Here is a 71,366-nt window from a genome sequence, read left to right on the forward strand (position 1 = left end):
GAATCTCTAAATAAGCTGCTCGGATTCTGCATCCAAACCAGTTCCACCAGGAGGCAACGAGAAAGCCCCGAGCAAGTCCCGGCCTCGAGTTTCGGCACAGCTGAGAAAAGCTTAAAGCTCCACCTTATTGCTCGGAATATCTGCCCTGGGAGAACTGGTCACAGAGCAACACACACACACACACACACACAAAATGCTGGAGGAACTCAACAGGTCAGGCAGCATTCCTGGAGGGGCAATAATGTTTGTGGCGACACCCTTCAAGATTTCATCAGGTCAGAGACACTCCTCAAACACACAGCCGTTTAGGAAAAAGAAAGCTGCTTTTATTAATGTACACAGTAAAAGGATAGAGAGAGAAAGAGAGAGGGAGACCAGGTCACACAAAGACAAATCCAAATCCTCGCCAGCCCCAATTCTGACGCTCGCTGGAGATTCATTTGGTGATCGTGTTTCTGTAAAAGGAGGAAAAGTCATGAAACGGGGACTCGGAGAACACCGGACGCAACGCACGCTCACCCAGAACAGCTGCCAAGCATTGCCCTCCACCCGCCTGTTGGCTAAGCCGCCAGTGCCCTGATCTAGGTCCTGGTCACAGGCACAGCAGCCCCCACCCCACCCAGACAGGGCCATGCATGCAGTTCCGCCCCCCCCCGGCTCACTATAATGGGAGAGAATCACCGGAATTGTCACCTCTGGAGAATTTATCCAACAGATAAACCATTGAAAGCTCGTGAGGGGGATCTTCTCACCCAGAGGGTGGTGCGGGTGTGGAACGAGCTGCCAGCGGCAACAGTTAGATGTCTGGGTCAGTATATGGACAGGAGGTGTATGGCCCGGGTGTGGATTGGCGGGACTAGGCAGACTAACAGTTTGGCGTGGAGCAGATGGACTGACTGAGCCATTTCTGTGTTGTCGAGCTGTCTGAGGGCCGTGGGGAACTGACACCTCTCATTTTATTACTGGCCCCTGGCCCCATAAGAGCAAAGGTCACAGAAGTAGAATTAGGCCATCTGACCCAATGACTCATTCAGAGTTGACTTATTTTCCCTCTTAACCCTTTCTTCTCCCCGTAACCTTGGCTGCTCTTCCTAATCAAGAGCCTCCGCTTTAGGTACACCCAACGACTTGGCTGGCCACAGCCAATGAATTCCACAGATTCACCACCCTCGGGCTAAAGAAATTCCTCCTCGTCTCCGTTCCAACCGGACACCCAGGATCTCCACTACCCCCCGACAAAACCAGGCCTGGACGGGATCATGGGCAGCCCTGGGGCCAGCTCGGGTGAAGAGCGCACCCCGCCCCGATTGAGGACCACCAGTCCCGCCCCGCCTACGCTCCCACGCCCCGGCCCGAGCTCACGTACACGTTCATGCTCTTGCCGCTCCCGCTGAGGACGATGTACGGCGTCTTCTGCGCTTTCTGCTTCTCCTGCAGGAGGGCCACCGTGCCGAGAGGCGTGTCACTGGAGCTCATCTTCCTCAGCAGCTGCATGGTGAGGGCGGGGGGGGGGTAACCAAAGAGGAGGTGAGGTGGGTCAGCGATCCTCTCCCATCCACCCCACACACCAGAGAGGGTCCCCGACAGTCTCCCCGCGGCGGGCGGACGCCTCGATTAACGGGACGCGAGAAGCTGGCAGGGACAGACACAAAGGGACTCTGCAGGTGCTGGAAATCCAGAGCAACACGCACAAAATGCTGGAGGAACTTGGCAGGTGGAAGGAGGGGTGGGAATAAACAGTCAACGTTTCAAGCCAAGGGACTTCTTCAGGACTGGAGAGGGAAAAAGCCAGAATAAGGTGGGGGGGTGGGGAAGAGAAGGAGTACAAGCTGGCAGGTGAGGGGGAAGGTGGGAGGGTGGGGGATCTGGGAGAAAGTAAGAAGCTGGGAGGCCTGATGGGTGGGGTAGGGTGGGGATTGGACCATGGGAAAAAGGGAAGGAGGAGGGGCACCAGATGGGCAGGTGAGAAGGGGAGAAGAAGGGATGGAAAAAGAAGGGTGGAGGAGGGAGAAATAACTAAAAGTTAGAGAAATTGATGTTCACACATCAGGTTGGAGTCTACCGAGCTGGAATGCGAGGCATTGCTCCTCCAGCCAGAGTTTGGCCTCGACACGGAAGCAGAGGAGGATGAATTGAGAAGGGTGGCGGCCGGGAGAGATGCCGGGCTTCGAGGCGGAGAGGGGGCTGAGGAAGCAGCGTGGGACAAACACATCACGACACTCACGTGTTCCTCCTCGAGCTTCTTCATCCGCTTTTCCGTCTTCATTTTCCCCGAGCCCTTCCCGTGGAAGCGGTGGGAGAGCTGCCGGAACGCCTGAAGTATTTATTTTTTCGGGGCAAGATGGCAGACAGTCAGTTTACGTCTCACAATAGATTTGCAGACGACACAAACACAGGTGGAGGGGCAGGTAGTGTTGAGGAAGCAGAAGCACTCAGATGGCAGCGTAGGGAAGTGTGTGGTCATGCTCTTTGGTAGAAGGAATAAAGGTGTGGATAGTTTTCTAAACGGGAACCAAATTCAGAAATCAGAGGTGCAGAGGGACTTGAGAGTCGTTGTGTAGGATTCCCTTAAAAGATCATTTTCAGGTTAAGTTAGTAGTAAGGAAGGCCAATTCTATGTTAGCATTCGTTGAGGGACTAAAATATAAACGCAAGGGTGTAATGTTGAGGCTTTGGTCAAATCACATTAACAGATTTGGACCCCCTACTCCAAGAAAAGATATGGCAAGGGTCCATAGGAGGTTCCAAGTTGAAAAGGTTCATGCGTGAGGAGTTTAATGGCTCTGGGGTGGGAGTTTTAAACAATTGGGGGATTGGGGAGAAACCTTCACAAGTCCCACTGAAGATCTGAAGGCCTAAATAGAGTGGATGTAGAGAGGATGTTTCCGATCGTGGGGGAGTCCAGGATGAGAGGAAACAACCTCAGGATGGACAGAGGTCTCTTCAGAACAGAGACGAGGAGGAATTTCTTCAGCCAGAGGGAGGTGAATCTGTGGAATTCATTGCCACAGACGCTGTGGATGCCAAGTCATTGAGTATATTTAAACAGGAGGTGGGTGCCAAAGGTTACGGGGAGAAGGAAGGGTTGAGAGGGATGATACATCAGCCATGATGGAATGGTGGAACAGGCACGATGGGCCAAATGGCCAAATGCCGACCCTTTGGCTTATGAGTTTATTTCAGCCCAAGTTGTGGGGGCGAAGTGAGCAGAACAGGAAGCATTGGTGAGCGGTTTTCCCCTCCGGTTCCTTCAAACCCCCTCCAGCAGAAAACAGAATACCAAACGCCTTCATAGAAGTCCATTCTGCCCTCTGCTCCATGCTAGCTACCCCCATCAGTAAAATCACCCCCTCCATCTCTGAAAATTATCCCCGCCCCCACCCCACCCTCGAAGCTGCCCATCGACCCCACTTTCACCCGTGCTCCAGTTAACGTTGAGTAGTTCACGCAGTCCATCGATTGCAAGGACCTCGCTGTGGGAGGGGACCAGAGCACCTGGGAGAAATTGCAGCGGTCGCAGGGAGAATGTGCAAAGCCCAGACAGCACGGGAGCGGAGAGACAGCAACACGACCCACAGCTCTCAGGACATTCGCCCTCTCCACCATGAGCACCGCAGTTAATGGCCAGACAGCACATCCGAAATTCACAGCAAGCCCCTCGCTAATATATTGGAAATACACTCAGTGGCCACTTTGAGGTCCCTCCTGGACCCAATAAAGTGGCCGCTGAGTGTATGTTCGTGGTCTTCTGCTGCTGTAGCCCGTCCACTTCAAGGTTCAACGTGTTGTGCGCTCAGAGATGCCCCTCTGCACACCGTTATTGTAACGAGTGGTTATTTGAGTTACTGTCACCTTCCTGTCAGCTTGAACCAGTCTGGCCGTTCTCCTCTGAGCTCTCTCATTGACAAGGTGTTTTCGCCCACAGAACTGCCACTGACTGGATGTTTCTGTTTCTCGCACCGTTCTCTGTGAACTCCAGAGACTGTTGCGCATGAAAATCCCTGGAGATCAGCAGATTCTGAAATACTCAAACCACCCCATCTGGCACCGACAATCATTGCATGGGTCAGAGTCACCTCGATTATATTTCTCCCCCATTCTGATGTTTGTTCTGAACAAGAACTGAACCTCTTGAAGGTGTCAGCGTGCTTTGATGCACCGAGTTGCTGCCACGTGATTGGCTGATTAGAAATTTGCATTAACGAGATGTACTGAGTGGAGATCGCTGGGTCTAATTGCTGGAACTCTTTCCCGACAGCAGAAAGGGAACAGCTTCCCCAGATGTGTTTCAGGGAGACAGCTCACACCCCCCCACCCACCCATCCCACCACAACCCTGACCCTCTCCAGACCACCAAATGCCCAGGTCACCATCATTTTCTTTCCAAGAGCTGTCACTGGCTAGAGAGGCAACACCAGAAAAAGAGAACGGATACCAGTAACGGTGACGTGAACCGAACGCAGAGCTTGTTCCGAGTCCCGATTCTGCGTGGACCACAGTCACAGGAAGAACATGGCCTTTCAAAATCCAAATGTAAGTCAGCCCAAATAAATCTTTGGGAGGGAAAAAGAGTTTTTGCAGATTTGCAAATCTTGAGCAACACACACGAGATGCTGGGAGAACTCTGTAGGTCAGGCAGCACCTACAGAGGTAAGTGACAGTGAAAGTTTTGGGCCGAGACCCTCCCATCGGGACTGGAAAGGAAGGGTCTTGGCCCGAAACGTCGAGAGTTTACTCTTTTCCATCGGTACAGCCTCATCTGCTGAGTTCTTCCAGCATTTTGTGTGTTATTTGTGCCTGAGGATGTGCTGGGAGCAGCTAAGAGTCAGTGTAGCATGCACACAACTCACTAAGCCTGATGAGTTCTTCTTTGGAACGAGGGCGAAAACCAGAGGAAACCCACGCGGTCCCAGGGAGGACGTGCAAACTCCTCGCGGGGACGTGCAAACTCGTCACAGAGAGTAGCGGGACCTGCTCCTGTCAAGTGCTCTGTTAAGATATACCGGCCACAGAATCTCTGGGCCGTGGCCGTGGACTACGTCACACTGTGGGGCGAGCAGCGGTGGGGTCTCCTGACACAAGGCCAGTGCCTGTGACACTCTCTGTGGAGCATCCAACACCCAGACCAACCCTCTACTTTTACAGGAATTCCTTACTGCAAATTACATTCCACAATCCTATAAAATGCGGCACCAAATACATCGACAATATCCGTGACCAACACAAGCCAGTCACAGAGAAGTACAGCACACACAGGCCCTTCAGCCCATCTAGTCCATGCTGAAACCTTTTAAACTGCCTACTCCCACACCCCTACCATCCATGTCCCTATCCAAACTTCTCTTAAATGTTGAAATCGAGCTCCCACGCACCACTTGTGTTGGCAGCCCGTTCCACACTCTCATGACCTTCTGAGTGAAGAAATTTCCCCTCATGATCCCCTTAAACTTTTCACTTTTCACCCTTAACCCATGACCTCTGCTAGTAGTCTCACCCACTCTCAGTGGAAAAAGCCTGCTTGCATCTACCCTATCTATACCCCTCATAATTTTGTATACCCCTATCAAATCTCCCCTCAATCTTCTACATTCTAAGGAATCAAGTCCTAACCTACTCAACCTTTCCTTATAACTCAGGTCCTCCAGACCCGGCAACATCCTTGTAAATTTTCTCTGTACTCCCTCAACCTTATTTACATCTTTCCTGTAGGTAGGTGACCAAAATTGCACACAATACTTCAAATTAGGCCTCGCCAACATCTTCTACAACCTCAACATAACATCCTATTGCCTGTACTCAATGCTTTGATTTATGAAGGCCAATATGCCAAAAGCTTTCTTGACGGTCCTATCTCCCTGTGACGCCACTTTCAATGAATTAAGGACCTGTATTCCCAGATCCCTTTGTTCTACCGCACTCCTCAGTGCCCGACCGTTCACACACCGACCCTCGTCGATCATACTGAACTGCAACACCACACACTTCTCTGCATTAAACTAAACTAAAACGTTCCCATCCCTGTCAAGAATGGCATTTATCCCCCGTAGCGCCCAACGGTCCCGGCACACCTCCCTGCACGTTTCCTCTTCAAGAATACTCCAGAATGGAACATTGGCATGCAGTGCCCGGGCAGAGTCCTGGGGCATTGCCTGTGGAACCACCTCCCTCCCCAGCCACTCCCAGGACCCTTTCCTACCTCTTTAGGAGTCAGTCTCCTCCCCGATTCGTCGACGTAGTCGATCTTCACGTCGGGCCGGTACCCCTCTTTCTCCTTGAACTCCTGCGTGAAGCCGCGATACTCCTCCCGCCTGCTGTATTTGTCGTCTATTAACCTGCACCAAAGCGCCAAGGTTAGTGTCCACAGCTGGGCTGGATAGACCCCCACCGTGTGGAGAATATCACCATGGGGGGGGGGGGAACATGGCTCGGACTGTGGCCGTTCAACCCCACCTTCAGCAGGGCCAGCCTCCAGCAGGCACCGACCGAGCATCCTCTGTGGGGGGTCTCACACCCGTGACTCTCTCAACGTCACCGGGCAAGATATCTGGGTGGTTTATGAAAATTATGGAAGGGGTAGAAAAGATAGAGGCAGGAAAGTAGTTTCCACTGGCAGGTGAGACTACAACTAGGGGCATATCCTCAAGATTCAGGGCAGTAGAGTTAGGACGGAGATGAGGAGGAACTGCTTTTCCCAGAGAGTGGTGAATCTGTGGAATTCTCTGCCCAATGAAGCAGTGGAGGCTGCCTCAGTAAATATATTGAAGACAAGGTTGGATAGATTTTTGCATAGTAGGGGAATTAAGGGTTATGGGGAAAAGGCAGGTGGGTGGAGATGAGTCCATGGTCAGATCAGCCATGATCTTATTGGGTGGCGGAACAGCAGGCTCGACGGGCCAGATGGCCAACCCCTCTCCCTGTTTCATATTACCTGTGTTCTTATAGTTGAGAAGGTGTTGGTGCGTTGGCCTTCTATAATCGTGGGCCTAAGTTCAAGAGCCACAAGGTAATGTTGCAGCTCTATAAAACTCTAATTAATCCACACTGAGAGGATTGTGCTCAGTTCTGGTCACCTCATTATAGAAAGGGCGTGGAAGCTTTAGAGAGGGTGCAGAGGAGATTCACCAGGATGCTGCCTGGATTGCAGAGCGAGTCTTATGGGGGAAGGTTGAGCGAGCTAAGGCTTTGTCTTTGGAGCGAAGGAGGATGAGAGGTGAAATATTGCTATATTTATACTCCATTCGTGGTCGGTGCAACTGTAACGAAGCCCAATTTCCCTCGGGATCAATAAAGTACGACTATGACTAACTGACAGAGGTGTGTAAGATAAGGGGCATAGACCGAGTGGATAGCCAGAGGCCTTTCTCCCCAGGGCAGAAATGGCTAATACAAGGGGGTATTAAGATGTCCAGAGGAAAATACTGGAGACTGGCGGAGGTAGTTTTTTTTAAAAACACAAGTATGTATTATGCCGTGCCAGGGGTGGTGGTAGAGGAATGTAAGGACCTCATGGACAGGCATATGGATGAAAGAAAACTGGATGGCTCTGCGGCAACGTTCCCTCTAATTTGCAATGATCAGTGTGCGCAAAACATTTTTTTTTTGCCCAGTGACAGCAACGTGAGCGCAATGAATAATTTCCTAGAGAAGAACAGGACAAATAAGCCAGTTTTGAGATCGGCTGACAGATCATCTCAAACCCCACGTCGTCAGCAGCGCCCGCATCAGAAACCGGAAGTGGAAATGTGATTGTGGAGGGTTGTGAAATAAGCTGAGCGCGCCAACAAGGTAGAGGGTGACAATCTTCTGTGTGCAGTTTAAATTGCTTTGTGCGCTAGTAGCAGAAAATGCGAGCGCAGGCACACCTGAGAGGGAACGTGACCCCATGGCAGGGAAGTTAGACTGATCGTGTAGGTTAAAGGGTCAGTACGACAGCATGGCCAAATGGCCTGTACCGTTCTGTGTGTTGTACTCAGGCTGCAATTTAACATCTCAGCCTCCTGGCTGACTTCACCTCATGTGTAACTACCCTCTCTTCACATTCAGAATACAAGAGATTCTGCAGATGCTGGAAATCCAGAGCAACACACACACACACACACAAAATGCTGGAAGAACTCAGCAGGTCAGGCAGCATCTATGGAGAGGAATAAACACTCGACGGTTCGGGGTGATCTCCTTCTTCAGGATCCAAGACCTGCCTGCTTCCCGCTGCATCAGGAGCACGGCACAGGTTGTTGGAGGTCCCTTGACCACGGCCCAGGTTAAATGCAACCTCGGCTCCACAGGAGAGATGGCAGATGCCGGAAGTCTGGAGCAACGCACACACACACAGAATTCCAGAGAAACTCCCAGAAAGTCAGGAAGCATCCACGGAGGGGAATGAACAGTCGACGTTCTGGGTCGAGAAGCTACGGTTACGACTGCTGGAGGAACTTGGCAGGTCAAGCAGCACTTGTGGAGGGGGGACCCTGCCCAAGACTTTGACTGTTTATTCCCCCTCCACAGATGCTGCCTGCCCTGCTGAGTTCCTCCAGCATTTTGTGTGTTGCCTTCTTCACATTCACTGGCTCCTTCACTGGTGAGAGCCTCTCTACCGGCAGAGAGCACTGAACAAAGTTCATCTGCGGCAGCCAGAGGAGTGGGGCTTGAGGTCCTCCTGACACCCCAAGACCCTTCCCCCATCAGCAGTGCGACGGAATACTTCACACTCGCCCAGGTGAATATGGCTCCAACGACTCAAAAGTGTTCGACACCATCCAGGTCAAATAGCCCGCTCGATCGGCACCCCATCTGTCCTTCTAAACGCTCCCTCCCTCTACCGCCAGCGCACAGTGGCTGCAGTGTGCACCGTCCACAAAATGCACCGCACGCGGGCTGCCCCTCCCAAACCCAGGGGCAGCCGGCACAGGGGAGCACCACCACCCACTCTTTCCCCCTCTCAATCACACACCGGCCGAACTCGGAAATGTATCGCCCTTCCTTCACTGTGACTGGGTCGAAACCCAGAAGCCCCATTTCTAACATTCCAAGGCGGGACCCATCGCTTGCAATGGCAGACAATATTCCGTCTGGGCAGACTCCAACATGACAGCATGAACATTGCTTTCTCTCGGCAATTTCTCATCCCTCCCCCTCCTCTCTTTTCCCATTCCCCATTCTGGCTCTCCTCTTACCCCTTCTCTTCTCCTCACCCCACTAATCATTTCCCTCTGGTACCCCTCTTTCCCTTTCTTCCATGGTCCACACTCAGAAACATAGAAAACCTACAGCACAATGCAAGCCCTTCGGCCCACAAAGTTGTGCCAAACATGCCCCTACCTTAGAAATTACTAGGGTTACCCATAGCCCTCTGTTTTTCTATACTTCTTTGTCAACTTTCTTTTTCTTCAGTCCTTTCCCTCTTCTACCTATCACCTCGCAGCTTCTTACTTCATCCATCCCCCCCACCTGCTCCACCTATCATCTGCCAGCTTCATCCATCCTCCCCAACCTGCTCCACCTATCATCTGCCAGCTTCCTCCATCCTCCCCAACAGCTCCACCTATCACCTGCCAGCTTCCTCCATCCCCAACCTGCTCCACCTCACAGCTTCTTACTTCATCCATCCCCCCCCACCTGTTCCACCTATCATCTGCCAGCTTCATCCATCCCCCCCAACCTGCTCCACCTATCATCTGCCAGCTTCCTCCATCCCCAACCTGCTCCACCTATCACCTGCCAGCTTCCTCCATCCCCCAACCTGCTCCACCTATCACCCTGCCAGCTTCCTCCATCCCCCACCTGCTCCGCCTATCATCTGCCAGCTTCATCCATCCCCCCCAACCTGCTCCACCTATCATCTGCCAGCTTCCTCCATCCCCAACCTGCTCCACCTATCACCTGCCAGCTTCCTCCATCCCCCAACCTGCTCCACCTATCACCCTGCCAGCTTCCTCCATCCCCCACCTGCTCCGCCTATCATCTGCCAGCTTCATCCATCCCCCCCAACCTGCTCCACCTATCATCTGCCAGCTTCCTCCATCCCCAACCTGCTCCACCTATCACCTGCCAGCTTCCTCCATCCCCCAACCTGCTCCACCTATCACCCTGCCAGCTTCCTCCATCCCCCACCTGCTCCGCCTATCATCTGCCAGCTTCATCCATCCCCCCCACCTGCTCCACCTATCACCTGCCAGCTTGTACTCCTCCCCTCCTGGCTTCCATCCCCTTCCTTTCCAGTCCTGCTGAAGGCTCTTGGCCTGAAACGTTGACAGGCCTACTCCTCTCCACAGACACTGCCTGACCTGCTGAGTTCCTCCGGCATTTTGTGCGTGTGTTGCTCCGGATTTCCGGCATCTGCAGGTTCTCTTATGATTACAGGCCCCACCACTTTCAATAGCTGGCAATAGTTTGTTGCTGGGATTCCCTTTGCCCCCTCTTGGAGCCAGTGACATACACTTGCAAGGAAAAGCTCGTGAACCCTTTGCAATTGCCTGGTTTGCTGCATTAATTACTCGTAAAATGTGGTCTGATCTTCATCTAACTCATAATAACACAATCTGCCTAAACTAATAACACACAAACAATTGCACTTCGTCTCATCAATACTGAGTACAACATTTAAACAATCACAGTCTAGGTTCAAAAAGTACGTGAACCTCTGCAGTAATAGATAGACAGATTCCATTTTTCTTTCATCCCTGTGCCCGTCTAAGAGTTCCTTACATGACTCTACCACCAACCCTGGCATGTGTTTAAAAAATAACTACCTCCGCCATTCTCCTATATTTACCCCCAGACACCTTAAAAGCCCCTCGTATTAGCCATTTTGTGCCCCATGCCTCGATCTAAACAATTTTCAGAGGACCTTAGAAGAATTGCAGAGATATATGAAGCTGGAAAAGGCTAGAAAAGCATTTCTAAAGACCAGAGTGTTCATCAGTCCGCAGTAGGAGAAATTACCTACAAATGGAGGAAACTCAGTACTGTTGCTACTCTCCCTAGGAGTGGGAATCCTGCAAAGGTCACACCAAGAGCACAATGTGCAGTGCTGAGGGAGGTGAAAGAGAACCCAAAGGTAACAGTAAAGGACCTGCAGAAATCTCTACAGCTTGCTAAAGTCTGTTCAATGTGTTCATTATAAGAAAAACACTGAACAAGAATGGAAGGACACCACGGAGGAAACCACTGCTCTCTGTAAAAAAAAAGTTTGCAAGTTTGCAAAAGACCACCTGGTCGTTCCACAACGCTTCTGGGATAACGTTCTGTGGACAGGTGAGACAAAAGTTGAACTTTCTGGCAGAAATACATATTGCTGTGTTCGGGGGGGGGGGGAAAGGGCACCGCACACCACCAAAACCTCATCGCAACTGTGAAGCATGGTGGAACGAGCATCATGGTTTGGGGCTGCTTTGCTCCCTCAGGGCCCGGACAACTTGCAATCATTGAGGGAGCAATGAATTCAAAATTGTATCAAGGCGTTTTCCAGGAGAATATCAGGGTAGCGGTCAGTCACGTGAAGGTTAATAGAAGTTGGATGATGGAACAAGACAATGATCCGAAACACAAGAGTAAATCAACAACAGAATGGTTTAAAAAGAAAATTAGTGTTTTGGACTGGCCAAGTCAGAGTCCAGATCTTAACCCAGTTGAGATGCTGTGGCTTGACCTGAAGAGGGCTGTTCATGCAAGGTATCCCAGAAATATTGATGAACTGAAACAGTTTTGTATGGAGGAATGGTCTAAAATTCCTCCTCACCACTGTGCAAGTCTGATCAGCAGCTGCAGGAAACGTTTGGTGAAGGCTATTGCTGCTAAAGGAGACTCTACCAGTTATTAAATACAAGGGTTCACATACTTTTCCCAGCCTGGACTGTGAATGATTAAACAATGTGTTCAATAAAGCCAAGAAAAGTACAATTGTTGTGTGTTATCAGTTTAGGAAGATTGTGATTGTCTATTACTGTGACTTAGATGAAGATCAGACCACATTTTATGAGTAATTAATGCAGAAAACCCGGTAACTGCAAAGGGTTCACAAACGTTTTCTTGCTCTTGGCACTCCCGTCCCCACGACCTGATCCCCACCACTCCTCCACCTGGGACTCAAGGGGTCTGTCCCACTGCCACAACCCGAGTTGTTAAGCTCCCGTCTGCATGCTGTAAAGACTTACATTTTATCTTCAATGGCGTAAACAGTTGAAGGAAGGGTCTTGGCTGAGGACCGGACGCGGGCCACCTTCTGCATCGTGGTGTCCAGCAGCCCTGAAGGACGAGAAACAAGGACAAGGACCCGTCACTGGGGGCAATACCATTCACAGTCACAGCCACCCTCTGCCCCTCCTTCAAACTTCCCCTCACAGCTGAGGATCCGGCTGCTGCCAAGAGAGGCACTGGGGAGTGTGACCGCACTCGCCTCCCCCTCCCTCGTGGCCCGCACCCCGTTCAGCAGGGCCACCGCCAACTGGATGCGGATGGGACAGGAGGCACTTTAGACCATGTAGCAGGCCAGGCAGCATCTATGGAAAGGGGTACAGTCGACGTTTTGGGCCAAGACGCTTTGTCAGGACTCGTCAGGCCCGAAACGTCGACTGTACCTCTTCCTACAGATGCTGCCTGGCCTGCTGTGTTCACCAGCACTTTTTGTGTGGGTCACAGTATGTGTAAGCAATTGCTCAGTGTGCCCCCTAGTGGTCAAAGTGTGTATAAGCAGTTGCTCAGTGTGTCCCCTAGTGGTCACAGTACGTCAGTGCATCCCCCACTGTGCTCTCTCCCTCCATGCCTTCTTCATAATTTACCTGTGCTGCCAGTCCCCTCTGTTCCTCAGTACTCTCCAGGCCCCTAACATTGAGCAGTCCTGTTATTCTCCCCACTTTCCCCATCTACTCGCCAGATATTCTACCCCCTCACCCACACACTGCGGCCGATTAACCCACTGACCCCACACAAGGCCGTGATGTGGCAGGGAACCAGCAAACCTAGTGGGAACCACGGGGTCACAGGGAGAACTGCTGGTGGTCAGGATTGAACCCAGATCTACCCACTGTGCACTGCGCTGCCCACTTTGAGTGGCATTAAAAATCTCTCCTTAACCTTTTCCAGGCCCCCAGCCGCTACAGCGCACAGCCCACTCACGGTCCCCACGTTCCCCGCTGCAGGTACCCACCTTTGTTTCTGCAGAGGTGCAAAGCCGCTGCCAGCCCGCAGTTCACAATGGGCTCCTCATCCAGGATGGTGGTGGATGTGGCTGAGAACTGGGAAAGGGAGCGAGGGAGGGAGGAAGTGATGGAGGAAGCAGGAATCAGAATCAGGTTTATTATCACTGGCATGTCGTGAAATTTGTTAACTTAAAGACAACAGTACAACGTAATACATGATAACTATATATACATTGTCTATAAAAAGCATTCACTCCTCCTTGGCAGTTTCCATGTTTTATAACATTGAAACACGGTGGATTTAATTTGGCTTTTTTTGACACTGATCAACAGAAAAAGACTCTTTCACGTCAAAGTGAAAACAGATCTCTACAAAGTGATCTAAATTAATTACAAATATAAAACACAAACTAATTGATTGCATAAGTATTCACCCCCTTTAATATGTCACAGCAAATCATCACTGATGCAGCCAATTGGTTTTAGGAGTCACATAATTAGTTAAATGGAGATTTGTTTTTGGAGACTTATGTGCAGTCAAGGTGTTTCAACTGATAGTAGTAAAAATACACCTGTATCTGGAAGATCCAACTGCTGGTGGGCCAGTATCCTGACAAAAACTGCACCACAAAGACGAAAGATCACTCCAAACAACTCCGTGAGAAGGTCATAGTGTAAATCTGCCCAGAGCAGGCCGTCCTCAAAAACTGAGTGACCGTGCAAGAAGGGGACCAGTGAGGGAGGCCACCAAGAGACCTATGATAACTCTGGAGGGGTTACAAGCTCCAGTGGCTGCCATGGGAGAGACTGCGCATACAGTGACTGTTGCCCGGGTGCTCCACCAGTTGCAGCGTAATGGGAGAGTGGCAAAGAGAAAGCCTCCGTTGAAAAAAAAACTCACACAAAATCTTGGCCAGAGTTTGCCTGAAGGCATGTGGGAGACTCTGAAGTCAGCTGAAAGAAGGTTCTATGATTTTCAGAATGGCAGGCAGTGACTAGTGGGGTACTGCAAGGCTCAGTGCTGGGACCCCAGTTGTTTACAATATATATTAATGACTTGGATGAGGGAATTAAATGCAGCATCTCCAAGTTTGCGGATGACACGAAGCTGGGTGGCAGTGTTAGCAGTGAGGAGGATGCTAAGAGGATGCAGAGTGACTTTGATAGATTGGGTGAGTGGGCAAATTCATGGCAGATGCAATTTAATGTGGATAAATGTGAAGTTATCCGCTTTGGTGGCAAAAATAGGAAAACAGATTATTATCTGAATGGTGACCGATTAGGAAAAGGGGAGGTGTAACGAGACCTGGGTGTCATTATACACCAGTCATTGAAAGTGGGCATGCAGGTACAGCAGGCGGTGAAAAAGGCGAATGGTATGCTGGCATTTATAGCGAGAGGGTTCGAGTACAGGAGCAGGGAGGTACTACTGCAGTTGTACAAGGCCTTGGTGAGACCACACCTGGAATATTGTGTGCAGTTTTGGTCCCCTAATCTGAGGAAAGGCATCTTTGCCATAGAGGGAGTACAAAGAAGGTTCACCAGATTGATTCCTGGGATGGCAGGACTTTCATATGAAGAAAGACTGGATGAACTGGGCTTGTACTCGTTGGAATTTAGAAGATTGAGGGGGGATCTGATTGAAACGTATAAGATCCTAAAGGGATTGGACAGGCTAGATGCAGGAAGATTGTTCCCGATGTTGGGGAAGTCCAGAACGAGGGGTCACAGTTTGAGGATAGAGGGGAAGCCTTTTAGGACCGAGATTAGGAAAAACTTCTTCACACAGAGAGTGGTGAATCTGTGGAATTCTCTGCCACAGGAAACTGTTGAGGCCAGTTCATTGGCTATATTTAAGAGGGAGTTAGATATGGCCCTTGTGGCTACGGGGGTCAGGGGGTATGGAGGGAAGGCTGGGGCGGGGTTCTGAGTTGGATGATCAGCCATGATCATAATAAATGGCGGTGCAGGCTCGAAGGGCCGAATGGCCTACTCCTGCACCTATTTTCTATGTTTCTATGATCTGATGAAACCAAAATTGAGCTTTTTGGCCATCAGACTAGAAGTTATTTTTGGCATAAGCTACATCATGCTGTGGGGACACTTCACTGCAGCAGGCCCTGGAAAGCTTGTGAAGGTAGAGGGTAAAATAAATGCAGAAAAATACAGGGAAATCCTGGAGGAAAACCTGATGCAGTCTGCAAGAGAACTGCAACTTGAGAGAAGATTTGTTTTCCAGCAAGACACTGACCAAGTGAATATCAAAGCTATACGGAAACATATTAAAAACAAAGTTAATATGTTGGACTGGCCAAGTCAGAGTCCAGACCTCAGTCCCGTTGAGAATTTGTGGCTGGACTTGAAAAGGCTGTTTTACTCACAATCCCCATGCAATCTGACAGAGCTTGAGCAGTTCTGTAAAGAAGAATGGAGCAAAATTGCAGTGTGCAGATGTGCAAAGCTGATAAGAGACCTATCCACACAGACTCAAGGTTGTAACTGCTGCCAAAGGTGCATCTAATAAATACTGACTTGAAGGAGGTAAATACTTACACAATCAATTATTGTGCGTTTTATATTTGTAATTAATTTAGATCACTTTGTAGAGATCTGTTTTCACTTTGACACAGAAGAAACCTTTTCTGTTGTTCAGTGTCAAAAAAAAAAGCCAAATTAAATCCACTGTGATTCATGGGCTCAATAGCCATTTAGAATATCAGATGGCAGAGGGGAAACAGCTGTTAATGAATTCTGAGAAGTGAGAGAGGGGTCAGGTAACAGAAAATTTAACCTCAGAAAGCAGCTTACGTGCAGGAACGGTGCCAAATACAATCCCTGACAGAGCAATGCAAATGTTTACCCACGAGGCATGAGAGTCATTCTGGGACAGGACTGTGAGGGATCCCCTTCACCGAGTGAGGGAACATCTCCCCTGAGACAGCAGGTTCCCCTGAACTTCTCCCAATCCGGGGAAATTCATTCCGTGCCCACAAGGAGCAGGACGGTCCGCCACAGCCGGCCCCGTCACGTGGGTGGACAGTGGGAGTTCTTTCCTATTATCACAGGACAATCAGCCCGCATACCGTGTCCTGACCCCGTTGACCGGAGTCCCCGATCAGGCCACGTACTCCCCTTCCTTTCCAGGCACGGAGCAGATTCCCTTTTGAAACCCCCAGGGCCCGTTTGCACTGCTCACATCGGTCTCAGAGCCCTGCTGCTGTTTCTGCGTGACTGTCCGCCCCCTGCTGATGGAGACCATTTCCAGCGGGTAGTCAGAACAGCCCCAAGCATCACCAGCAACACCCTACCCGCCATCGAGGACGTACAAGGTGCCGGAAAAGGGCCAGTTCCGTCATGAAGGGTCCCACCCACCCTGTTCAGGACAACCAGGCTTAGAAGCAGGTACTTTCCCCAAGCAGTGAGGTTGATCAACACCTGCACCCACTGACCCACCTCCCCCACCCCTACTTTATCATTTCCTGCCAGATACCTTGCGTACAGACACTCCTGCGCCCAGCAGCCACTTTACAGACATACAATCAATCTGAGTAAAAAGTTTACTATATATTGTCTGATGTTTATTATTAGTGATCTCTTTATCTTGGTGTGTTGTTTTTTGTGCTGCATCTGATCTGGAGTAGCAGTACGTTTTCCTGTACGATTGTGTACAGGAAATAACTAAGCCATCTTGTATCTTTCACCCTGCTGAAGCCCTTTGAAATTTGGGACCTGTACTAAATCTCTGGTCGCTTCCCCATTGCAGAAGGAACAGGCCAGTGCCCCAGGCCCACCCCTGTCACCACTGTTCCTCACTATATAGGCCACTCAGCCCGGTGAGTCTATGCTAGCTCTCAGCGCAACCCCATTCTCACACATTATTCCCGTAACTTACGCACGCTCTCATCCCCCCGCCCCCCCCAGATTATACCCCTCAACCACACACTGGGGGCGATTTAGCCACAGAACCCAGACATCGTACGGGATCTGGGAAGGAACTGGAGCATCCAGTGGGAAAGCATGAGGTCACAGAGAGAACGCGCAGATTCCATAGGAGTCGGGATTGAACGGGGGTCCCTGAAGCTGTGAGGCGGTGGCTCTGCCCGTGCACCACTGCGCTTTCGGGTAAGTCTGTAAGCTTCGGATTGGGCCAATCGGTCCCCGGTACCTTGCAGCTGATGGGGAGGAGGGTGGCAGTGGGGGCAGAAGGGGAAGGGGAGCCACCAGTACTGAGCTCTCCTCAGTCACCTACCTCAGGCTGCTTCTTCTCCTCGTCCAGGTTCACCGTGCTCCAGCCCACCGTCTCGTCTCGGTCCAGCTCCATCTCACCTTCCGATGACTCCTTGTTCTCCATCTCAAAATCCTGCAGGGACGCAACAGACAACATTGGTTCCAGTTCGAGAGGACAAGTCATCACCTTGCCTGCTCATCACACACTCCCGGGGTCAGACACAGAGTGAAGCTCCCTCCACACCGTCCCATCACACACTCCCGGGGTCAGACACAGAGTGAAGCTCCCTCCACACCGTCCCATCACACACTCCCGGGGTCAGACACAGAGTGAAGCTCCCTCCACACCGTCCCATCACACACTCCCGGGGTCAGACACAGAGTGAAACTCCCTCTACACCGTCCCATCACACACTCCCGGGGTCAGACACAGAGTGAAGCTCCCTCCGCACCGTCCCATCACACACTCCCGGGGTCAGACACAGAGTGAAACCCACACACTCCCGGGGTCAGACACAGAGTGAAGCTCCCTCTACACCGTCCCATCACACAATCCCGGGGTCAGACACAGACTGAAGCTCCCTCCACACCGTCCCATCACACACTCCCGGGGTCAGACACAGAGTGAAGCTCCCTCCACACCGTCCCATCACACACTCCCGGAGTCAGACACAGAGTGAAGCTCCCTCCACACCGTCCCATCACACACTCCGGGGGTCAGACACAGAGTGAAGCTCCCTCTACACAGTCCCATCACACACTCCCAGGGTCAGACACAGAGTGAAACTCCCTCCACACCGTCCCATCACACACTCCCAGGGTCCGACACAGAGTGAAACTCCCTCCACACCGTCCCATCACACACTCCCAGGGTCAGACACAGGGTGAAGCTCCCTCCACTCTGACATCACACACTCCCGGGGTCAGACACAGAGTGAAGCTCCCTCTACACAGTCCCAGGGTCAGACACAGGGTGAAGCTCCCTCTACACCATCCCATCACGCACTCCCGGGGTCAGGCACAGGATGATCTTTTTTCTGAGCTGATTTGCAGACCAATCCCAATTCCCCAGATACTTTCCTGAGCTTTTATTCCGTCACACTTGTCTATTAAACTCAGTAGCCAGCTACAGTCAGTGCAATTGATGCAGGGGGCAATTAACACTCTGACCTAAAACCGGACCCACTGGGGGGGTGGGGGGGTGAACCCTTGCAAACATACTAACTCCACACACGCACACAGCTCCTGGATTGACCCAGGGTCGACGGAGATGTGAGGCAGCTGCTCTACCTGCTGCGCCAGCAGGATACCAATAGCCCAAAAAATAGCAGTTTTGTCACAGCAACGGGTACAGGCCCTTCGATCCAACTCGTCCATGCTGGTCCCATTTGTCTGCACTTGGCCCACTTCCTGTTGTGGCAGTTAATGGATTAATCTTATGCCGCTCCCACATGGGAGGGGTTCACATATTGCACGGGTAGTGCTAGCAATAACGTTCAGTTGAATAGCCTGCATGTTGCTGCGCTGGTGTGCTCTGCACTCTCCCACAACACTTCCCTCCAAAGGTTTTCTATCCCTGTTGTGCCAACGCCAGCTGCTCTCCTGGAAATGTATCTGCCGTTTGCTCGTTCCCTGTGGCCATGTCCAAATCCCGGAGTTCCCTGCAGAAGACAGCGAGGCCCAGGGATCGCGATGTTTCACGATGGAAGGGGCCTAGACGAGTGTTTTTCTGATTGTCACGCGTACTGAGGTAGAGTGAAGAGCTTTTGTGTGACAGGTCGTGCCGAGGTAGTCAAGAGAACAGTGTTGCATTTACAGAGAAAGTTCAGTGCAGGTAAAAGTGCCAAGACGTGGAGATCAAAGGGTTATCTTTTAGCAGATTGTATTGAGGCTGAAGCTGAGGGCCTGCTCCAGGCTTCGTATCTATGGACACACTATCCTTCTGAATGCTATTGTTTGCTTTTACCGTTTGCACAATTGGTGTTTTTTTCTTTCTCTCTGTCTCTCTGTCTCCACATTTGGTGTTTTATTGGTCTTTTTTTAAAAAATAGGTTCCTTTGGGTTTCTTGGCTGTAAGGAGACGACTCTCAGGGTTGTATAATGTGTACATACTTTGATATTAAATGAACACAGAAATCTACAGCACATTACAGGCCCTTCGGCCCCCAATGTTGTGCCGACCATGGAACCTACTCCAGAAACTGCCTAGCGTATAGCCCTCTATTTTTCTAAACTCCAAGAGCCTTTTAAAAGACCCTATTGTCTCCACCTCCACCCACAGTGCATTCCACACACACACCATTGTCTATGTGAAAGGCTTACCCCAACATCCCCCTTGTACCTACTCCCAAGCACCTTAAAACTGTGCCCCTTCGGTGTTACCCACTTCAGCCCTGGGGAAAAAGCCTCTGACTATCCTCACGATCAATGCCTCTCATTATCTGATACACATCTATCAGAGCGAGTTCAAATATACTTTGAACTCAAACTTTGAGACTTTACAAGGAATTGACCCGGCCACATTTGGGGTGCTGTAGCGACTCTGGGTTCAGCATCTAAGGTAAGATGGCACTGGAAAAGGTACAGGGGAGGTTCACCAGAACGATCCCATGGATGGAACGGTTAACGTAGAGTGGACGCGGAGGAGATTCCCTCAGTAGGAGAGTCAAGGATCTGGAGCACAGCCTCAGAATAGAGGGATGCCCCTTCAGAACTGAAGTAAGGAGAAATTTCATCTCGCAGAGGCTGGTGAATCTGCGGAATCTGTTGCCCCACACGACTATCATTCTGGCAGGGAGTGACAGGTTCTTGATTGGTAAAGGGGTTAAGGGTTACAGGGAGAAAGGGAAATGGGGCTGAGGAAGAAATTCAGTCATAATCAGACAGCAGAGCAGACTAGATGAGTTGAATGGCCTAATACTGATCTTTATGAGAGGATTTTTGAAGAGTCTGGTAACAGTGGGTTTGAGCCTGGAGGTACATGTTTGCAAGCTTTTGTATGGGTTAGTCCTTGATTATTAATTTCAAGACAGAGGCTAGTTTGCCCAACAGGCTGGCAGTGAGCACCAGACAAACCTGGACACAACAGAGATGAGGAGGTGAAGGAACCCACTAGGCTTCCCACGAAAGGGGTGGACAGGCCCGGGGAGGGGACAGACAGCCTCCCCGACACTCACCAGCAACTCCTCCTGCTCCTCCCGGTTGCCGGCCAGCCCATAGGTGGGGATCTCCCCCAGCGTCCGGCAGAACTCGGACGTGGCGTTGAAGACGATCACGCCCTTCTTCTCCAAGTCATCCTCGTCTTCGTCCTCCCGCTCCCCGCTCACTTTCTTCACGATGTCAACCGCCTGTGGGAGGAGGCTGTCCTCCAATTAGAGAGAGGCCACCAGGGACAAACCCCAGTCACAGAGAGAGGGTTCTCCACGACTCCCAAGTTAAACCCCCCCCCACTGACACCCAACTTAAAAACCCCCCTTCCCCGCCGACACCCTACTTAAAAACCCGCCCTCCCCGCCAACACCCAATTTAAAAACCCGCCCCTCACCGACGACCAACCTAAAAACTCCCCTCCCCGCCAACACCCAATTTAAAAAGCCCCCCCGCCAACACCCAATTTTAAAACCCCTCCCTGACACCCAACTTAAAAACCCGCCCTCCCCGCCGACACCCAATTTTAAAACCCGCTCTCCCCGACACCCAACGTAAAAACCCGCCCTCCGCGACACCCAACTTAAAAACCCGCCCTCCGCGCCGACACCCAATTTAAAAACCCTCCCTCCCCGACACCCAACTTAAAAACCCGCCCTCCCCGACACCCAACTTAAAAACCCGCCCTCCCCGACACCCAACTTAAAAACCCGCCCTCCGCGCCGACACCCAATTTAAAAACCCCCCCTCCCCACCAACACCCGATTTAAAACCCCCCCTCCCCGCCGACACCCAATTTAAACCCCCCCCCACACCGACACCCAAGTTAAAAGCCCTCCCTGCTGACTCCCAGAGCTAACTGGCTAACTGGGGGGGGGGGGGAAGAGAAGGAAGGAAGGAAGGGGAGGGAGAGGGAGGGGGATAGAGAGAGAGACCAAGACAGAGACAGAGAAAAAGGAAATGGGACAAGTGGGAAGAGGAGCTCGGAGCCCCTGTGAAGGTGGTGGGAGAACTCGGTCACCACTGGTCAGCGGAGAGGGGTGCGCGTTTCTGTACGGGGGGGGTGAGCCGCAGCCCCCTCCCCCAGCACTCACCTTGTCGGCCGCCTGCCTGTGCAGCTGTCGCAGTCGCCGCTGCTTCTCCAGCTGTTTCTGCAGCTCGGCCTCTGCCTCGTCCTCCTCGAGGGCCACCGGCGAGTCAGGAGCCCGGGCTTCGTCTGGGGAGGGGGGGAGACGGTCACGATGGCAGTCGGACCTCACCCAACCTCACCCCCAACGGGTAACACACTCTAGCCCCACACCCTTCCTTCACACAGCAAGGAAACGAGCACAAACCACGTTTCATTCCCCCCTCGGCCACACTCGGAGGGACAATACCCCACCAGAACTGCATATTGCAGGGGTGGGCGAGGGCAAGGACGAAGGAAATGCAGATTTAAGGCGGCGCTGGATAAGTATCCAATAGATCAGGAAAAGAAGGCTTCAGGGAAGAAGAGTTGAAACCACCCCCCCCACCCCCTCCCCGGTAGATCAGCAATGGGACATGTCTGAGGGGCCTAATCCTATTTTCTTGTTGCGATATGGTGTCACAAAGCACGTCAGCAACCGGGGCCACGCACCCCACCCTCAAACCTGCTTCCGTCCCCACAATTAGCCCGTTCCCCCCTATCAGTCTCGTTCCTTGGCAGCGGGTATCTTGCGACCTCCTCTCTCTGGAGCGTCAGAGGCTGAGAGGAGATCCGACAGAAGTTTATAACGTCGTGAGAGGCGGAGATATGGCGGACAGTCATCATGAAATAAAGGAGTGAGATTTTAAAGGAGATTTATGGGGCAAGTTTTATACGAGAGTGGTCGGTGGTTGGAAGACTCCGGCAGGGCAAGTGGTGGTAGCAGCTACGATGGTGGATTTCGCAGACAGACCCGAGCAGGGAATCGAGAAACACTGACCCAGAAGTGCAGCTTTCACTAAGGGTCAGCACAGACACAGCAGGCCGAAGGGCCACATTCTATGAATTCAATTAAACTACAGTCAGTAAACCACTAGAGCCGAACGTGTCAGGCAGCATACGCGGGACGGGAAAACGGACAGTCGATGTTTTGGGTCGGGACGATTAAGGCTTGGTATGAAGTGGTGAAGTTTTGGCTGGACTTAAGCTGGTGGCGTGTGGTGGGGCGGGAGCACGGACAGGAGCATCCCCTTCTCGCGGTCGGGCCCCCCAGCCAGCACCCGCACCCCGTCCCCTAATGACACGCACCGTCGCTGATCTCCATGTTCTCCACGCGCATGTCGTCCGACGCGGACTGGGGCTCCGGCGCCGGCGGCTCGGCGTCTGCCGCAGTCTCCTCCTCGTCCGCGTTCGAATTCAACTTCCAGCCTCGGCCGCGGGATCTGTCGAGGTAACGTAGAACAGTAGAGCACAGGAACAGGCTGTTCGGCCCAAAATATCGTGCCCAACCAGCTGAAAGGCAAATGAAGAACACCCAAACACTAATCCCTCCTCCCTACACCGTGTCCATATCCCTCCATCTTCCTCACATCCGTGTGCCTATCCCAACGTCTCTTAAAAGCCTCCAGTGTATTTGCCTCCACCACCATACCAGGCATCCACCACTCTCTGAGTAAAAAATTACCCCTCTCATCTTCAATTCATGCCCCCTGGTATGAGACATTTCAACCCTGGGAAACAGATACTCTCTGTCAACTCTATCTATGCCTCTCATAATCTTACAAACCTCCATCAGATCTCCCCTCAGTCTCCGGCACTCCAGAGAAAACAACCCAAGTTTGTCCGCCCTTTCGTAACAGCACAGGCAGATCTGAAGGTGAGTGGGAGGGGGAGGTGCTGACGGGATTGGGGGTGGGCTGGAGCTGGGAGCAGTGGGTGCAGAGAGGGGTGGGGGGGTTTAATTGGGTCTGAGGGGACCAGGCAGAAGAGGCAGCTGAGAAAGACAGTGGTTAGACACAGGAGGGCGTGAGGATCAGATTGAATGGAGGAGGAAAGCTGATCCAATTAGTGGGAACTTGACGGGCTGAACTGCCTCATTACCCTAGTCGCACAGCACAGAAACAGGCCCTTCGGCCCGTCGTGTTTCTGCTGACCATCTACGATAACCCCACGCGAGAGATTCCGCAGACACTGGAGATCCAGAGAAACAGACACAAAATGCCGGAGCAACTCAGCAGGCCCACGGCAGGGTTAGGGAGAGGGTCAGGATCTACGGAGAGGAATAAACAGTTGACATTTCAGGCCAAGACCCTCCTGAAGAATCTCAGACCGCAGTTAACAAATTTCATGTCACATGCTGGTGATTATAAACCTGATTCTGAAACGTTGACTGTTTGTTCCTCTCCGTAGATGCTGCCTGACCTGTTGAGTTTCTCCAGCATTTTGTGTGTGTGTTACTCTAAGCCAGGGTCCCCAGCCCTTTTTTTTAAACACCATAGGCTCCTTCCCATTAACCGAGTGGTCCGTGGTCCCAAGACTGGGTGTCCCTGCTCTAACCCTGAAGTCCTTCGCAGTCTCAACAGCTCACCACACAGGCCACCCCTCACCCTCGTGTAAAGGTACAACTTCGCGTGGTCGATGACCCCGCCGACTCCCCGTGACATTGAGACGCGGGAGGAAACGCGCGCGGTCAGAGGGAGAGTGTGCAAAACACACACCAGAGGTCGGGCATCTGGCACTGCGAGGCAACGGAACCAGAGGAAACCCACACGGTCACAAGGTCTGTGCAGACTATACCCACACCCAGAGGTCAGGATCGAACCCAGGTCTCCTTCATTGAGGGACAGCGGAACCAAAGACATCTTCAAGGAGCGGTGCCTCAGAAAGGTGGCGTCCATCATTAAGGACCCCCATCACCCAGGACATGCCCTCTTCTCATTGCTACCATCAGGGAGGAGGTACAGAAGCCTGAAGGCACACACTCAACGATTCAGGAACAGCTTCTTCCCCTCTGCCATCCGATTCCTAAATGGACTTTGAACCCTTGAACACTACCTTGCTACTTTTTTATTTCTGTTTTTGCACTACTTATTTAACATAAATATATATTCTTATGCTAGTTCTTTATTTTTATGCTACATATATTTATTATCCTTCTCTATACGTCTCGATAGATGGACACACACACCCCAAAGGTCAGGATCGAACCCAGGTCACCTGCACCCTGCGGCCACAGCTCTACGCATTGTGTCGCCCCAGAGCCCAATCAAATCAGTCACCTTGAACCATAGTCAGTAGCAGCACTCTCGTGACCGTGAGCCAGAAGGTCGTCAGCTTTTATGCTGGTTTTCTTCTTGCGAATCTTCTTCACTCTCCTCTTTGTCTTTTTGAACGTGACCTTGAAGGGGAAGGAATGAAATGTGTTTCGTGTGGCCGTTAGGAGTGTACTGGAGGCCTCCCCCGCCCCCAGGGTTCCCCCCACCACCCCTGAGCGGCACCTACCATTTCCTCCTCTGTGTAGAACTCCGATGCCAGCTTCAGCTGTGGCATCTCCAGGGTCTGGGCCTGCTCCCGCAGCGTCTGCCGGATCTGCTGCAGCTCCTGCTCCCAGGACCCGTCCGCCGAGCCGCCCGTCTCCAGCTTGAACGACTTCTTCTTCTCCCCCTCGATCTCCTCGTCGTACTGGGAGAGGATCGACTTGCCCTTGAACTGAAACAGTGATAAAGTGAGCCTGGTGGCGTTGCATGGGGGGCAAACAAAACGAAGTGGATCAGCAGCTGGAGAGAGCGAGCAACTTCTAGTTCCTGGGTGTTAACATCGCTGAGGACCTATCCTGGGCCCAACATCTCGATGCTGCTATAACGAAGGTACCACAGTGGTTATAATTCATTAGGAGTTTGAGGATATTTGGTTTATCACCTAAAACACCTTGCAAACTTTGACAAATGTAACGTGGAGAGCATTCTGACAGGCTGTATCACTGTCTGGCATGGGAGGGGGGACTACTGCACAGGATCGAAGTAAGCTGCAGAGTGTTGTAAACTCAGTCAGCTCCATCTTGGGCACCAGCCTCCTTAGTGTCCAGGACATCTTCAAGGAGCGATGCCTCAGAAAGATGGCGCCCATCATTAAGGACCCCCACTACCCAGGACATGCGTTGTTCTCATTGCTACCATCAGGGAGGAGGTACAGGAGCCTGAAGGCACACACTCAGCGATTCAGGAACAGCTTCTTCCCCTCTGCCATCCGATTCCTGAATGGACATTGAACCCATGAACACTACCTCTTTTTTTTAATTTCTATTTTTGAACTACTTATTTAATTAACTATTTAATATATTTACTGTAATTCAGTGTTTTATATATCACTACATTGTACTGCTGCCATAAAGTTAACAAATTTCTCAACATATGCCGGTGATATTAAACCTGACTCTGATGCTGCCTGCAAAACTAATCGGCCCATCGGTTCTCGCTCAGGCACGTTGATAGAGGTCTCCTATAAAATTATCTCCCCGTTCTTTTTCCTATGTGCGTGCAAAAGTACACGTCGTACACACTTAGGAGTGTTGTGAGCGGTTCTGGCCAAAGAAAAGAAGTGCTGGCAGGGCAGCGGCTCCAGAGGAGGTTCACAAGAAAGAGCTCTAGAATGAAAGGGTTAACGTGCGAGCAGCATTTGATAGCTTTGGGACTGCATTCACTGGAGCTTAGAAGAACGGTTGGGGTGGGGCTGGAGGAAGATCCATAGAAACCCATCAAATACTGAAAGAGGATGATAGAATGGACGTAGCGAGGATGTTTCCTTTGGTGGGGGAATCTAGGACCAGAGGACAGAATAGAAAGCTACCCCTCCAGAACAGAGCTAAAGGAATTTCTTTAACCAGAGGATGCTGAATCTATGGAATTCATTGCCACAGATGGCTGTGGAGGCCAAGTTATTCGGAGTATTTTAAGCAGAGGTTGATAGATTCTTGATTAGTCCGGGCATCAAAGGTTACAGGGAGAAGGCAGGAGAATGGGGTTGAGAGGGAAGATAAATCAGCCATGATGGAATAGTGGAGCAGAATAGTCTAATTCTGTTCCTATGTTTTATGGTCTAAAAGCTTTGAACCCTTCTGCTATTTTTGAAAACTGCCGTCCAATCTCCCTCCCTTGCAGTTCACATCGAAAGGAACTACCTCTCCTCTGGTGTTCGGCAACCGTGTTAAATCCATTTCGTAAGGCTACTAGAAATGTTTTCTTCCGTCTATTCCCTCCCTCACCTATCCCCTCAATGGTCTCACCAATCCTCCTCGTAGCTTGTCCGGCTTCCCCTCCCTCCGCCTCCTTATTCTAGCTTCTGCCCCCTTCCTCTCCAGTCCTGATGAAGGGTCTCGCCCTGAAACGTCGACTGTTTATTCACCTCCGTAGATGCTGCCTGACCTGCCCAGTTCCTGCGGCATCTTGCGTGTGCTGCTCATGGGTTCTCTGCAGACCAGCAAAGAATGTGGGCACAGAGAGGGCAGATGGAGCTTAATCTAGACAAGTCTGAGGTGTTGCACTTTGGGGGGGTCAATTCAAGAAATGGTATAGTAAATTTTATTGAGATACAACTGCCCGTTCCAGCCTTGCAAGTTGTGCCACTCAGTAACCTCCCAATTTAACCCTCGCCTAATCAAACCATCGCAATTTACAATGACCAATTAACCTACCAACCAGTATGTCTTTAGACTGTGGGAGGAAAGCAGAGCACCCAGAGGAAACCCAGACGGTCATGAGGAGAACATATAAACTCCTTACCAGCCGCAGCAGGAAGCCCCTCGAGCAGCATTGGTGTACAGTGGGATTTTAGAATTTAGAAAGCAAGAAAACAGAGTGGTAAAGGCAGCGCATGGTTAGCCATTAAAAGTGCGCAAGTTATTTTGTAGCTGTATAAAACTCTGGTTACACACTGGGAGTCTTGTGTTCAGTTGTGGTCGCCTCATTATAGGAATGATGAGGAAGCTTTAGAGAGGGTGCAGAGGAGATTCACCAGGATACCAATACATTAGAGAGAATCCCCCCTCTCTAGCTCAGCAGACATGGGTCAGTGATGGGGAGAAGGAACCCTGACTGATTCCCCCTCCCTCTCTGACCCAGGGGTGACCGGTCAGTGACGGGGAGCAGGAACCCTGACTGATTCCCCCTCCCTCTCTGACCCAGGGGTGACCGGTCAGTGACGGGGAGCAGGAACCCTGACTGATTCCCCCTCCCTCTCTGACCCAGGGGTGACCGGTCAGTGACGGGGAGCAGGAACCCTGACTGATTCCCTCTCTCTCTGACCCAGGGGTGACCGGTCAGTGACGGCTGATTCCCCCCCTTCTCTCTCTGACCCAGGGGTGACCGGTCAGTGACGGGGAGCAGGAACCCTGACTGATTCCCTCTCTCTCTGACCCAGGGGTGACCGGTCAGTGACGGCTGATCCCCCACCTCTCTCTCTGACCCAGGTGCGACCGGTCAGTGACGGGGAGCAGGAACCCTGGCTGATCCCCCCCCTCTCTCTCTGACCCAGGGGTGACCGGTCAGTGACGGGGAGCAGGAACCCTGGCTGATCCCCCCCACCCCTCTCTGACCCAGGGGTGACCGGTCAGTGACGGGGAGCAGGAACCCTGGCTGATCCCGTCCCCCTCTCTCTGACCCAGGGGTGACCGGTCAGTGACGGGGAGCAGGAACCCTGGCTGATTCCCCCCCCCCCCCGACCCAGGGGTGACCGGTCAGTGACAGGGAGCAGGAACCCTGGCTGATCCCCCCCCCTCTCTGACCCAGGGGTGACCGGTCAGTGACGGGGAGCAGGAACCCTGGCTGATTCCCCCTCTAACCCCAGGGTCACTGGACAGTAGGGACCCTGGTTGGCACCCCCTCACCCACCCTGCCACTCTATTGCAAGTAGTCAAGAGTCAGGCAAGCGCTCATGGTCCTTACCACCACCATGTCGTCAACACTCTCGTCCTCGTAGGGCTTGTAGTTCGGCTTCTTCTTCATCTCCGCGTTCTTCTCTGCCCTCTCCTTGTCCACCATGTTGACATTAACCAGGACATCATCCTCCTCGTCCAGAACCCCTAGTGGAGAGAATGAAGTTAAACATGTACAGTAGAAAGTAAGGACAACAGAAGGGAGTGATCGGTGGAAGTAAAGAGGACTTGATTCTGCTTTGCTTTTCCCTGATCTGATGGCCCTCCCGCCCCTTCTCTTCCCCTGCCCTTCCCTCACAACCCACCCAGCATCTCCGATTCCTCACCTCCGTCCCTTTATTCCAGACTCCACTGTCCTCTCCTATCAGATTCCTTCTTCTTCAGCCCTTTAGCTCTTCCTCCCATCACCTCACATCGACTCTCCTCCCTCATCTTCCCACCCACCACCTGGTCTCGCCTATCAGTCCTGACGAAAGGTCTCAACCTCCGTCTTTTATCCCCTCCGTAGATGCTGCCTGACCTACTGAGCCGCTCCAGCGCTTTGTGCGTGTGTGTAGCTCTGGATTCCCAGCATCTGCTGAACGTCTTGCACTGACGGTTCAGGAGCCTGACAGTTGTAGGGTAACAACTGCTCCTGAACCGAGTGGTGTGGGCTCAAGGCTCCCGTACCTCCTCCCAAACCCTCAGCCTCTGGAAAGACAAGGCAGCAGGTGCACACGCAGGCCACCCTCCAAGAACCATCCTGAATCGGAAAGAATATCCCCGTTCCTTCACTGTCGCTGGGTCCAAACCCTGGAACTCCCTCCCCAACAGCACCGAGGGAGCCCACTCCCTAGGACTGCGATGGGGCAGCTTGTCCCCACCTTTGCAAAGGGCAATAAATATCAGCCCTATCAACAAGGAAAATACACTAAATTAGGTCCCTAAAACGTCAGAGAATATATACAGTATACAACCTGAAATTCGCACTCTTCACAGACACCCACAAAACAGAGACACCCCATGGAATGAATGATAGAACATCAAAGCCCCAAACCACCCACCACCCTTCGCTAAAGCATCGATCCACCCCCCCACCCCCACTGGCGCCAGCAAAAGCACTAATGCCCCCACCCAGCAAAGAACATCAAAAGCCCCCCAAAGAGACCTTGAATCAGAGTCCATCAAAACTACAGTTCATAACCCAGCAATCTGGTATCTCAGACAGGTTCTCTCTCTCTCTCTCGCTCCAACAAGGGGGAAGAGAGGACGCTCCTATAGCAGCAAGAGCAGAAACCAGAAGCTTGCTGTTCTGGGGGGGGAGGGGGGGAGAGAAAGAAATCGACTCCAGTCGCCCAATACACCACCCAGACTGGAATTGGGAAGAGAGAAGAGGCTGACGCTGTGCAGCTCTCCCTCACTTAAATCCAAATCAATCTCATAATGGTGTCGAGGTCCTCATCGAGGTCGACGACGGACGAACACACACACACACCACCCAACACAAATCCATTAATTGATCCAGGAAGCTTCTCCTTCTGCAGAGAGAGTGGATTGCCAAGCCTCTTTGAGAGAGAAAATGATTCCTGACAGTGCTGAATCCGTAACCTCAGTCTGACTCTCCCGTACCTCTGTCCTTCAAGGTCAGCACGACGGCCTCTCCCTCCTTGAAAGCTTTAATATCGTGCTGGACAGTCAGTCCCTTCAGATCCCGGGACGTGTAGGCAATCTTGAGTAGGGAGAAGAAGAAAGCAGTTGTTATTAATATACTTGAGGCACTGTTTCTTAAAACAAAACATACGTTGTAAGCGACCCAGCTCTCTTCCTAGCCAGTTGATCGAGGAGGGTGCACATCTGAATGGGATCTAAGCACAGAGAGTGAACAGTCCTGGTTGTCACATACAGGAAGAACTTGAGGGTGTAGGGGAGCTATATCAGGGCGTCGTCGGGAATGGAGCATTCAGCTAAGAGAGATGAGCATTTTTTGTCAAATGAGCTCGATGCAAGGTTGAGAGACACAAAGGGTAACAGCTGCTCCCGAACCTAGTGGTGTGGGACCCAAAAGCTCCTGTGCCTTCTCCCAAACTCTCAACCTCCAGAAGGACAAGGCAGCAGGTGCACGCGCTGCCTTTCTGGATTCGATGATCAAACTTTTCTTCAACTTGAGGTAATTTGCTGTTAAGCGTCAGGTAACGTGCCACCAGGCTCAAAGCCACCTTCTTCGTTACAACACTAGTCGCTGTAATAAGACTACCGAACCCTGTTCGGACTTTGCACCTCAGGGCGGCTCGGTAGCGTAGTGGTTAGCACGATGGTTTAAGGTTCAATTCCCGCCGCTGCCTGTAAGTAATTAGTATGTTCACTCCGTGACGGAGTGGGTTTCCAACAGTCCAACGACATACCGGTTGGTCGGTTAATTGGTCATTGGCCATGACTAGGCTTGGATTAAATTGGGTGATTGCTCGCAGGGGCCTATTCCACACAGTATCTCAATAAGATTAAATAAAATAGTTCGCACTGCTGTGATGGTTTGACCTGTATGATCAATATGGAAATCAAGTTTTACATATGACGATTTGCCCTTGCAAGCGGAACAAGTGTCTCACCTGCACCTACACCTCCTCCCTCACTACCATTCAGGCCCCCTCTCCCCACAAACAGTCCTTCCAGGTGAGGCGACACCTCACCTGCGAGTCTGTTGGGGTCCGGTTCTCCCGGTGCGGTCTCCTGGGTATAGTCATAGTCATACTTTATTGATCCCGAGGGAAACTGGGTATATCAGTGACACCTGACCTAGATTGGGAGACCGCTTCGGAGCACCTACACTCCGTCCACCACACACACAAAAAAAATGGGATCTCCTAGTGTCCATCGACCTTAATTCAACTTCCCATTCCGATATGTCAGTCCGCGGCCTCCTCTACTGTCGCGATGAGGCCACACTCAGGTTGGAGGAGCAACATCTTGTATTCGATCTAGTCGCCTCCAACCTGCTGGCATGAACAGTGACTTCTCGAACTTCTGGTAATTGCTTCCACCGCCACCCCCCCCACACACCTCTTTCACCATTCCCCATCCCTGTTTCTCTCTCTCCGTACCTACCCATCACCTCCCTCTGGTGCTCCTCCTCCTATGGTTTGCCATCCTCTCCAAGATTTCCCCCTTCTTCAGCCCGTTTATCTCTTTCACCAATCAACTTGCCAGCTCTTTACTTCACCCCTCCCCCTCCCCTGGTTTCACCCATCAACAGCCGCCTTGTACTTCTTCATCCCTCCCCGCCCCCCACCTTCTTACTCTGACATCTCAGTCCTGATCGGCCCAAAACATTGATTGTTCACACTTTTCCATAGATGCCCACTGACCTGCTGAGTTCCTCCAGCATTTTGTGCCTGTTGCTCCCTCTACACCATCCCGTCACACACACCCAGGATCAAACAGAGTGAATCTCCTTCCATACCGTCCCATCATACAGTCCCGGAGTCAGACACCAGATGGCGCGCTCTCTCTACACTATCCCATCACACACTTCCGGGGTCAGACACAGAGTGAAGCTCCCTCTACACCGTCCCATCACACACTCCCGGGGTCAGACACAGAGTGAAACTCCCTCCGCACCGTCCCATCACACACTTCCGGGGTCAGACACAGGGTGAAGCTCCCTCTACACCGTCCCATCACACACTCCCGGAATCAGACACAGAGTGAAGCTCCCTCCGCACCGTCCCATCACACACTCCCAGGGTCAGACACAGAGTGAAGCTCCCTCCACACCTTCCCATCACACACTCCCGGGGTCAGACACAGAGTGAAGCTCCCTCCACACCGTCCCATCACACACTCCCGGAGTCAGACACAGAGTGAAGCTCCCTCCACACCATCCCATCACACACTCCCAGGGTCAGACACAGAGTGAAGCTCCCTCCACACCGTCCCATCACACACTCCCGGGGTCAGACACAGAGTGAAGCTCCCTCTACACTGTCCCATCACACACTCCTGGGGTCAGACACAGAGTGAAGCTCCCTCTACACCGTCCCATCACACACTCCCGGGGTCAGACAGAGTGAAGCTCCCTCCACACCATCCCATCACACACTCCCGGAGTCAGACACAGAGTGAAGCTCCCTCTACACTGTCCCATCACACACTCCTGGGGTCAGACACAGAGTGAAGCTCCCTCTACACTGTCCTATCACACACTCCCGGGGTCAGACACAGAGTGAAGCTCCCTCCACACCGTCCCATCACACACTTCCGGGGTCAGACACAGAGTGAAGCTCCCTCTACACTGTCCTATCACACACTCCCGGGGTCAGACACAGAGTGAAGCTCCCTCCACACCGTCCCATCACACACTCCCGGGGTCAGACAGTGAAGCTCCCTCCACACCGTCCCATCACACACTCCCGGAGTCAGACACAGAGTGAAGCTCCCTCTACACCGTCCCATCACACACTCCCGGGGTCAGACACAGAGTGAAGCTCCCTCCACACCGTCCCATCACACACTCCCGGGGTCAGACACAGAGTGAAGCTCCCTCTACACTGTCCCATCACACACTCCTGGGGTCAGACACAGAGTGAAGCTCCCTCTACACCGTCCCATCACACACTCCCGGGGTCAGACACAGAGTGAAGCTCCCTCTATACTGTCCCATCACACACTCCTGGGGTCAGACACAGAGTGAAGCTCCCTCTACACTGTCCTATCACACACTACCGGGGTCATTCACAGAGTGAAACTCCCTCTACACTGTCCCATCACACACTCCCGGGGTCAGACACAGAGTGAAACTCCCTCCGCACTGTCCCATCACACACTCCTGGGGTCAGACACAGAGTGAAGCTCCCTCAGCACCGTCCCATCACACACTCCCAGGGTCAGACACAGAGTGAAGCTCCCTCCACACCGTCCCATCACACACTCCCGGGGTCAGACACAAAGTGAAGCTCCCTCCACACCGTCCCATCACACACTCCCGGAGTCAGACACAGAGTGAAGCTCCCTCCACACCGTCCCATCACACACTCCCGGGGTCAGACACAGCGTGAAGCTCCCTCTACACTGTCCCATCACACACTCCCGGGGTCAGACACAGAGAGGAGCTGTGCTGACTGAGCTGGGAGAAATCGAAGGAAAACTACTGGATAAAGTTCGTGGAATACTTTGGAGGTGGCTCTAAAAGTCTCTTGGACAACTGAGTGAGTGACAGCGTTGGCGTGGAAGCTCGGTGTGGAGTTTTTGCTGCCGGTTTGGACTGGGTTTGTTGGCGGCCGCTTACTGCGTAGCTCCCAGCTGCGGCCGCTGGCAACTCGCCAGCAAGCCGGTTCGCTCCAAAACCGGAGGCAAACGCCGTCGTTTTCCCCCCATTGACATCGGGGCAACGTTCCTCCTCCATTGTTTTCCTGATTTTTCGTCCGGTGTCGGTGCCGGTGCCGGAGCATCTGGAAGGACGTTTCGGCCTCTCCCGGCCTGGGTCTCTGCAAGTCCGACGGAGCCTTTCCTGGCGCCGAGCCAGCGAGGAACTGTCGACTGCAAACTTTTCCCGGCCAGTTACTCGTTTCGCTCCAGGACTTCTAATCGACAGCGCTGTAGGATTCTCGGACTGGAAAGAGCGCCAGCATGCCGGACCGGTCTCCAGGGAGTCGCGGGCCTTCGGGGAGTTACGCAAGGGCGGCTGCCTCCCCGGCCTCGGACAACGCCCTGTTTCGGTCGGTGAAGGTGGAACGTGGGGTGCAATGTATTTTGCGCCCTGGAATGACACTAGAAAAGTGTACGGAGGCAATGGAGGACCTTGTGGGGAAAGGTGGTATTCTGGCCACCGAGAAGGAGTTCGGAAAGGCGGGGTTCTATCTGGTGAATGAAGAGCTAGTGCACCGGGCCCTAAGCAGGGGAGTCACGGTGGACAACATCTTTTTACCTATGGAGCTGGTGACGGCCCCCACGCAACGTATCGTGCTTGGGCATGTTAAGCCTTTCATTCCAAATGAGGACTTGTTTCCCCCACTGGCCCGTTTAGGGCAAGTAAGGTCGGAGATTACTGCCATCCGACACAAATTTAAGAGACGCACCCTCCGCACCGTAATCTCTTTCCGGCGTCAGGTTTTCATGCAGCTGGAAAGGGAGGACGATGTTGAGGGCCGCTTTACTGTCCGGCACGAGGGAGTAGATTATCAGGTGTACTGGAGCTCCGAGTGCCCACGGTGCCATGCGTGCAGGGAGGTGGGGCACTTTCGGAGGGACTGTCCTGCCGCCCGGAACCCGAGGGAGCCCACTTCGGGCACCAGTGCCGCAGCTACCTCTGCCCCTGATCCTACTCCTGCGCGTGCGCCTGCACCTGCATCTGACCCTGCCCCCGCCCGTGATCCTGCCCCAGCCCCTCACCCTGCCCCTACCCCTATCCCTACTTCTACGGTTGGGTCGGTCCCTGCTCCTCTCCCTGTAGTTCAGGTGGGGGACGGGGTGGAGTCTGTGCGGAGTAAGAAGGCAAAGGGGAAATCCAAACATAGTAAGAAGCGGGCCTTTGAGGCCGCAGAGCTCACACCCATTTCGTCTGAAGTGGAGCGTGGGGCTCGGGGAGGTGCGCAAGCAGACGGGGCGATGGAAACAGAAGGCGCCGCCCCATCGGTGAAGCCTGCACCTGTGTGCTCCTCCAGCGTGAAGAGGAGAAGGGAACGTTCCCGCAAGAGGGCAGGGGATGTAGATGCGGGGGAGTCCCAGGAAGGGGTGGGAATCCGGGTAGGGGTTGGTTCTAAACCTGAGTCCTCAGATGTAGCCACCAGTCCTGGGGTAGATGGTGTGGTTGTGCAAAAAGCTTGTGATAGGCCTGTTTGCACAAATGAGGCAGCCCTGGAGGCCTCCACCCAGGACCTACAAGTCAGCGCCTCTCTGGAGGCCAGTGTACCGAATAGTGTAAGAGGAGACGAGGCAAAGCTCTCTCATTCTCAGCACCAGGCAGCTTATGAATCCCTTGGACCAAAGGTGCCGGGTTCCCCTCTATGCCTGCCCCCAAGGGAGGACGATATTCTGTGCACATCGACCCCAGCAATAAATGACTTGCAGGGAGTCCCTGGGGATTGTCTCTCCACTGTCGCAAATGTGGATGAGGCTGATGCGACGGTGGAGCAGGCAGGTAAGAGCGAGGTGCCCGCTGCGCGGTGTGGGTCGCAGGCGCAGCCATCTATTGGAACATGCGGGGAGGCCGATGGGGATTCTGTCTGCAGTGACGGGTTGGAGGGGGACTCTTTCGATAGTGAAACAATGGACATCCTCACCCCTCCTGAGAAATCCCCATTGATACCTGTAGAGGAAATTAAGCATTTCATTCTCACCTCTGAGGGTGCCAAGCACCGGCCTCAGCTAGCCTCGCTTCGCTGGCCCAGCATGCCGAGGCTGGTGAGGTCCCTGCGAGTCATCCTCAGACGAAAGGGAAAGGGAAAGAGGAATGCGGTGGTGGGGAACGACAGACGGCAACTAAAATCTTTCCTGGATGACCTAGTAAGGGACATCAGAGGGAGAAGCAGCCTCGCTCCTACGGGGGATGGTGGGTCACAGGGTGTTGCTGGTACCGCTCGAGCCCGGAAAGCAAAAGGTATCCTTGCTTTCTTTCCGGACAGTGTGGTGGAAGGCGCCTCCGCTCTCACCGAAATGGGCGCAGCTGCTGAGACCTAGTGTGCTCCCGCCATGAAGCTTACCATAGCTAGTCTCAGTGTAAACTGCAGCAGGGGTCCTCTTCGCAGGCATAACAATCTCTCAGTCCTCAGGGATGGGCGGTATACGGTGAGTTTCCTGCAGGAAACCCATACCATCCCTGGGGACGAGTCTGCTTGGCTCCTGGAGTGGCAGGGCGGGGTCTACATGAGCCACCTCAGCTCCATTTCTAGCGGGGTGGCGATCCTGTTGGCCCCGACCTTCCAGCCAGTAATTGAAAGGGTCCAAGACGTTGTGCCCGGCCGTCTGCTCCACCTGGTTGTGCGCCTGGATGGCGTACCATTGCATTTTATCAATGTGTACGCTCCCAGGCGCGGTGTGATGCAGACGCGCCTATTCTGTCAGCTGTCCACCCTGCTGAGCTCCATCGATCCTGGGGACTGCGTCATCCTCGGGGGAGATTTCAATTGTACCCTCGAGGCGGAGGACCGTTCGGGCCTCCAACGCGACCCAGCATCAGCAAAAAAGTTAAAGGAGCTAGTCGGCTCCTTTGACTTGGTGGACAGCTGGCGGAATTTTCACCCCAACTCTAGCGCCTTCTCGAGAAGGTCTAGAGAAGGAGGTTCCAGGATAGACCGCATTTACATCTCTCGGGCCTACGCCTCCCGCGTGTCGGCGTCCTCCATGCGGCCAGTGTCGTGCTCGGATCATCACCTTGTGTGGATGGAATTTATTCCACTACACCCTCGGGTGGGATCCGGGTATTGGCATTTTAACAACCGGCTGCTGGAGGACAGCCGTTTCCGGGATTCGTTCCGAGCGTTCTGGGTCTCCTGGAAGGAGAGGCGGAGAGAGTTCTGCTCCCTACGGCTATGGTGGGATGTGGGCAAAGCCCACATCCGGTTTTTATGTCGGGAGTACACTAGGGGGTCGACCAAAGGGCGGGGCTCTGAGATTGAGCGGCTTGAGAGAGCGTTGCTTGACCTGGAGTCCCGCCTCGGTCCGACCACTGGAGACCAGCAGCTGTGGCAGGAATACCAGGAGAAGAAGGACGCACTAAGGGACTTGCAGCTTCAGCAGTCCCGAGGTGCGTACGTGAGGTCACGGATCCAAATGCTGCAGGATTTGGACCGTGGCTCACCCTTCTTCTACTCGTTGGAGAGGTGGCGGGGAGTTCAAAAGCAGCTAGTGGAATTGCTGGCTGCCGATGGCTCCTCCATCACGGACCCTGATGGAATTAACAACGAGGTCCGTTCATTCTATCGGTCCTTATTCTCGCCTGATCCGTCAAATGCGGAGGCGTGCAATGAGGTCTGGAAGGATTTGCCTAAGGTCAGTCCAGAGGATGCAGTGCGTCTGGATGCCCCCCTGACTCGGGAGGAGCTGTCCACTGCCCTTCGGCAACTCCGGAGGGGCAAGTCCCCTGGTTTGGATGGACTGAGTGTTGAGTTTTATCAGGCTTTTTGGGATGTCCTGGGGGATGATTACAGCCTTGTCCTAGGGGAGAGCCTAGCCACCGGAGAAATGCCCCTCTCATGGCGAAGAGCTGTTGTGGTCCTACTGCCCAAGAAGGGAGACCTCCGCCTGCTAAAGAACTGGCAGCCGGTCTCCCTCTTGTGCGCGGACTACAAGATCTTCGCCCGGGCAATGGCCAACCGTCTGGGTTCGGTAATTGGACAGGTGGTCCATCCTGACCAATCTTACACGGTCCCGGGCCGCTCCATCCAGGACAATGTCCACCTAGTACGGGACCTGATCCACCTGCTCCAGGAGACTGGGACCCCAGCAGCGTTTCTTTCTCTTGACCAGGAGAAGGCGTTTGACCGGGTGGACCACAGTTTCCTGCTGGGCACCCTGCAGGCTTTTGGGCTCGGACCACACTTTGTGGCCCGAGTTCGGCTCCTGTACTCTGCCGCAGAGTGCCTAGTTAAGATCAACGGATCACTGACAGGACCTATCCACTTCCGAAGAGGAGTGCGTCAAGGGTGCCCCATGTCCGGTCAACTGTATGCGATCTGTGTCGAGCCATTCCTCGGCCTTCTTCGGCGAAGGCTGACAGGTCTGGTTCTGCGCGAACCGGACATGAGGGTCGTCCTCTCGGCCTACGCCGATGACGTACTCCTCCTGATGACAGACCCCTGTGACCTGCGGAGGATGCGCGAGTGCCAAGATGTTTTCTCGGCGGCATCCTCCGCCAGGATCAACTGGGCGAAATGTTCCGGACTCTTAGTAGGCCAGTGGCAGGTGGACTCCCTGCCGGAGGAGATGAGAGCTTTTGAATGGAGCACCAGACGTCTTCTCTATCTGGGAGTCTACCTGAGTCCTTCTGGGGAGACCTGGCTGGCGAACTGGCAGGACCTGGAGACAAAGGTCATGGCCCGGCTAGGGCGCTGGTCAGGCCTTCTCAGGGTGCTTTCCTATCGAGGCAGGGTGGTGGTCATAAACCAGCTGGTGGCCTCCATGTTGTGGTACCGGATGGTCACCTTGGCCCCCCCTGCCCCTTTTGTTGCGAGAATGCAGAGGAAGCTGGTGGACTTCTTCTGGGGAAACAGGAAACACTGGGTCTCTGCAGCGGTTCTGAGTCTCCCAGTAGGAGAGGGCGGACAGTCGCTGGTGTGTGTACGCACACGACTGGCGGCTCTCCGCCTCAGGACTCTGCAGAGATTCCTGTACGCCGAGCACCCTCCCAGGTGGCACGTGTTGGCGACTTTCTTCCTCCGGAGGGGCTGCTGCCTTCACGAAGATATGCAGCTACCACCGGCAGGCGTCAGCCGTGCTGCTTTGCAGAGGCTGCCCGGCTTCTATCAGGACCTACTGAGAGTCTGGAACATGGTTGCCTCAGGCCGGGAATCCCCTCCTCTGGCAGAGGGCGGGGTCCTGGCCGACCCTTGCCCTGCCTCAGCGGATGTCGGTGCGGCTCAGGTGTGTGCATCGACTCAAGCTGAGCTGCTCGTCGGGCCCAGGCCCCGCAGCCTTACCCGAGAGACGAATCCACACAACTTGAGCCGTCTTTCATCGACACCCACAATCCCATTCAGGGATGCAGGCAGGAGGTACCTTTATGGGCTGCTGCTCCACACCCTCCACTTCCTAGCCTTTGTCCACCGTCCCGACACGCCATGGCGGTCGGTCTTTCCACCTGGAGGTGAGGGGGGTCCCCAATGGAAGTCCCTTTACAAGGGAGTCCTCCCCATGCACCTTGGGGATCTCGGCTGGAGGGTGCTGCATAAAGCGGTGCCCTGCAATAAGTTCTTTAGTCTGTACACGGATCTCCCAGCCGCGTGTCACTTCTGCGGGCTGGAGGAGACCGTGTACCACATGTACACGGAGTGTGTGAGGCTGCAGCCCCTTTTCGCGTTTTTGCGTGGGCTGCTTCTCGCCTTCTGGTTGCATTTCAGTCCCACCCTATTTATATATGGTCATCCAGTAAGGAGGGGGGCACAGAGGGATGAGGATGTCCTTGTCAACTTGCTCCTGGGGCTGGCGAAAATTGCCATCCGTGGCTCCTGGAAAAGGGTGGCAGGAGGTTCTCCCCGGGCGGACTGCCTGGCTATGTTTAGGGGGTATGTTCGTGCCCGGGTGAACATTGAAAAGGAATACGCACAGTCCACGGCGACCGTAGAGCTGTTCCGGGACCGTTGGGCTCCGCGGGGTGTAAATGCCATCATTGATGAGGATGGCAATATATTGGTTTAAGATGTATTGTCTGTTTGTAGTGTAGTAAATATGTTAGTCACTGGGTTTGTAAATATTGTATAGCACCGACATTTGTAATAAAGAATTTTGTAAAAAAAAAGGGGTCAGACACAGAGTGAAGCTCCCTCTATACCGTCCCATCACACACTCCCGGGGTCAGACAGAGTGAAGCTCCCTCCACACCATCCCATCACACACTCCCGGAGTCAGACACAGAGTGAAGCTCCCTCTACACTGTCCCATCACACACTCCTGGGGTCAGACACAGAGTGAAGCTCCCTCTACACTGTCCCATCACACACACCCGTGCTCAAACTGAGTGAAGCTCCCTACACACCATCCAATCGCACACTCCCGGGGTCAGACACAGAGTGTAGCTCCCTCTACACCATCCCATTACAAACTCCCGGGGTCAGACACAGAATGAAGCTCCCTCCACACCATCCCATCATATACTCCCGGGGTCAGACACAGAGTGAAGCTCCCTCTACACCATCCCATCACACACTCCTGGGGTCATTCACAGAGTGAAGCTCCCTCCACACCGTCCCATCACACACTCTCGGGGTCAGACACAGAGTGTAGCTCCCTCTACACCGTCCCATCACACACTCACAGCGTCAGAGACAGAGTGAAACTCCCTCTATACCGTCCCATCACACACTCCCGGCGTTAGATACTGACTGAATCTCTCTTCTACAATGCCCCATCACCTTGTCCCAGAGCATGGGTGAGATACGAAAGGAAGCTCTCTCTCCTCTGCCCCATCTCACACTCCACAATAAGGACAGCATGAAAAAGAGAGTAACAATCCCTCGATAACTTCCACTATCCCGGGGTGACCATCTATGTTACTCACACTGTGCCTCCTGAGACTGATGGTAAGTTACAATGATGGGACCTGGATCTATCTCCCTCAACACTGGGTACGGTGATAGTGGGAATGAAATGGGTTGAGGTGGAGGTAGCCCCGAACATCCTGACCAGCTGCTCCCCAAACAACAAGACCCTCACCTGTTTTGTGGTTCGGAGTTCCTCCTCGACTAGATTGCTGACACCGAACTCTTCGTCCATTTCCTCAAGGAGCTTTGCCTGGAACCACATTTGGAGGAAAATGAGTTGGGCTCAGACGAGCGTCTGTCAATACACTTGTCAGTTGCGTGTGAAAGACTCTGCGAAGTAACTGAATTTCCCGGTTCTGTGGTCGTGAAATGGACAAGGCTCACTCGCGGGTCCCTATCCAATTAGCAGCAACAACGTACTGCGGGGATGGACATGGTCAGACACATCGGTACCAATGACATAGCAATGAAGAGTGAGGAGGTCCTGGAGAGTGAGTATAGAGAGCTTGGTAGGAAGTTGAAAAGCAGGACCTCAAGGGTGGTAATCTCAGGATTGCTACCTGTGCTAGGTGCCAGTGAGGGTAGGAATAGGATGCTCTGGAGGATGAACAAGTGGCTGAGGAACTGGTGTAGGGGGCAGGGTTTCAGATTTCAGGATCATTGGGACCTCTTCTGGGGCAGGTGGGACCTGTACAAGAGAGACGAGTTACACTTGAACTACAGGGGGACCAATATCCTTTCAGGGAGGTTTGTTAATGCTATTGGGGGGGCTTTAAACTAGATTTGCAGGGGGTTGGGAACCAAAGTGCCAGAGCCAACACTGTGGATGGGGTGAAAATAAATGATGTTAAAAGTTCAAGCAAATCTGCTAATAGAAAGGTTGTGAGTGGTGGTAAAAATCTTGAGGTGTATATATTTCAATGCTTGGAGTATTGCGGGGAAGGCGGATGAGTTGAGGGCATGGGATTGACACGTGGAATTATGACGTTGTAGCAATTAGTGAAACTTGGCTACAGGAGGGGCAGGACTGGCAGCTTAATATTCCAGGGTTCCGATGTTTCAGATGTGATCAAGGCAGAGGAATGAAAGGTGGGGGAGTGGCATTGCTTGTTAGGGAAAATATTACAGCAGTGCTCAGGCAGGACAGATTAGAGGGCTTGTCTACAGAGTCCTTATGGGTGGAGCTGAGAAACAGGAAAGGTATGGCCACATTAGTGGGATTGTATTACAGACCACCCAATCAGTCAAAGAGAACTGGAAGTGCAAATCTTCAGAGAGATAGCAGGCAACTGCAGGAAACATAAAGTTGTGGTGGTAGGGGATTTTAATTTTCCATATATTGATTGGATCTCCGATACTGTTAGGGGTCTAGATGGTTTAGAGTTTGTAAAATGTGTTCAGGAAAGTTTTCTAAATCAATATATAGAGCGACCAACTAGAGGGGATGCAATATTGGATCTCCTGTTAGGAAACAAGTTAGGACAAGTGACAGAAGTCTGTGTAGGGGAGCACTTTGGTTCCAGTGATCATAACACCATTAGTTTCAACTTGATCATGGACAAGGATAGATCTGGTCCTAGGGTTGAGGTTCTTAACTGGAAGAAGGCCAAATTTGAAGAAAAGAAAAAGGATCTAAAAAGCGTGGATTGGGACAGGTTGTTCTCTGGCAAAGATGTGATTGGTAGGTAGGAAGCCTTCAAAGGAGAAATTTTGAGAGTGCAGAATTTGTATGTTCCTGTCAGGATTAAAGGCAAGGTGAACAGGAATAAGGAACCTTGGTTTTCAAGGGATATTGCAACTCTGATAAAGAAGAAGAGGGAGTTGTATGACGTGTATAGGAAGCAGGGAGTAAATAAGGTGCTTGAGTATAAGAAGTGCAAGAAAATACTTAAGAAAGAAATCGGGAGGGCTAAAAGAAGACATGAGGTTGCCTTGGCAGTCAAAGTGAAGGATAATCCAAACAGCTTTTACAGGTATATTAAGAGCAAAAGGATTGTAAGGGATAAAATTGGTCCTCTTGAAGATCAGAGTGGTCGGCTATGTGCGGAACCAAAGGAAATGGGGGAGATCTTAAGTAGGCTTTTTGCGTCTGTATTTACTAAGGAAACTGGCATGAAGTCTATGGAATTAAGGAAAACAAGTAGTGAGATCATGGAAACTGTACAGATCGAAAAGGAGGAGGTCCTTGCTGTCTTGAGGAAAATTGAAGTGGATGAATCCCCGGGACCTGACAGGGTGTTCGCTCGGACCTTGAAGGAGACTAGTGTTGAAATTGCAGGGGCCCTGGCTGAAATATTTAAAATGTCGCTGTCTACAGGTAAGGTGCCGGAGGACTGGAGACTGGCTCATGTTGTTCCGTTGTTTAAAAAAGGATCGAAAAGTAATCCGGGAAATTATAGGCCAGTAAGTTTAATGTCAGTAGTAGGTAAGTTATTGGAGGGAGTACTAAGAGACAGAATCTACAAGTATTTGGATAGACAGGGACTTATTAGGGAGAGTCAACATGGCTTTGTGCGTGGTAGGTTATGTTTGACCAATCTATTGGAGTTTTTCGAGGAGGTTACCAGGGAAGTGGATGAAGGGAAGGCAGTGGATATTGTCTACATGGAGTTCAGTAAGGCCTTTGACAAGGTCCCGCATAGGAGGTTAGTTAGGAAAATTCAGTCGCTAGGTATACATGGAGAAGTGGTAAATTGGATTAGACATTGGCTCGATGGAAGAAGCCAGAGAGTGGTGGTAGAGAATTGCTTCTCTGAGTGGAGGCCTGTGACTAGTGGTGTGCCACAGGGATCAGTGCTGGGTCCATTGTTAATTGTCATCTATATCAATGATCTGGATGATAATGAGGTAAATTGGATCAGCAAGTTTGCTGATGATACAAAGATTGGAGGTGTAGTAGACAGTGAGGAAGGTTTTCAGAGCCTGCAGAGGGCCTTGGACCAGCTGGGAAAATGGGCTGAAAAATGGCAGATGGAGGTTAATACTGACAAGTGTGAGGTATTGCATGTTGGAAGGACAAACCAACGTAGAACATACAGGGTTAATGGTAAGGCACTGAGGAGTGCAGTGGAACAGAGGGATCTGGGAATACAGATACAAAATTCCCTAAAAGTGGCGTCACAGGTAGATAGGGTCGTAAAGCGAGCTTTTGGTACATTGGCCTTTATTAATCAAAGTATTGAGTATCAGAGCTGGAATGTTATGATGAGGTTGTATAAGGCATTGGTGAGGCCGAGTCTGGAGTATTGTGTTCAGTTTTGGTCACCAAATTACAGGAAGGATATAAATAAGGTTGAAAGAGTGCAGAGAAGGTTTACAAGGATGTTGTCGGGACTTGAGAAACTCAGTTACAGAGAAAGGTTGAATAGGTTAGGACTTTACTCCCTGGAGCGTAGAAGAATGAGGGGAGATTTGATAGAGGTATATAAAATTATGATGGGTATAGATAGAGTGATTGCAAGCAGGCTTTTTCCACTGAGGCAAAGGGAGAAAAAAAACCAGAGGACATGGGTTAAGGGTGAGGGGGGAAAAGTTTCAAGGGAACATTGGGGGGAGGCTTCTTCACACAGAGAGTGGTGGGAGTATGGAATGAGCTGCCAGACGAGGTGGTAAATGCAGGTTCTTTTTTAACATTTAAGAATAAATTGGACAGATACATGGATGGGAGGTGTATGGAGGGATATGGTCTGTGTTCAGGTCAGTGGGACTAGGCAGAAAATGTTTTGGCACAGCCAAGAAGGGCCAAAAGGCCTGTTTCTGTGCTGTAGTTTCTATGGTTTCTATGACCCAGGGAGCTTCACCAAAAGAGCGTCTAACCGGGGATCGAGTTAGATATTAGGGCGAGCGACCGAACAGGGTTTAAAAATATTTCTAAAAGGTGATGAGAGAAGGAAAAGCAGGTATTCCCGATTTCAGAAGCAGGCAGAGTGGAGGCAGAGGGGCAAAGATCTTGGAGGGAGGCAGGAGCTGGAGGTTACAGAGGATGAAAATTAGAATGAGCATTTTTAATGTCGAGGTGAGGTCAGATCGGAAGCGGGTGCACGTTTTGTGGATTTGACAGTAAGATGGATAAGGTTCTCGCTAACGGTAGGCTCAGGCAGCGATCACATTGAAGGCAGGAACAGGACGTCAGTCAGCCCCTGTGCTGACACTAACCCGCTTCTCAGCCATCTCCTTCTCCTTCTGCAGCTTCCTGCTCTTCTCCACCCAAGCCACCGCGTCGTCGAGCCAGGCATCGTCGTCGCCCAGCGTTTTCACTTTCCTGCACATGTGGAGAGAGGGAGAAGAGACGCAAATCGTGACCAGCGCTTCGCCAGTGCTGAATGACCCCAGGCCACACTTCCAGGGACAGATGTAACCTGCCCACAGAAAATTTCTGCTCTTCCACAGGTCTGTGTTAATACCTTCTCAAAGGTTAACAGACGATTGTACAGTTTCAGACCCGTCCCCACCGGTACCGTACCCCGGTGTTACACAGTTTCAGACCCGTCCCTACCGGTACCATACCCCAGTGTTATACAACCACAGACCCGACCCCACCGGTACCGTACCCCGGTGTCACACAGTGACAGACCCATCCCCACCAGTACCGTACCCCAGTGTTATACAACGACAGACCCGTCCCCACCGGTACCGTATCCCGGTGTCACACAGTGACAGACCCGTCCCCACCGGTACCATACCCCATCCCCACAGCGACAGACCCGTCCCCACCAGTACCGTACCCCGTCCCCACAGCGACAGACCCGTCCCCACCGGTACCATACCCCGTCCCCACCAGTACCGTACCCCGGTGTTACACAGTGACAGACCCGTCCCCACCGGTACCGTACCCCGGTGTCACACAGTGACAGACCCATCCCCACCAGTACCGTACCCCAGTGTTATACAACGACAGACCCGTCCCCACCGGTACCGTATCCCGGTGTCACACAGTGACAGACCCGTCCCCACCGGTACCATACCCCATCCCCACAGCGACAGACCCGTCCCCACCGGTACCGTACCCCGTCCCCACAGCGACAGACCCGTCCCCACCGGTACCGTACCCCGGTGTCACACAGTGACAGACCCATCCCCACCAGTACCGTACCCCAGTGTTATACAACGACAGACCCGTCCCCACCGGTACCGTATCCCGGTGTCACACAGTGACAGACCCGTCCCCACCGGTACCATACCCCATCCCCACAGCGACAGACCCGTCCCCACCGGTACCGTACCCCGTCCCCACAGCGACAGACCCGTCCCCACCGGTACCATACCCCGTCCCCACCAGTACCGTACCCCGGTGTTACACAGTGACAGACCCGTCCCCACCGGTACCGTACCCCAGTGTCACACAGTGACAGACCCATCCCCACCAGTACCGTACCCCAGTGTTATACAACGACAGACCCGTCCCCACCGGTACCTTATCCCGGTGTCACACAGTGACAGACCCGTCCCCACCGGTACCGTACCCCGTCCCCACAGCGACAGACCCGTCCCCACCGGTACCATACCCCGTCCCCACCAGTACCATACCCCGGTGTTACACAGTGACAGACCCGTCCCCACCAGTACCGTACCCCGGTGTTACACAGTGACAGACCTGTCCCCACCGGTACCGTACCCCGGTGTTATACAGTGACAGACCCGTCCCCACAGGTACCGTACCCCAGTGTCACACAGTGACAGACCCGTCCCCACCGGTACCGTACCCCGGTGTTATACAGTGACAGACCCGTCCCCACCGGTACCGTACCCCGGTGTTATACAGTGACAGACCCGTCCCCACCGGTACCGTACCCCGGTGTTATACAGTGACAGACCCGTCCCCACAGGTACCGTACCCCGGTGTCACACAGTGACAGACCCGTCCCCACCGGTACCGTACCCCGGTGTTATACAGTGACAGACCCGTCCCCACAGGTACCGTACCCATTTTAACACTCTCTCCAAGTGGGACTAGCTCTACATTACACACCCTTGCGCTCAACTGCATGCTCACTGCCAACCTGCCTGTATTCAGACCCAGATGCCCCGGGTCTCTGCCCCTTGCCCCACCCCTGCAGACTGCACCCCTCCCTTGCTCACTCTGCCTACCCCAGTTTCTGGTTCAGGAGCCGTTTCTCCTTCAGGGCTGCGAGCTTTACCCGAATGTCCTCCTGCTCCTTCGAGACGATGGGGTTGATGGCCGGGACCACGACGGGGTCCTCCTTGGTCCCAGACTCGGCTGTTGGGGGGGGGGGGGGAGAGAGATGGTGCAGAAACGAACAACGTTAGGTGCCAATCGCTGTAAATTGCCACTGGTGTGTGGGCAAAGAGAAGAATCCGTCAGGAGTTGATAGGTATGTTTGGGGTGGGGGCTGCATATTATAATAAAACTATGATTATATGTCAAAACATTTAATATATAAACATGTATTAATATATTATTCTACATTAAGTAGAAATAATTTTATATTAGTAATTCTATAAATATTAGAAATGCAATTATGTGTAATAATTAATATATTTACCATTATATAAGAATACATCACAAATATAATAACCTGTGAACACACAGCCGCCAGTGAAGCCACTCTTGGACTACCGTAATGCTTATTCCACCCCCCCATTCTATCAGTCCAGATGAAGGGTCTCAACCCGAAACACGGACTGCCCATTTCCCTCCACAGATGCTGCCTGACCCGCTGAGTTCTTTCAGCTGCTTGTTTCCAACTCCAGGTTCCAGCAGCTGCCGTCTGTTGTGCCTCCCTTTCTGCCCCCTGCAATCTCCCGGGGGGATTCCGCAGAAAGCATCGCAGTCCATTCCTGTTCCCCTCTCTCACCTCATCTCCTCACCTCCCTCTGGTGCTGCTCCCGATTCCCTTTCTTCCATCCTCCCCCTATCAGATTTCCCCCTTCTCCAGCCCTCTATCTCTCCCACCAGTCAACTTCCCAGCTCTTTACTTCACCCCACTCTCCCTCTCCTGGTTTCACCTATCACCTGCCACCTTGTACTCCTTCCTCCCCTCCCCCCACCTTCTTACTCTCAATTCTTTCCAGTCCTCACGAAGGGTCCCGGCCCGAAACGACGACTGTTTACTCTTTTCCACAGATGCTGCCTGGCCTGCCGAGTTCTTCCAGCACTTTGTGTGTGTTGCTTTGGATCTGAGTCCGAAACTTCATGTCCTTCCCTCGTTTATTGATCGGGATTGTGACACACAGGTTACGCAGGCCTACGCCAGGTCTTTGAGGAAGCCCAATATCGAACCCTTTCCGCAGCCTCCCAAGTTCAGCGAATCCCTCTTTCTTCCCCCAACCAGTTACAAGTCTCTCTAGACCAGGAGTTCCCAGCATTTTTTAAGCTATGGACCTCACCGTTAACCGAGAGGTCTGCGAACCCCAGGTTGGGAAGCCGATCTAGTTTGTGACAGGATTCAAACTGTGATATGCGCTCAGCACCCACCTTATTAGGTGCACCTGCTTGTCGATGCAAATATCTAATCAGCCAATCGTGTGGCAGCAGACAAGAAAGCATGCAGACACGGTCAAGAGGTTCAGATGTTCAGACCGAACATCTGACGGGAAGAAATGTGATCTACGTGACTCTGAGCGTGCAATGACAGACAGGGTGGTTTCAGTATCTGAGAAACTGCTGACCTCCTGGGATTTTCATAAACAAGTCTCCAGAGTTCGCAGGGAATGGTGCAAAAAGCAAAATAAAAGTTCTGTGGCAAACATGCATTGCTACTGAGAGAGGAGAACGGCCAGACTGGTTTAAGCTGACAGTAACTCACATATCACATTACAACGGTGGTGTGCAGAAGACACACCAGGCTCCTACTGAAGTGGCCACTGAGCGTATTTAAATTGAATCGTACAGTGGTGAGGGGCCATGCCATTAACCGGCCTGTTGAACCCAACCGCTTGGATCTCTCTGCAAGATGCAATGACATTACCGCAAGAAGGTATTTCCTGCGGCAGACAACAAAACCACCCCACCAGTCTCCCACACTCCCAGCCGCAAGCCCAGCGTTTGTAGCCTGTATACTTTCGGAAAGTCCGGTCAAATGTCTTCCCACTGTCCTCCCTGTGAGCACAATCAGAGCACGGCAACTCGCTGCGTGAGAACGCTCTCATCTCCTCCTCCAGCCCTCTTACCGATCAGACTGAACAAACCTCCTCCAGTGAGTGAGACCGTCAGGCCTGGGAGCAGAACGAGGCCATTCAGCCCATCAAGTCTGCTCTGCTATTCCATCATGGCCGAGCTATTATCCCCCTCGACCCCATTCTCCTTTGATGCCATTACTAATCAGGAACGGACGGACCTCTGTTTTAATAATACCCAAAGATTTGTTTTCCACAGACTCAACACTCTCTGGCTAAAAAAAAAATTCCTCATCTCTGTTCCAAAGGGACGTCTTTCTATTCTGAGACCGTGCCACCTGATTCCAAACTCTCCCACTGTAGGGAACATCCTTTCCATGTCCACTCTATCTGGACCTTCCAATATTCATGGGATTCGATCAGATTCCACCCCCACCTCCCAACTCCTTCTTCTAAACTCTAACAAGTTCAGGTCCAGAGCCATCACGTGTTCCTCGGATGTTAACCCTTTCATCCCCAGGATCATTCTCGTCAACCCTCTCCAGACTCTCCCCAAAGCCAGTGCATCCGTACTTCGATAAGGGGCCCAAAACGGCTCACAATACTCCGTTACATTATCAAAAGCATTCAATATCCCCTTTTATTTCTTCAGCCTGAAAGATAACAGCTTGCCCAGTTTCATTTTGTTTCAGTAAATCAACTCGTGCCCTCCCCAAAAGCCTCAACTCGCTTCACCCGCAGCCCGGCGGCAAAGAGGGAAAAAAAATCGCGTAACCGCATCAACACTGGACTCACACTTTTTGGATTCCTGCACTTCCAGAGGTTTCAGTCCGAGCTTGGCTCTCAACTTGCTGTGGGGAAACACAGGAGGTTAGGCAGAGTTTTATTACAGCTCAGTACACAGAGTCACACAGCACAGACACAAGCCCTTCAGCCCATCTAGTTCACGCCAAACTGTTATTCTTCCTAGTCTTATCACCACATACTTTCCAAACTGCTCTTAAGTGTTGCTGTCGAACCACTCCAGCTAGCAGCTCAATCCACACTGAGCAAAGATGTTCCCCCTTAAATATTCCATCTTTTGCCTTTAACCTGCGCCCATTTCATTTCAGAAACACGTATGGAGTCCTGCACTTTTATTGAGCAGGGAAAGGCCAACTCCAAGCCAATCTCTATTTGAAAAGGGTTTCTTTTCCCCCAAACAAAACTATAAAAGTTCATGGACCCAACAAATACACCAAGTATAAACATTAAGTATTTTCAAGACAGCGAACAAATTCAAATTAAAATATGATTATTACTGTCTATAAAACAGTCAATTCCCTGGGGGAGGGGCCACCACTCCTGGAAATCCCCTGCTGTAACGGTAATGCTCCCTCTCCAAGGACAGCAGGCAAAAGCGTATCCTTGGAAGAAGGGCAGGCAGTTGGCCCTGGCTGAGCCATTGACTTTCTGTTGTCTAGAACTGTGAATGACCATCTTGGCCAAGCCCGAGATCCAGGAGATCCTCCTCATGACCCGCCCCCTTGCAACCAGGACCTGAGCAGCAGCCTCTAAAGATACTACAACCTCTCATACTTCGTACCCCTCCCGGTCACAGAATGTGCACGCGGACAGGGCGCCCGTGATCCCACCTAACTGCCTGTTGCCACACCTTCCACCCCATCTCCCCGATGTAGAGGGGAAAGACCCCTCCAGGAAGAGAATTCCACTGGGGACCTTCCTCCGCTGCCAAGGCAAAGGACTGAAAGGTGTGCAAGAGTAGCCCGTACAAGAAACGCTTTGGAGCGCCACGACGAGCATCCCCGCGAGACGGCTCACCCTGTGTGGGACCCTCTCCCACGCGGTATCCCGAGGCCTGGGTCCAACAAGTACTTTCAGCCCGCCAGATGGAGGCTAACCATGGTGATCCACTTTCCCCGATTCTGTTTATTAACGTTATATTACGTTCGTTAGACGGGGCAAGTGCAAGTCGATGGGACGAGGCAGACTAACAGCTCTAGTTCTAGCGTCACTTAACCTCAGTGGGAAAAGCCTGTTTGCATTTACCCTCTCAACACCCCTCATAGCTGTGTATACCCCTACAAATCCCCCCTCGATCTCCTACGCTCCAGAGAATAATAAGCAAGGCGCGGCCATATTTCATTAGGTGATTTGGTTTGTCGACTAAAACACACGCAAAAATATAGGTGGAGAGCATTCTGGCTGGCTGCATCACCGTCTGGTTTGGGGGTGGGGTGGGGGCTACTGCACAGGATCGAAACAAGCTACTGAGAGTTGTAAACTCAGTCAGCTCCATCATGGGCACCAGCCTCCGTAGTGTCCAGGACATCTTCAAGGAGCGGTGCCTCAGAAAGGCGGCGTCCTTTAAGGACCCCCACCACACAGGACGCCATTGCTACAATCAGAAAGGAGGTACAAAAGTCCAAAGACACACACCGAACGATCCAGGTACAGCTTCATCCCTTCTGCCATCCGATTTCCGACTGGACAGTGAACCCATGAACACTACCTCACAACTTCTTTTCTTTCTATTTTTGCACTACTTAGTTAATTTAACCATTTGACTGATGTATCTATTTACTATAGTTCAGCTTTTCTGTCATCATGTATTGCATCGAACTGCTGCCACAAAGATTACAAATCTCACGACACATGCCGGTGACATTAAACCTGATTCCGTTCGCTGTGCAGGCTAATAAACCAGAGGTACAGGTTTAACTCAGCAGAGGGGCCCTCAGGAGCCTCTCCACCCTGCTGGTTGGCCTCGTTTCCCCCCTCTCCCCCCGGGACTTCACTAGAGATGGACAAATGTAGGGTGAGGCTGGGTGTCAAGGAATCAGACGCGGGCACGTCAACCTACAGGCAGGCAAGTGGCCAATGCTGGCCCGTGTTACATTGTTCTGCCCTTTGAGAATAGGAGGCCACCGTTCACACCGGGTAATCTCCTCACAGCCCCGTGACCTTTCAGCTTACAGGCCTCCCTCCCAGACCCTCTCCCTTGACCAGCGAGTCCCGGGGCGAAGTCCGAAGCCGGAGGCCCAGTGTCTGCGAGTCTGAGAATCCGGGGACATGGACAGGAGGGTCAGAGGCGGCTGAGTGTGAGTGGAAGGGAGGGGAAAGGTGTTTGCTTCACGATTGTTATCGTTTCATCGTGCTGCTTTGTGTTGTTTTCCCGAGCGACTGCGATCTTGTGACCACAGTGACTCGTCACTACACCACCACCCCCTAATACCCACTTCTCCACCACCCCACCTCCCCCGCGAAATCATCACACAATGATCTGGCTCCTAGACTGAGGATAATGGGTCACGACCACAGCTCAACGCTTTAATGCTCTCCGGCGGTCAGGGAGACGGTGACGTCAGCAAACTCACTTTGTTTCTTCGATGGACAGGGAGGCGTTGCCACCGGCTGATTTCGGACCAGGCGCTGAAAGGAAAGGACGGGAATGAGAGCGAGATACAGATACAGCTCGGAAAGATGGATGAACTGCACGCTCTTCCCCAACCACACAGATCCCCTCCCCGTAAAGATGCCCCTCAGTTCATCACGTAACCATATAACCATAACAGCACGGAAACAGGCCATCTCGGCCCTTCTAGTCCGTGCCGAACTCTTACTCTCACCTAGTCCCACCAACCTGCACTCAGCCCATAACCCTCCATTCCTTTCCTGTCCATATATCTATCCAATTTAACTTTAATAAACGACAACATCGAACCTGCCTCACCCACTTCTGCTGGAAGCTCATTCCACACAGCTACCACTCTCTGAGTAAAGAAGTTCCCCCTCATGTTACCCCTAAACTTTTGTCCTCTAACTCACCACTCATGTCCTCTTGTTTGAATCTCCCCCACTCTCAATGGAAAAAGTCTAACCACGTCAACTCTATCAAACCCCCTCATAATTTTAAACACCTCTAATCAAGTCCCCCCTCAACCTTCTACGCTCCAAAGAATAAAGACCCAACTTGTTCAACCTTTCTCTGTAACTTAGGAGATGAAACCCAGGTAACATTCTAGTAAATCTTCTCTGTACTCTATTTTGTTGACATCTTTCCTATAATTCGGTGACCAAAACTGTACACAATACTCCAGATTTGGCCTTACCAATGCCTCATACAAATCCAACATTACATCTCAACTCCTATACTCAATGCTCTGATTTATAAAGGCCAGCATACCAAAAGCTTTCTTCACCGCCCTATCCACATGAGATTCCATCTTCAGGAAACTATGCACAATTATTCCTACATCCCTCTGTTCTACTACATTTTTCAATGCCCTACCATTTACCATGTATGTCCTATTTTGATTGGTCCGACCAAAATGTAGCACCTCACATTTATCAGCATTAAACTCCATCTGCCATCTTTCAGCCCACTCTTCTAACTGGCCTAAATCTCTCTGCCAGCTTTGAAAACCTATTTCATCATCCTCAACACCACCTATCTTAGTATCATCTGCATACTTACTAATCCAATTTACCACCCCATCATCCAGATCATTAATATATATGACAAACAACACTGGACCCAGTACAGATCCCTGAGGCACACCGCTACACACCGTCCTCCAATCTGACACACAGTTATCCACCACTACTCCCTGGCGTCTCCCATCCAGCCACTGCTGAATCCATTTTACTGCTTCCATATTAATGCCTAACGATTGAACCTTCCTAACTAACTTTCCATGTGGAACCTTGTCAAAGGCCTTACTGAAGTCCATATAGACATCCACCGCTTTACCCTCGTCAACTTTCCTCATAACCTCATCAAAAAATTCAATAAGATTTGCCAAACATGACCTTCCACGCACAAATCCATGTTGACTGTTCCTAATCAGACCCCATCTATCCAGATAATTATATATACCATCTCTAAGAATACTTTCCATCAATTTACCCACCACTGACGTCAAAATCACAGTAACATGTTCCTGCATTATCCCACTGTTCATTCCCATGGCTTAAACCTTCTCCCTCCTTTGACAAACCCAATCTCAGAACATACCACAATGTAACCATAGTGGTCCCATAAACTGCACAACCCCAAAATCTCAACCTCCTTTAACACATTACTCACTGCCCCAATCTACTGTCTCTAAAGCCGGTCCTCGTCCCCTGTAACCCTACCAAACAGACTGATGTGCCCACAGTTCTAGCAGGGCTGCTTAAGAGTAAACAACATAAATCCCTTTCCCCTCTACGAGATGATTGCCTCCCATTGATCCCCTCACCCCTACCGTCTCCCTCCCTCCCACCAGCCTTCACCCCCATCGGCCCTCATTCCCTCCAACTCCCTTCCACTGGCACTCACCACCTCCATCTCCCTCCAGTTGACACACCCCCTCCATCCACCCCACCCTCCCACAGGTCCTCACCCCCCTCCATCTCCCTCACCCTCCTCCATCTCTCTCACCCCCACAGGCACTCACCCCCTCCATCTCCCTCACCCCCACAGGTCCTCACCCTCCTCCATCTCCCTCACCCCCACAGGTCCTCACCCTCTCCATCTCCCTCACCCCCACAGGTCCTCACCCTCTCCATCTCCCTCACCCCACAGGTCCTCACCCTCCTCCATCTCCCTCACCCCCACAGGCCCTCATCCCCTCCATCTCCCTCACCCCCACAGGCACTCGCCCTCCTCCATCTCCCTCACTCCCACAGGCCCTCATCCCCTCCATCTCCCTCACCCCCTCAGGCCCTCATCCCCTCCACCTCTCCCTCACCCCCACAGGCCCTCATTCCCTCCATCTCCCTCACCCCCACAGGCACTCGCCCTCCTCCATCTCCCTCACTCCCACAGGCCCTCATCCCCTCCATCTCCCTCACCCCCTCAGGCCCTCATCCCCTCCATCTCCCTCACCCGGCTCCTCCGCCTTCTCCGCCTTCTCCCTCTTGGGCCTGCGCTCGGCGTCGGGGCCGCGCCTGTCGCGCTCCCGGTGCCGGCGACTCTCGCGCTCGCGGCTGCCCGCCCGCTCCTTGCGGTCCTTGTGTTTGTGCTTCTTGTGGCGCGCGGCGGGCTCGTCCCCGCGCTCGCGGTGCTTCTTCGAGGAGCCCATGGCGGCGTCGGGGTCGCGCACCGACCAGCGGGGCCGGCAACCGGAGAATCAGCGGCGACAGCCGCCAGGAACGGAGATGGCCGGTCTACCCACTTCCTCCTGAACTTTCGCCTTTACTGCGTCACTTCCACCGCCCCGCCCCTTAAAGTCACAGAGCGCAGTCGGAGGCTCTTCAGCCCATCGAGTCGATACTATCAATCACCTATCCCTCCACCAGCACCTCTGACATGTCTGTTCACGGCCTCCATTGGAGAGGAACACTTCGTATTCTGTTTAGGTTTGCTAATACTATTGGAGGGGTTTAAACTAGATTTGCAGGGGGTGGCAACCGAAGTGAAGAGGCGGAGGATGGGGCGGTTGGCGCACCAGTAGGGACAGCTTGTAGGGAGTTTGTGAGAAAGGATAGGCAGATGATAGGGCAAAGATGCACTCAGCCAGATGGTTTGTGATCTGTCCATTTCAATGCAAGGAGTATCATGAACAAGACGGATGAACTTAGAGCATGGATCTATGATGTTGTGGCCTTTACAGAGACTTGGATGACCCGGAGGCAGGAATGGTTGTTGAATGTGCCGAGCTTTAGGTGTTTCAAAAAGGACAGGGAGGGAGGCAAAAGAGTGGTATTGCTAATTAGGGATAGTGTCACAGCTGTAGAAATGGAGGTAGACATAGAGGGATTATCTACTGAGTCAGTGTGGGTGGAAATCAGAAACAGTAAGGGGGAAATCACTCTACTGGGTGTTTTTTATAGACCCCACAGTAGTAACAGAGACATCTGGAACAGTCCCATAATAATAGGGTTGTTGTGATGCGTGATTTTAGCTTTCATAATATTGACTGGCATCTCCGAAGAGAAAGGGGTTTGGATGGGATGGAGTTTGTTAGGTGTGTTCAGAAGGTTTCCTGACACTATGTGTAGATAGGCCAACTGGAGGAGAGGCTGTACTTGATCCGGTATTGGGAATTGAACCAGATGTCAGATCTCTCGGTGCGGGAGCATTTTGGAGGTTTTCACAACCCTATCTCCTTCACCATAGCGCTGGAGGGGGATAGGAGCAGACAATTTGGGAAAACATTTAACTAGGTTAGGGGGAAATATGATGCTATTAGGCAGGAACTTGGGAACATAAACTAGGAGCAGATGTTCTCAGGGAAATGTATGGCAGAATTGTGTCAAGTGTTCAGGGAACATTTGCATGACATTCCGCATAGGTATGTCCCATTGAGGCAGGGAAAGGATGGTAGGGTAAAAGAACCATGGTGTACAAAGGATGTAGAAAATCTAGTTAAGAAGAAAAGCTTACAAAAGGTTCAAAAAACGAGGTAATGATAGAGATCTAGAAAATTATAAGGCTAGCAGAAAGGAGCTTAAGAATGAAATTAGGAGAGCCAGAAGGGGTCATGAGAAGGCCTTGGTGGACAGGATTAAGGAAAACCCCAAGGCATTCTACAAGTATGTGAAGAGCAAGAGGATAAGACGTGAGAGGTTAGGACCAATCAAGTGTGATATTGGAAATGTGCATGGAGTCGGAGGAGGTAGCAGAGGTACTTAATGCTTGCTTTGCTTCAGTATTCACCAGAGAAAAGGACCTTGGCAATTGTGGGGATGACTTACAGTGGACTAAAAAGCTTGAGTCTATGGACATTAAGAAAGAGGATGTGCTGGAGCTTTTGAAAGGTATTAAGTTAGACAAGTCACCAGGAATGGACAAGATATACCCCAGGCTACTGTGGGAAGCAAGAGAGGACAATGCTGAGCCTCTGGTGATGATCTTTGCCTCATCAATAGGGACGGGAGAGGTACCGGATGACTGGAGCGTTGTAAATGTTGTTCCCTTGTTCAAGAAAGGGAGTAGAGATAACCCAGGAAATTATAGACCAGCGAGTCTAACTCCAGTGGTGGGCAAGTTGTTGGGGAAGATCCCGAGAGGCTGGATTTATGAGCATTTGGAGAGACATAATCTCATTAGGGATGGTCAGCATGGCTTTGTCAAGGGCAGGTCGTGCCTTATGAGCCTGATTTAATTCTTTGAGGATGTAACAAAACGCATTGATGAAGGTAGAGCAGTGGATGTAGTGTATATGGATTTCAGCAAGGCATTTGATAAGGTTCCCCATGTGAAGCTCCTTCAGAAAGTAAGGAGGTATTGGATCCTAGGAGACCTTGCTTTGTGGATCCAGAATTAGCTTGCCCACAGAAGGCAAAGAGTGGTTGTAGATGGCTCGTATTCTGCATGGAGGTCGGTGACCAATGATGTGCCTCAGGGATCTGTTCTGGGACCCTTCCTCTTTGTGACTTTTATAAATGACCTGGATGAAGAAGTGGAGGGATGGGTTAGTAAATTTGCTGATGACACAAAGGTTGGGGGTGTTGTGGATAGTGTGGAGGGTTGTCAGAGGTTACAGCGGGACATTGATAGGATGCAAACCTGGGCTGAGAAGTGGCAGATGGAATTCAACCCAGATAAGTGTGAGGTGGTTCATTTTGGTAGGTCAAATTTGAAGACAGAATATAATATTAATGGTAAGACTCTTGGCAGTGTGGGGGATCAGCGAGATTTTGGGGTTCGTGTCCATAGGACACTCAAAGCTGCTGCACAGGTTGACAGTGTTGTTAAGAAGGCATACGGTACATTGGCCTTCATCAATCGTGGGATTGAGTTTAAGAGTCGAGAGGTAATGCTGCAGCTATATAGGACCCTGGTCAGACCCCACTTGGAATACTGAGCTCAGTTCTGGTCACCTCACTACAGGAAGGACGTGGAAATCATAGAGAGGGTGCAGAGGAGATTTACAAGGATGTTGCCTGGATTGGGGAGCATGCCTTATGAGAATAGGTTGAGTGAACTCGGCCTTTTCTCCTTGGAGCAACGGAGGATGAGAGGTGACCTGATAGAGGTATATAGGATGATGAGAGGCATTGATCATGTGGATAGTCAGAGGCTTTTTCCCAGGGCTGAAATGGCTAGCACGAGAGGGCACAGTTTTAAGGTGCTTGGAAGTAGGTACAAGGGTGATGTCAGAGGTAGATTTTTCACACAGAGAGTGGTGGGTGCGTGGAATGTACTGCCAGTGAAAGTGGTAGAGACAGATGTAATAGGGTCTTTTAAAAGACTCAGATAGGTATGTGGAGCTTGAAAAAATAGAGGCTAGGGAAATTCTAGGCAGTCTCTAGAGTTGGCACAACATTATGGGCTGAAGGGCTTGTAATGTGCTGTATATTTCTATGTTCTATGTTCCAGATCGTTTCCAAAGTAACACACAAAATGCTGGAGGAACTCAGCAGGTCAGACAGCATCAATGGAGAGGAATAAACAGTCAACGTTTCAGGCCGAGACCCTTCTTCAGGACAGAGCGGTGGTGGGGGGGGGGGGGGAGATGCCAGAATAAAAAGGTGGGGGTCGGGGGAAGGTGGGTAGCTGGAAGGTGATGGGTGAAGCCAGGTGGGTGGGAAAGGTCAAGGGCTGCAAAGGAAGGAATCTGATAGGAGAGGAGAGTGGACCATAGGAGAGAGGGAAGGTGGAGGGGACCCGGGGGGAGTGATAGCCAGCTGAAAAGAGGAAGGAGGTCAGAGTGCGGGAATAGAAGAGGGACAGGGGGGGGAAATTCTTTTTTACTGGGAAGAGAGATCGATGTTCATACCATCAGGTTGGAGGCCACCCAGACGGAATTCAAGGTGTCGCTCCTCCAGCCTGATCGTGGCCTCATCGTGGCAGCAAGGGAGGCCAAGGACTGACATGACGTGGGAGTGGGAATTAAAATGTTGGGCCACCGGGAAGTCCTGCCTGTGGCGGGTGGAGCTCAGGTGCCTCGACGAAACAATTTCCCCCAATTTACGGCGGGGATCACCGATGCAGGGGAGGCCACATTGCCGGGGGCACCGGACAGGATAGACCGACCCCAGCAGATTCGCAGGTGGATCCTTGCCTGGCCTGGGAGGGAGGTGAATGGAGAGGTGTAGCACAAGAGGATCGCAGAGGGAGCGGTCACTGCCGAAAGCGGACAGTTGGGAGGAGGTAAAGTTGCCTTTGGTACTAGGATCCCTTTGGAGATTGCGAAGCCCTGACATCATGCACTATATTTTCTCCTTCTCCTGATAACCACTCCCCTCTCATTCCCCTGAAACCCCCTCCTTGCTTTCACCCATTCTGGTGGCCCTCTCACCCCTTCACCTCCCCTCACGTCCTCCCCATCACCTCCCTCTGGTTGCCCTCCTCCTTCCCTTTCTCCCATGGTCCACTCTCCTCTCCTATCAGATTCCTTCTTCTTCAACCCTTTACCTCTTCCACCAATCACCTCCCGGCTTCTTACTTCATCTCCCCGCCGCCACCTGCCGGCTTGTACTACTCCCATTTCCTCCCACCTTCTTATTCCAGATTCTGTCCCCCTTCTTTTCCAGACCCAATAAAGGGTCTCAGCCCAGAACGTCCACTGGTAATTTCCCTCTGCAGACGCTGCCTGACCTGCTGAGTTCCTTCGGCTTTTTGCGCGAGTTGTTTCACTTGACATTAGCCCGTGTTAAACTCCGTCTGCCATTCCTTGGCCCACGTTCCGTGTCAATCAAGATCCTGTTGTAATTTTAGGTGACCATCTTCACTGAGCAATCTTCCACCAACTTGGATGTCACTTCCAGATTGACTAACTATGCCGTTAACATTCGTGTACACTACAAATAACGCTCCTTGTAATTATCCTAACTTCACGGAAGCGGTTGGTGTTCATGGACCTGTCAAAATCAATGGTGCTGCAGTTAAGAGGGTGGAGAGCTTCAGAATAAACATCAGAATTGGAATCTGGTTTAGTATCACCGGCACATGTCGTTGTAGATATATAGGAGCCTGGTCAGACCCCACTTGGAGTACTGCGCTCAGTTCTGGTCGCCTCACTACAGGAAGGACATGAAAACCTTAGAAAGGTTGCAGAGGAGATTTACAAGGATGTTGCCTGGATTGGGGAGCATGCCTAATGAGAACAGGTTGAGTGAACTCAGTCTTTTCTCCTTGGAGCGACGGAGGATGAGAGGTGACCCGATAGAGGTGTATAAGATGATGAGAGGCATTGATCGTGTGGATAGTCAGAGGCTTTTTCCCAGGGCTGAAATGGCTAACATGAGAGGACAGTTTTAAGGTGCTGGGAAGTAGGTACAAAGGAGATGTCAGGGGTAAGTTTTTTACACAGAGAGTGGTGAGCGTGTGGAATGGGCTGCTGGCGACAGTGGTGGAGGCGGATACGATAGGGTCTTTTAAGAGACTCCTGAATGGATATATGGAGCTTAGAAAAATAGAGGGCTATGGGTAAGCCTAGGTAATTTCTGAAGTACGTACATGTTCGGCACAGCATTGTGGGCTGAAGGGCCTGTATTGTACTGCAGGCTTTCTATGTTCTATGTTCTATGTTGTGAAATTTGTTAACTTTGCGCAGCAGTACAATGTGTTACGAGAATACACATAAAATTAAGATGTTTGCTGGCCTGGGCTAGCATCAGTGGCATCAGCAGTTGGTCTGCCACCTGCCCTCAGGGGAAGGAGAGATAAGGAACAATGGAGCAGCGTCTGGAGATGTGTAATGAAGGAACGGGGGAGAGGGAGCTGTCTGGAGTGGCTCCCCCCTTTGAACCTTGAACTGTTTGAAGTGATGGACAGGCGATACCCCAGCAGGGGGATAAAAAGGGACAGGTTCGCTAAGGCAGGACACGCCACCCGAGGTAACGAGACCCTGGAAGCGGTGCGCCTCTCACGAGTGGGTGAGAAGTATCAGACAACGACTAGGGTGGAAAGGTACGATCAGCGGGAACCCGGTGTGTGTCCGCCCTTGCCTGGGTGCCGGGTTCACTGCAGAGGATCGACCGCATCTGGAGGAGGGGTCACAGTCGGTGACCTCAGGTGACATCACCAAGGACCCGCCCAAAAGCTGCTTGTGAGCAATCTCGCCGGTCTGTGAGTGAAGCCGTTCTGAATGATCAGTTGTTCCTGTTCTATCGCCATGGCAACGATTACTGCGAACTGAACTGGACTGAACTTTGAGTCATTTTGAAATTTGGTCATTTACCCCTAGACAACGATAGAGCTTAATTGATGCTGTTATCTTAATTCTGTGCACATGTGTGTTTATCATCGCTGAACTGTTGCATTTATTATCCTTTCGATTACTGTGTTGCTTGTTTCTTTAATAAAACTTTCTTAGTTCTAGTACTCCAGACTCCAACTGAGTGATCCATTTCTGCTGGTTTGGCAACCCAGTTACGGGGTACGTAACAAATGCAATACATGATAAATAGAGGGGAAAACTGTGAATTACAGTAAGTTTATATATATTAAATAGTTAAATTAAATAAGTAGTGCAAAAATAGAAATAATAAAGTAGTGAGGTAGTGTTCATGGGTTCAATGTCCATTCAGAAATCGGACGGCAGAGGGGAAGAAGCTGTTCCTGAATCGTTGAGTGTGTGCCTTCAGGCTTCTGTACCTCCTCCCTGATGGTAGCAATGAGAAGAGGGCATGTCCTGGGTGACGGGGGTCCTTAATGATGGACACCACCTTTCTGAGACACCGCTCCTTGAAGATGTCCTGGACACTACGGAGGCTGGTGCCCGTGATGGAGCTGACTGAGTTCACAACTCTCTGCAGATTACTTCGATCCTGTGCAGTAACACCCCCACCCCCCATACCAAACAGTGATGCAGAAAGTCAAGACTGCTTGAATGGAGGGGGAGAAGGGGCTTGTTTGGCTGTTGTGATCCCTACCACAATCTCTCCATCGGGAAGGAGGTACAGGAGCATCAGGATTAGGACTGCCAGGTTGTGACACTAATGAATACCCTGCCACCACCGAGATCTCGTCACTGGGACAGTGAGCTGTTCACTGTTTATCTGGGCTGTGTACTACATGTATTTTGAATAATATTTTATTAACTTATTTATGATAATATTTTAGTTTATGTGCTGTGTGAAATACATTGTATGGGTGCGCCTAAGTCTGGAGGAACGTTGTTTTGTTTAGTTGTATATATGTGCAGTTAGATGACAATAAACTTTAACTTGAAATGTGTGTGTATGTGTTTGTGGTGTGTGGATTCTGGCTCATTAGGACACATTGGGACCAGTACTTTTGGCTCAATTAAGCGGGTACCTCAATTATTTGAAGTTTCATGAAAATAGTCCCTTTGACTGACTGTAGATGAACAAAATCAGCGCAGATAACAAACTGCCTTTCTATAATGCTTTTGACAATTGCATCCTCCAAATCTTTGTTATCATTGTAACATTCAAGATGATTGTCGATGCCTTCAAATTCTTCATAGCTCAGAACTTGTTGAAGTAGTGAAATAGTTCCATTCTGACTCCTGGCCATTTCTAGTTGCTCCAAGCCTGAAGGTTTGAAACAGCAGTGAACAAATCAGTTCTGAATTGTCTTACTGCTTATTTCTCGCCAGCTATCAGCAACAAATATCAGTTTTTTTTTACCACGAACACAACAGCAATTGATTCTATTTAAAAACTATTCACTCGAAGCATGGTCTAAAACCCAGGTGAACGCATCTGATGCTAATTAGAAACTGCTTAGCGACAGAGCCCTGTCCCAATTAAGTGACATACTGTCCCAAATAATGTCCTGGGTATTTTCACGATTAGTTTTTGTTCTTTACAAGTTGTCCTAAATAAGCAGTAGCCCCGATTAACCGATGGCCCAATTAACCGGGATCCACTGTGTGTGTGTGTAGCATAGTGGTTAACATGAAGGTTTACAGCACTGGTGACATGGGTTCAATTCCCGACTATTCCTGTAAGGAGTTTGTACGTTTCCCCCTGGGGTTAATTGTAAATTGTCCCGTGATTAGGCTAGGGTGATTGGGGAGGTCTATTCCGCACTGTAAATAGATAAACGTGCAAATAAATAAATAAATCAATCAATCAATCAATCAATCAATCAATCAATCCTGCTGCTGCAAAACAACACATTTCATGACATCTATCTGAGATATTAAACCTGATTCTTGGGTGACGATCTCCCCAGCGTCATCGAATTCATAAACATTTCATATACATGTTGATCTGTAGCGTCACTGATCACTATTCTTTTTAAATGATTATTTGAAAAAATTTGGGATTGGAGGTAATCTTTGAAATTAATGAAAATCCATGATATATAAAATGTTGTGATCTTCGGCAAACTGATGGTGCGAGGAGAAAGTATTAAACCTGGGAAATCTGAAAAGTGGCCAACTCAGTAAATAAGTTTATTCTATGATACTATTTTGGATACCACATAGCAATGTAGCAGTTAGCGTAATGCCCTACTGTGCCAGCGATTGGAAAATTGGGGTTCGATTCCCATCTCTGTTTGTAAGTCCTCCATTATGGGGGGGAGGGGAGCCTGAGAAAGAGCCAAAGGTTGGCCAGAGAACGGGGTAGGGACTGGGGGTCACCCGTGAGGAGAGTCAGCCGATCGCACCGTCCGCCCTTACCCTGGCAGTGCCCGCCCATTGTTCGCTGGGTAAGGAATAACCGGGCGTGAAGCGTTGCCCCTGGTGGGAGAGTGCCACAGGAAATCTAAAATGCTCAGGCAGTCAGACGGAGCCTGCAGAGAGAGAGAGAAACAAGAGAGAACGGATCAGATTATGCGAGGGGAAAGACTCCCCGAGCAATGAGCCTCGAGGGTTGTCTCTGGGAGGGTCTGGTAGGAGTTTGCAGGCCGATTTCTAGAGGGGATCGTGTGTACTGTCTGCTCAAACGGAAGTACTGACCATAGACTGTATCTCTCAGGAAAATGCTCCTAGAATTGGAGCAAACACGAGGAAATCTGCAGATGCTGGAATTTCAAGCAACACACATAAAAGTTGCTGGTGAACGCAGCAGGCCAGGCAGCATCTCTAGGAAGAGGTACAGTCGACATTTTGGGCCGAGACCCTTCGTCAGGACTAACTGAAGGAAGAGCTAGTAAGAGATTTGAAAGTGGGAGGGGGAGGGGGAGATCGGAAATGATAGGAGAAGACAGGAGTGGGAGGGATGGAGCCAAGAGCTGGACAGGTGATTGGCAAAAGGGATATGAGAGGATCATGGGACAGGAGGCCTAGGGAGAAAGACAAGGCGGGGGGGGGGGACCCAGAGGATGGGCAAGGGGTATAGTCAGAGGGACAGAGGGAGAAAAGGAGAGAGAGAGAGAAAACAATATATTATTAATAATAAATAAATAAATAACGGATGGGGTATGAGGGGGAGGTGGGGCATTAGCGGAAGTTAGAGAAGTCGATGTTCATGCCATCAGGTTGGAGGCTACCCAGACGGAATACAAGGTGTTGTTCCTCCAACCTGAGTGTGGCTTCATCTTTACAGTAGAGGAGGCCGTGGATAGACATGTCAGAATGGGAATGGGACGTGGAATTAAACTGTGTGGCCGCTGGGAGATCCTGCTTTCTCTGGTGGACAGAGCGTAGGTGTTCAGTGGAACGGTCTCCCAGCCTGCGTTGGGTCTCGCCAATATATAGAAGGCCGCACCGGGAGCACCTAGAATTGGAACATGGTAGCGGAGAGTTTAACGTAGCGTGACCCCGGCGCCAGTGACTCGGGGTCAATTCTCGCCACTGCTGTAAGGAGTCCGCACATTCTCCACGTGACCACTTGGGTTTTCTCTTGGCATTCATCGTCCGTGGACATAAGAGCAGAATTAGGCCATTTGGCCCACTGAGGGCCAGACTGTGGGGGCCTAGTCATCGGGTATATTTAAAGCGGAGGTTGATAGGTTCTTGATTAGCCAGGGGCGTCAAAGGTTACGGCGAGAAGGCAGGAGAAGGGGGTTGAGAGAGATAATAAATCAGCCATGATGGAATGGTGGAGCAGACACAAAGGGCTCGAACCAACTTCAAAACTCTGATCACTAGAGTTTGCAACACTCTGACCAGCTTGTCCAAAAATAGACTTCTGTTTTGTTCTAATTATGCTCTTAAAAACTGTAAAGAGTTAAGCTTACACAGAACAGTACAGCAAAATATAAACTCTTCCGCCCATGGTGTTATGCTGACTTTTCAACCTACTCTTAAGATCAATCTAATCCTTCCCTCCAGTGTCGCCCCCCCTTTTCTCTATCATCTATGTGCCTAAGAGTCTCTTAAATGCCCCCGATGTTTCTGCCTCTACCCCCACCCCTGGCAGCGAAGTTCCACACACCCACCAGTCTGTGTGAAAGCCAATCTCTGACATCCCCCGCCCCCGTACTTGCCCCCAAACACCCTAAAGTTATCCATTGACGCCCTGGGAGAAAGTCGCTGCCTGTTGGCTCCATCCACCTCGTACGTGTCACGAGGTGCGCGGGCAGTCTCGGAACCCAAGTGCGGAGGAATGACAGACTCAGGAACAAAATCACCGGCCTGGGTCATGAAATTTGTCGCCTTTGCAGCAGCAGTACAATGCAATATTTAATAATAGAGTAAAAAAAACTGTGAATTACAGTGTGACTAGATATATTAAATGGTTAAATTAAATAAAAGTACAAACAATAAAAGAAAGCGATGGTGATGAGAATTTATTCATAACTCCAAAAGAATATCTGTGGCTTGGCCTAGTGAGCTAACATTCTCAAAACTATCGAATGTTGAAAGGCTTCGATATGGAGAGGATGGTGGGAGCGTTTAAGACCAGAGGACACAGCCTCAGAATAGAGGGACGTCCCTTTACAACAGGGATGAGGAGGTATTTCACTGGCCAGAGAGCGATGCACCTGCGAAATTCATTGCCACAGGCGGCTGTGGAAGCCAATTCGTTGGGTATGTTTAAGGCAGAGGTTGATGGGTTCTTGATTGGTCAGGGCGTAAAGGGATACGGGGAGAAGGCAGGAGATTGGGGCTGAGAGGAAAATGGATCAGCCATGATGAAGTTTTGGAGCAGACTCGATGGGCCAAATGGCCTAATACTGCTCCTATGCCTTATGCTCTTAAAACTAGGACCCCGCGATTAGCAATAATCGGGCGTCTGCTTAAATAATACAAGTGACACGGAAACCCCAGGGCCATCAAAATATGTTTAACAGAAGGCACCAGGAGACGGCATTACAAAGAGTGAGTCGCTCAAGAAAAAAAAACACAAGGAACTCTAAACGTTAAACAACAAATAATGAATTTAAGTGCTAGATAGAGTAGGCAAGGAACATCTTTTTTCACGGGTGGAAGTGTCTGCTATCTGCGGGCATGTATTGAAGGTGAGAGGGGGGATGTGATGGGTAAGTTTTTCACTCAGAGAGTGGTGGATGCCTGGAATGGTGGCAGAGGCAAATACATTAGAGGCTTTTAAGAGACGTTTGGATACGGGACAGATGAAGGGATATGGACATTATGTAGGTAGAGGAGATGAGTTCTTAGGTTTAAAAAAAATACTTTTTAGCTGGTTCAGCACAACAGTGTGGGCCGAATGGCCTGTTCCTGTGCTGTACTCTTCTATGTTCTAAAACTGGCGAAAGCCTCGGGGCGGGGGGCACACTAGCGGAGCGGTTAGCACGACACCATTACAGGGCGTCGGAGTTTGCGGTTCGAATCCCGCATCCTCCGTAAAAACACACATTTGTGCGTTCCTCCTGGGTGTGCCGTGGGTTTCCTCCGGGTGCTCCGGTTTCCTCCCACAGTCCGTCGGTAGGTCAATTGGTCATTGTAAATTGCCCCCGTGATTAGATTAAATCGGGGGTTGCTAATCGGCACGGCTCAATCGGCTTATTCTGCGCTTTTTAAATTTAATTATAAATTGTCCTTTGATTAGGCTAGGGTTAAATAATGGGTTTCTGAGGCCTGTATCTCTAAATAAAATAAAACAAATGCCATCTTTAGTAACATAACACGAATTATTTTATTTCTGTAAACGATCACACAACAGTGGAACACAACGTAGAACCAAAGAACTGTTAACACTCGGCACCGGAGCCGCATCCGCGCACAGGAACTCGGCGTGGGAGGGGTTGACGGAGTAACCTCTTGGGCTCTGCCGGGGAGGAAGGCCTGACAGCTCCCCCTTTTGAGGGAGCGAGGCGCAAAGGAAGGGGTGACATCGCAGTCGGCTTCAGTCGAGAACGCTCGGGGCAAGTTCGTCTGGACAAGTGCGACGGCATCTGCTGTGTCCCGCCACGGAAAAGGCGAGGTCCCGGGTGAGGGTTTCACCCAGACCTCTTAAAGAGAAGTTCCCTCACTCCCTCGGCACTGGGCCATATTACAGAGACCAGAGCGGGACTCGAACCTGCTACAATAATAATTTTTTTTTGTAATTTTTGGTAATTTTATGTCTTTCGCAACTGCAAGGCCAAATGTCACATCATGTGCAGTAACTCAGTCGTCATCGACCCGATTCGAACGCAGAGATGCGGGAAGACTAAGTGCCCTTTGGAGCGATGGCTGCGGACAGGGATGGAACAGGCGGTACGCCGGAGCAGCGCACAGGGTTATGGCCAAATGCGCTAGGGAGACCCCACCCCTCCCCATTGAATATTTCAGCCCATGTTTGCGTATTTCAGACCTCCCGATATGGAACGGACTGTGTTCAATCTCCCCTTGTGCACTAATCATGTGTTTCAGTGGGCGCCCCCCATCCCCATAGTAACATGTCTAGTATACGCTGCCTGCCTACTCAGTGAAGACACCCCCTCATATACTTTACTGACCGCAGACCCGACCTTGCCTATCCCTATCTTGGGTACCGCGCCTAACATTGTACCCCCATATGCATTGTACCGCACTAAGGGCAGGCCGGACAAAAAATAATTCTAAGTCGTTATTCTTTGCTGGGAATGAGATCGGAGGCGCGAAGGAGAAGAAAAATGTGGGCCTAGCTACTTGTAGTACACGATCCTGGGCTTTATAGACAGATCTGACCAGTGGCGTGTTCAATTCTGAGCACTTGAGGGAAAGTCTCCGGTGAAAGTCTGGGGGGACGATTTCGCGGATTTACCGCAGGGACGAGGGGTGTTCGCTCTGAGGCGGCTCCCCTCGGAAAAGGGGCTGTGAGGGGCGTTTAAAATCAGGAGGGGCACGGGTTGGAGACAAAGTGGCCTTGTAGGTGCACCTTGGCCCGCGAGCCTGGCGTGCGACTTCGCCCTCTCACGCCGCAGGTCGAGTCGCTGCCTCGGGTCTCTAGAGACCCGGGTTCGATCCCGAACTCCATGTGTGTGTGTTTCCCCCACACCCCACTGCCATCCAGATTAGAGTTAAGGTTCCCCCTCGTCCTCCCAGAGGACCACAACCTTGTCGATGGGTTTGGAGGCTCAACGACCCGGAGAGCTACGTTGGCCGGAGTCAGGACTTCGGCCCTTGGGAGGGTCACCCGTGCCAAACAGGTCAAAGGGTAGAGGCCCGACTAAGAGTAGCCCACCAATCCTCCAGGTTCGGGGCCAACAACCCGGACTGGTCAGACAGAACTGTTAGGGAAACAGCAGTGAAGAATCCTTCTACACCTGAGTGTGATGGTGTGGCCAGACAGGGGTGGGGTACCTTCACTGCTGCCCGCAATGAGAGCGGCGTAACGGACAGTAAGGAAGTGTGGTGAGGGCTACAGAGTTGATGGGATTATGGGGGGAAACGCCCTTCTCTACCCCACACGCTTGCTGTTTACTTGACCCCGCGGGCCTCTCTTCCCAGGAACCCTGACTGTAGTTAACCATCGCGCCCCCCTCTCTCCCCGTACACCAGACTGCCTTCTCCCTTCACTGAACTCTGCTCGCTCCCCTCATGTTGTCCAGTTATGTGTCCTGGGCCCTCTGGTTGTGTATACCGGCTTCAGCACGCCCAACCCTCCACCCCGCTCCCGGCTTGTGTACCCGTCCCGCGCCCCCGTTCATTCCCGCTTCTGCCCTGCCCGAGCTGCTCACAGCACCGCCGCCCTCGCCCGTCCTCCCCCACCCGCCGTTCTGAGCCGCGGGCCCTGTCTCCCCTGTGCACTACCCCGCCCCACCTTGTGTGTCCTGCGTACCGGGCCCCACTGTGTACTACGCAGTCCCCCGTCTTCTGCACTGTCCACCACCCCAGTCCTGTGTAATACTGCCTGTCTGCTGCACCGTCTGGCGCATCAATGCACCCCAGTCCTGTGTTTCCCGCATAATACTCAACCTCCGCGCCCTTCCACCCCACCCACCGTGCGTCCCCGTCGCCCCTTCCCTTCCCTCCCCTCCCCTCCCCACCCTCAGCCGCAGGTGAGGTTGCCCTGGTGCAGCATTCTCCAGAGCAGGACCACCTCCTGCGGGCTCCGGCCGTGCACCATCAGGAGGCGGCGGTAGGCGCACGGCTCCCAGCGCTGGCTCTCGTTGATGCCGAAGCTGCGGAAGCCGGCGTGGGCGGTGGGCGCCAGGCCCAGCCGCCGCAGGCACATGCCGGTGAAGACGTCGTCGATGGGGAAGAGGGGCAGCGCCCTGGCCGCCCGCTCCAGCCGGCGGGCCAGCCGGCCCGCGTAGAGCACCCCGGCGCCGCCGGCGTACGGCGGGTACGGGCCGTTGTAGAAGGCGCCGGGCACGTAGTACTTGAGCCTCGGGTTGCGGCAGGGCTTGGCGCCGAAGATGGCGTCGCCCAGGAAGAGGTCGGGGCTGCGGTGGAGGGCCGGGCCCGGGCTAGCCCCCGGCTCCGGGCCGTCCAGGTAATCGAGCAGCCGCTCTGTGTTGACGAAGACGTCGTCGTCGCCCTTGAAGATGAAGCGGGCGCCGGGGCAGCGGCGGCCCAGCCACGGGAGGAAGAGCACCTCCTTCAGCGTCAGGTTGAGGAAGGTGTCGCGGAAGGCCCACTGGAGCAGGTCGCCGTAGCGGCGGCTCTCGCAGGCCAGCTGCGCGGCCAGGCCCGGGTGCCCGTCCGCCTCCTCCTCCACGCCCAGCAGGAAGACCAGGCCGACGCCCGAGGCCCGGCCCAGGCCTCCCCACGACTGGCGGATGGCCTGGCGCCGCACGAAGCTCGACGCCGTGCTCTTGATGGCGATCAGCAGGCGGAGGCCGCGGCCGCACACGCCCCGGGGCTCCAGCAGCCGCGGGAAGTGGCGGCAGCGCCGGTACAGCAGGAAGTCCTTCACGGCCTGCGGCAGCTGCTGGAAGTCGGCGACGCGGCTCTCCACCTGGCGGTCGGGCCCGCAGCCTGGGGCGCGGTCCCGGCTGACGCTCCGGCGCCGCCGCTGCCGCTCCAGCAGGTCCTGGCTCCACAGCGACCGCAGCGGGCACGGGGCCTTCCAGAAGCGGGCGGCGGGGCGCCCTGCCGGGGTCGGGGGCCGGTGCAGGTTCCGGAGGGCCAGCAGGTAGAGCAGCAGGGCGCAGGCCGCCCAGGGCAGCAGCTTCCTCCGCATCTCGGGCCGGGGAGGGTCACCTGCGGAGGGAAGGAACAGGCCGTGAGGGGGGAGGATGGCCGCCGGTAGCCGCAGCGGCCTCCTCCTTCCCTTGATCCCTCCCACCCCCTCTCTCCACCTCCCCCCAGACCTCTCCTCCCATTCTGTTTCTCTCCCCTCTCTCCCTCACCTCCACCGTCTTCTTCCAAATATGTTGCCTCTCCTGGATAACTCCCTCCCCGAACCAATACCCGCCTCGCCCACCCTCTCACCCCTTTCCCAATCTCCACACACCCAGCTCTGACCCTACCTCTCCATTCCTCCCCTCTCCTCCCACCCGATCCCTCCGTCCCATACCATTCCCCGACTCACCCAAGCCAGAGGGATCATTCCCCCCCTCAAATGTCTTCCTCCATCTCTTACCCCCACCCCTTAACACTGCCCCCATAGATGGCGCCACTCGATCCCTCCTTTCTGTCTCTCTCTCGCTCTCTCTCACACTCACACACTCGAGAGAGCCCGTGGCATGTCAAAGTGCTGGGTTATGGCTCTAGATTATGGTCTCTTTGGGGGGATTTTCTGTTGTCTTCATGGAGGGTGGAAGGGGATGGGAGCTGATGATTTGCTGCCGCTTGTGCGTGGGCGAGGGGAGGGGGGCTTTGGGATTCTAACGTTTTTCGCCATTCATTCTTTGGGGCTTTCTTCTCTTTCAATGCTGTCTGTGAAGAGTAAGAATTACAGGTATTAAATTCTCTCCTATTAAGTGGAACCACTGAACCAAGTTAAACAGCAGAGATTCTTCAGATGCTGGTTATCCAGTTTAACACAGAAAAGGGAGGGAGGAGAAGATGGTGGCGCGACGCAGCACGCGCGGCCGTTCCGAATGATATCGTGTGTGTTAACTAGGGGGGCCGTGCACAATCCGGATTTGATGGAGACAGCCGTGAGAAGCACGGAGGAACACCTGGAGTAACTTCTGAAATGCCTACTTCGCTGCCGCTGCTACTGTGCGATGGAGAATCCCCAGAGGGGAAGGCCCCAAATCCTCGGCTTTGCCTATTGCTTGTTGCCGGGGCCGGGGTCGAAGCGTCCGGCAGAGGTGGTGCTCGGTGTTGGGGAGCTGGTCGGAGGCTCGAAGTTTTCGGACGGACTTGGAGTCGGACTGTGGTCGGATGCTTCCAGGATGCTGCATTGGCAAGTTTGCGGCGCTGGAGGTTCACCGTCTGCATGAGATGATGGGACTTTCTAGAGACTTTGAGACTTTTACTGTGCCTTGGTCTGTTCTTATCAAATTACAGTATTACTTTGCATGTGTTATAATGTGTTAATTATAACACATAATGTTATAATTATGTGGTTTCTGTCAGTTTTTAAGTCCATTTGTCATGTGTTTCCGTGATATCATTCTG

General features: G+C 52.0%; 2 protein-coding genes across 2 annotated transcripts in view; both read right to left on the reverse strand.

The window, feature by feature from the left end:
- Nucleotides 1-300: 300 nt before the first annotated feature.
- On the reverse strand, nucleotides 301-54,798 carry sart1 (spliceosome associated factor 1, recruiter of U4/U6.U5 tri-snRNP). Its single transcript, XM_063036268.1, has 20 exons — nucleotides 54,500-54,798; nucleotides 52,005-52,059; nucleotides 49,423-49,478; nucleotides 46,639-46,768; nucleotides 44,707-44,812; nucleotides 40,724-40,801; nucleotides 29,993-30,092; nucleotides 28,395-28,531; nucleotides 24,958-25,164; nucleotides 24,735-24,853; nucleotides 22,765-22,898; nucleotides 21,605-21,726; nucleotides 20,540-20,710; nucleotides 17,386-17,496; nucleotides 13,145-13,232; nucleotides 12,153-12,243; nucleotides 6,197-6,332; nucleotides 2,225-2,314; nucleotides 1,367-1,488; nucleotides 301-455 (listed from the first exon to the last, which is right to left on the reverse strand). Exons 1-20 carry the CDS (start codon nucleotides 54,693-54,695, stop codon nucleotides 437-439), a joined length of 2,268 nt encoding a protein of 755 aa, XP_062892338.1. The 5' UTR covers nucleotides 54,696-54,798; the 3' UTR covers nucleotides 301-436.
- A 14,043-nt stretch (nucleotides 54,799-68,841) lies between these two features.
- Nucleotides 68,842-71,366, reverse strand: part of LOC134339589 (N-acetyllactosaminide beta-1,3-N-acetylglucosaminyltransferase 2-like) — a 10,201-nt gene continuing 7,676 nt past the window's right edge. Inside the window, exon 2 of the mRNA XM_063036218.1 lies at nucleotides 68,842-69,998. Coding sequence (XP_062892288.1) covers nucleotides 68,842-69,978 — 1,137 coding nt within the window. The 5' untranslated portion in view covers nucleotides 69,979-69,998. The remainder of the gene's footprint in view (nucleotides 69,999-71,366) is intronic.

Source organism: Mobula hypostoma, chromosome 30, assembly GCF_963921235.1.
Source record: "Mobula hypostoma chromosome 30, sMobHyp1.1, whole genome shotgun sequence".
Lineage (NCBI taxonomy): Eukaryota > Metazoa > Chordata > Chondrichthyes > Myliobatiformes > Myliobatidae > Mobula > Mobula hypostoma.

Excerpts from the sequence above, each read along its gene's own strand:
- sart1 (XM_063036268.1), bottom strand. The coding sequence starts at position 54,695 with ATGGGCTCCTCGAAGAAGCACCGCGAGCGCGGGGACGAGCCCGCCGCG. Across the intron at positions 20,711-21,604 it reads ACAGGCAGGCGGCCGACAAG|GCGGTTGACATCGTGAAGAA; the intron begins GTGAGTGCTGGG and ends CTCCTCCCACAG. Across the intron at positions 12,244-13,144 it reads GCACCTCTGCAGAAACAAAG|GGCTGCTGGACACCACGATG; the intron begins GTGGGTACCTGC and ends CTCGTCCTTCAG.